The sequence below is a fragment of the Coffea arabica genome, chromosome 5e (genome assembly GCF_036785885.1).
Source record: "Coffea arabica cultivar ET-39 chromosome 5e, Coffea Arabica ET-39 HiFi, whole genome shotgun sequence".
Classification (NCBI taxonomy): Eukaryota; Viridiplantae; Streptophyta; class Magnoliopsida; order Gentianales; family Rubiaceae; genus Coffea; species Coffea arabica.
In genome coordinates this window covers 4,294,972-4,367,060 of record NC_092318.1, presented here as the reverse complement: position 1 = coordinate 4,367,060, position 72,089 = coordinate 4,294,972, and the positions used below count along the sequence as shown (strand labels likewise).

The window sequence follows — 72,089 nt, the reverse complement described above, 5'->3', positions numbered from 1 at the left end:
GCTCGATCACTTGCAAAGGCAAAACTAAAACTATCAATCAAGGGGATCCTCTATTCGATTCCCAGGTAATTTTTTTCTTTTTTTAGAGAATTCCACGGTAACTTCTACTCATAGTGTTAAAAAGAATAAATCTACTTATACTGCAACAGATTTAATGTACGTATCTGCATAAAAGGACTAATTTCAATTTGTACCCTTGAAATTTAAATCGATTCTTACATTGCACTGTAAATTTGATTTTAGAAAATTTAACTCTGACCTCTTTTATTTTCCCCACTTGTTCTGATAGTTTACTGCGTTTGAAAACTTGATGAAAACAGAAACTTAGCATCACACTGCACCCTTAAACTATACAAAAGTAATCATATTCCATGTCAAATTTCATTTTTGAGGCACTTTATTCCTCAAAGATGCCAAGTGTTTTATTTGTTTCACTTTAGTTGTTACAGTATTCAAACAAATTACTCAAATCATAGGCAGATGAGTGTCAAATACTAGGAATCGCACTAATGTTTCAAACTGCCAGTAGTCATAAATTTTCATTCCATTGTTCCTCTGGTGACATAAAGATTGTTTTAAGGTACTATTTTTAAATGGACTACCACCTATGAAGTTTGGGTGTGGCATACGGGAATTAATTGAAAGTTAAGGTGCATAGTAGAACTAATTGAAGAAACTGTCAAGTTCACATTTTGTCCTTTATTAACTTCTTTTACTATTGGACTAAAGTGGGCTGGATGGAAGATTTTATAGTGCAAAAATATCTAGAATTTAATTTTGAGGTGTAATCTGAGAATATCTATTAAGTTTAAGGTTGCAACTTGGTCCTACATAAAACTGATCTCTATCTAGCAACCCTACCCAAACTTACTTGAAATATAAAAGATGCTACGTGCACTTTGCCCCAATTGTTTTTGGGCATGCTACTGATTTTTCCTTGCTCTCAATTCTTGACAGCATACGAACAACATACGCCCTTTATGACATGTGACTAAAATTATGAAACTTTTGTTGTTGACTGCTAAAAGTGCCATAATATTCCTATCACAGTAAGGGAGCATTTATCCACATGTTAGCCTTTTGATATGAGCTCAATGCTTAAGCTTACGAGTAACTAGGGCATAACCAAGAAATCTGAAAACGCACACATATAGGGCAAGATTTAGAGCTTGAAGGGGTAAGGTATAAAAAACACGGGGTATAATTCGCATTTTAGGGAAAAGTGTATGAAGAATTATGCAAACTAACTTGGGTTTTAATTGAAAATTTGCAGGTCATACAAGGTAGTACAAATTGTAATACTTTGACAGAAAGTCAGACCGGAATTTTTGACTTTTTACAAGCCATTGTTGAATGTGGAAAAGAGCCAAGCTTGTGGTCCTCAAATGGTCGTCTAGTCTCGCAGTCTAGTGCCTCCAGCAATTCTTTTGACCTTCTTCCCTATTCTTCCAAGGACAGTCATGTTAACTTGGACTTGTCTATCTCACCATGTTACCACTACTAACTCCCAAAGAACAATATATGACCAGTTTGTTCAACTTTAATAGTATCAAAACATAGTAACAAAACTATGACTGATAAAACAATTTTGTATAAGAATGTAGAAATTTTGTACGGATTGTTTTACAGATATGAAAGCTTGTGCAGTGTTTATCTGGAGTGAAAAAGAGAGAAGTAAACCTACCGAATTAATTTGTCAATCTAAAAGAGAAACAAATTCACACTCTGAAAATATTTTCTATTTCAAGAAAAGATATTCCTTAATTCTTTTCTTTTTTGGAGAATTAATGGACTAAGTGTAAACTCATGTCTTACTATTGCACTTCCAGTAATCGAATGTTGATGAATTTAGTTCAAATCAGTGAGGTGATGTGGTATGCATTCATACCCACTTGTATATATACTATCAACATATTACACATAATTACTTTCAAAAGCTTTAGTATTGTATTCCAAAATTTTAAAGCAATTTTTATATGCTGTTGTAATTAGTAGAAATGTATCGCCTTTTTAATGCAAATATGCATATATCATTTTGTACTTTTACGAGTTATAGATATCTTCCTCATGTAACAACATTGAAATTTTGGTGAAGTTAAAATTTTGGATACATATGGCCAACTATGAAATTGGGAAAAGGTAATTCTAGTAAGTGTGAGACTGAAGGTAAAACAAATAGAAAAATATTAGGAATAATGTAAGTTGTGCCCTCTACTGGAGAAAGTATCAGGCTTAGCCACTGAATTGCATCATCTATCAGGTCATCTACTTCTTATTCATGACCAACTTTGTATATAGGAAGGTATCGCAGAATATTAGAGGAAGACAAGAACTTATCAAATAATAAGAATTAATTTTAATTTGCACCATCTAACTTGTATGCAGTTCTTACTTTGTACCTTAAATTTTAATTTTGAACATATTGCACTCTAAGCTTTCAAAATCCATTCCATTTGAATCCAATCAGTTAACATTGTGAGCAAAACTAACACAATTAAGGACATCAATAAAAAAGACTAATGCCACTTTGCACTCTTAACTCATATTTGATTCTTAATTAGTACTCTAAACTTTAATTTTTGTTTACGTTGCACTCTAAATTTTGGGATTTGTCCTATTTGAATCCAATCATTAACACCATAAGAAAAATTATGGAAATTAATAAGGAAAAATGTATAATTTTCATCAGTTTCCTTTGTCTGAAAAAACCAACTAGAAATTAATATCTAGCAGATTAGTAGCAGCAGCAGTACATTATAGTTTTTTAATCGGAGATTCTTGTTCTTTAATTGTAATTTAGAGTTAATCATTTATCTAGTGGAGTTTAGCAACGTGTTCACTAGTTCCCTATATTTAGGCCATAGTTTGAGGTCAATGGATTGAAAAAATTTGGAATCTCTAAGTTGCTATAAAAAGAATAAAAATATGCTCCTACCATGAGTATCATGTCTAGAGGAATTAGTGATGCTAATCCTCCAAATACGAAGAACTAGTTTTGATCACTAATTTGGTGTTTGGCACATCCTAAGAATCTTATCCTAAGTCTTAGATTTGTTCATTCTTGAAAAATTCTAGTTGAATTTCTAATTTTTTATTGTTAGCCTTGTTTTACTTTGTCAGGCAATCATGTTTCTTTTTAACCCAAAGACTCGATATATGGGACCAAATTTGACGGTGAAGGAGGGACTATCATTTTATCTTTCACTGATTGCAATTGTTACACTTTGCGTGTTGTGTAGACAATCTTTATTTCCATTACTTTTGCTTAGTAGTGGAAAAAAAATTGGACTCAAATTTGATAATTTTGAGAGTTCAGGGTGCAATGTATCCAAAATTGAAGTTTATAGTGCAAAGTAATAACTAGATACAAGTTAGAGGTGCAAAGTGAAATTACTCTTTTAATGACGTACAATTGCTATACTCACGCATTTTGTGCACGTACCTTGATTCTTTCCGTTAAGTTCCAGAGTTGTTTGAAGACTAGTACTAGTTATTAGTTAGTGTCCTTTTCAAAGGCTTAGTCGGTGATAGTTTGAGTCCGAATCTAATTGAATAGTCAGTTTCCTATGTGTCATTGGTTTTCTTGTCCGAATCTTAATCCGAGTTGTTTCTTGATTCGTTAGCCGGTTTGGATTTGTACTTTATAATTAAGAAACTAATTGGTCTATAAATACTACTAGTAGTGCTAGGTTAAGTTTTGAAGAGTTAAATTGAGTTTCAAGAGTAGATTTGAGCGAAAATCTCATAGTTGAAATTTGTGAATTGTCGTCAGTGAAACGACTTGATATTTGCTATTGTTGAGTTTTGAGTTAAATAAATTATTGAGGTTTGATTGTGAGTTTATTTCTCCTCCTCTCCCATATATTTTTACATGTGTTAAAATTGTTTCCGTCATGTGCGTATTTTTAGTGCCAACAAGTGGTATCAGAGATTTAAACTTTGATCCTAGGACTTGTTTGCAAAATTGGAGCATAGGGTCAGAAGATTTGTTTTTGACAATTTGGACGCAGAATTGTTCCTAATTGAGTGGAGATTAAATAATTAAAATATGGATCACATTATTTACAACAATGTCCTGTTTTTATCTTGATGGTAAAAACAATTTTGAGACTTGGAGGTCAATGATGAAGAATTTTTTCAAAGATATTGGAGTTTGGAATATTATCCAAAAGGGGTTCACGGAACTTATAGCAAGTATAGAATTATCAAGCGATGCAGTTAAACAATTACAGAGGAATAGACAGTTCAATTACAAGACATTTTACTATCTCAGTATCCAAATCTAGTTACATGTAGTGAAAAAATTCATACATATAAAGATAGCAAAGGAGGCTTGAAAATTTTTGATAAATTCCTATGGTCATGGTGGAGAAGAAGAAATTTGTGGTAAAGAAGAACAAAAAGAATATTTTGATGAGTCAAAGAAAGAAAAAATTATAGAAGTTGTGAGTGCACATGAAGATGAAGAATTTGTAATTCAAGAAGAAATCTCATGTGTGGTTGAGGAAAAAGGTGAACCATTGATAAAGTTAAAGATGTGTCTGAAAATCGTGGCACCATAGCAATTGTTAATTTTGTCGAGATTGATGAATTTTTTGAAGATCATGTGATGGAATTGGTTGATATCAATTATGATATAGACGATTTAGTTGAAAATTGTGACATTGCTAAGGTTGATGCAGTTGTCAATGTGAATCAATCAACACAAAAATATGGTGATGTTAAAAATCTTGGTGGCGGAAATTATGATTTTTTATTTTGGGAGATTTTATTAGTGATATGCATGAATTGAATTATGGAGCATTGAATGGAGTATGGGTGAACATGTTCGACTTTTTTGATAGAAGTGATCAGGCAAAAAAATTATTCGAGAAGAACAAGTTTCGTCCACTACCGCATGTAAAGATGAAATTAAAAACCAATTATAATTTGGGGTTGAATGTTGTTTATATAGCGACCGAGTTGTTCATGGAAATTCAAACTCGAGATGGCATTGAAGGTGACCATAATGAAGAGTTCAGTTTAAGAGAGGCAATAATGGAAGTTAAATTAAGCTATTTTATTTCCTAATTGTTTTAGTTTCCTTTAAGTTCCAGAGTTGTTTGAAGACTAGTACTAGTTATTAGTTAGTTTCCTTTTCAAAGGCTTAGGCAGTGATAGTTTGAGTCCGAATCTAATTGAATAGTCAGTTTCCTATGTGTCATTGGTTTCCTTGTCCGAATCTTAGTACGAGTTGTTTCTTGATTCATTAGTCGGTTTGGATTTGTACTTTATAATTAAGAAACAAATTGGTCCATAAATACTACTAGTAGTGTTAGGTTAAGTCTTGAAGCGTTGAGTTGAGTTGAGTTGAGTTTTGAAAGTAGGTTTGAGCAAAAATTTCATAGTTGAGATTTGTGAGTTGTCGTGAGTGAAACGACTTAATATTTGTTATTGTTGGCTTTTGAGTTAAATAAATTATTGAAGTTTGATTGTGAGCTTATTTCTCCTCTTCTTCCCACATGTTTTTATATGTGTTAAAATTGCTTCCGCCATGCGCGTATTTTTCGTGCCAACAAATCTTAACACGTTAGCATCCCGGATTGGTCCTTGGACATACATGTAACTCTGCATTCCATTATTATCCCTTGTCCATATGTCTTGGTGGATAGAATTATATTTTATGTTTATATGTTATTACAAAAGAAGGATTTACTGTTAAATTTATTATCAACATGTTGTCTTAAACTACTTAAGAGAAAATATCCACGTCTCCTCATTTAAAGGAAAATGGATGCTGTGAGAACCAACTTATCGGAATAATGAGGTTAATATTTAAATTGGTGATCATTCCTCAATGTTAGGTCTGGTCCCAAAAATTGACAAATGAGAATAATAGCATTTTTGGCAATTTAATAATGACAATAACAAAACAAATAAATCAAATAGAGAGAAATAGAATTTTTACGTAGTTTGGTCCAATTAACCTACGTCCACGGGTGAAAGGGTAGCACATTTACTATAACAGAAAGAGAATACAAAAAAGAGAGTATAAAATCTTGTGAAATAATTCCTAAATCCAAAAGGAATGTAATACTGAAAACACAAAAGAGTTTAAATAGTACAAAATGCTTAATAGTCCAAAGGCCCATAACTTACTCTTTTGGTTTGATACCTAACCAAAACTCTTCTCAAACTGGAGTGTAGGCTTCCCAAAACTCTCTTGAATTAATGCATATGGCACTTGGGCTGTTGCCCTTAACACATTTTAATTCAATTAAACCCATTCTATTTATAATAACAACAAGGAGAGATTTCTTTATAAACTTTCGATGTGGGATACAAAGACACACTTACAAATGTCACTTTGCGTGTATCCAACATTGGTAAATAGCAGATAAATAACAAACAAGTTCCACTTTTTCCATAAAAGTTCCAACGAATTTCAATGAATCACCAAAGTCCCAACAGACCCCAATGAGCCACCAACGAACTAAGATCCAAAAGACTCAATAGGTCATATACGGACCAAAATTCACAAAAGATTCAACAGATCCCAACGGGATAAAATCCTCAAATGTAGTAATCTTTCTCCACCTTCTTTTCAAAACTCTCAACGAGTTTCAACAGGTCAAATTACTCTTCTTCAAAAGTCAACTGAGCTCCAACGAAAATTTTTTGTTCTTCACTCTCTGTATCACCCAAAACCTATTATTGTCATCAAGAACCCAAAACCAAAAACCTGAAATTTTGATACTAATTTGTTAGGTCTGGTCTCAAAAAATTAACAAATGAGAATAATAAGATTCTTGGCAACTCAATAATGACAATAACAGAACAAATAAATCAAACAAAGAGAAACAGATTTTTTACGTAATTCGGTCCAATTGACCTATGTCTACGGGCAAAAGGGTAGCACATTTACTAGAAAGAGAGTACAAAAGCGAGAGTATAAAATCCTAGAAAATAATTCCTAAGTCCAAAAGACATGTAAAACTGAAAATACAAAAGAGTCTAAATAGTACAAAATGTTTAATGATTCAAGGACCCATAACTTGCTCTTTTGATTTGATACCTAACCAAAACTCCTCTCAGACTGAGGCATGGACCCCTCCAACTCTATTAGGTTGGTGCATATGGTACTTGGGTTGTTGCTCTTAACACACTTAAACTCACTATATTTATTACAACCATAAAGAGAGATTTTTTTTTTATAAATTTCTGATGTGGGATACAAAGACACACTTAATACTCAATGCTTGAATCAATATGATCGGGTGCATGATCCTTTGAACCATCAAATGCAGAATCGGATTTGGTCGGGGATATGGTTTTTGTATAATCGCTAGAAAATTTTGTTGGCACCTTTTCACTTTAATTGGTGATTATTTTTTGTGCCAGAAATTGTGTTTTGCAAACATATTGCTTCTGAGTGTTAGAGACAAGTGGAAAACATCTTTTCCTATACTTTAACAAGTCTCTTAATAATTGATACCAATAAGATTCATTTGATAAATACTTAGAAAAACTTAATATTTGCTGTCAAACTTCTCTTCTCTTGTTATATGTTAGGGATAAATTGCCAAATATCTACTACAAATATTGAGTGTAGTGAGGGCAATTAAAATCTTAAAAATAGTGTTCAAACACACCTCAAAAGATCTTCTTTCTTTTTCCACTGTTAGTGGATTTTCAGTAATAGAAATTTCTGCAATTTGTACTACTTTCATTAACAGCCAAACAGTCTCCTTAAACCACAAGGCATATGTTATCTAAATTAAAATAACCTCTCAAAAAGCTCCATTGACAGTTTAAAATAATTAAATGAAGCTGGAGCTCTAACATTTATTAGCAGCAGCAGCAGAAAAAATTGCTATCCTTTGATTGGATTTGAACTAACTACTCTTTAGTTAGCTTTCCTGTTTTCCATCCACATTGAATTTTGGTACAGTTTACTGTTGAGCACGACAGCCCATGACACAAGAAAGATGGGTCCAAAGGTAGGCACCGTCTTTTGTTTACATGAAACTATGAAAGTGATGGTATAAATATCGTGACAAACTTGTCCTTTGGGTTGCGTTTTTGTTTTTGCATCTCTACTATCATCACAACTTGACTAATTTGCTTTGCTTTCTATCATCTGATGGAACTTTAACTGCGGATTAGGTTTGTTAGCTGATCGCTAGAGAACTAATTGAGTAAAAAAGGAAATGTACACGTGCTAGGTTGTAGGACATGCATTAGTACTTAAACACATGCAAACATATCCAAATCATAATGTTATTAGTGTGTTAATGATGACAATTAATACATCAAATTTTTTTCAATCGTTTTTCTAGGTGCGTATGCCACAAGATCCTTGGCTTTACTGCGTGTTCAATTACGACATCATTGAAAAGTATGTGTGGTTTGAGTAGCGTGTAAGTGTCTCATAATTGCATCAACTTTGACTTCGTTCTTCTCTTTCGTTTCTATTTTACTTTTCTTTTGGATAAAATACGCTTTACTCCTGTGATTTAGCGTTTTTTCACATAACATTCCTATGATTTCAAAAGTTATACATAACTCTCTTATGATTTAGATTAAAGCGTCAAAATGACGAAATCTACATTACATAACGGAGTAAACTAAAATATCGAAAGTACATCTATATAAAGTTGAAAATTATTTGGATTATTTATGTGATAAAATATTAAATCATAAAGAGGTTACGTAGTAAAACATAAAATTATACGGGGTTAAAGTGTCGTACATATTATATTTATATATTTTGGTTAATTCAATCATATTAATTTTTAAATAAGGAAAATTTTGATATTTTCATAGGTTCTATAGCAAAAGATTATTTTCGTCACTTTGATACTTTAGTGCAAACTATAAAGGGTTATATATAGCTTTCAAAACTATAAATGAGATATGTGAAAACTGCTAAACCACGAGGGAGTAAAATGTATTTTATCCTTTTCTTTTTTGGGAAGATTAAGTTCATCAATTTTGTTTTAATCTTATGAAAATATTAATGCATCTAAATCAAACTCAACCTCACGTACTGATAAGCATAAGGGGTCAATTAAAAATTTTAGTTTTAACTTGTTTTTCAATTCTTTAGTGGCTTTGGTGATCGTAAACGAATAAATTCCTTGGAAAGGTACTAATAGTTCCTAAAAAATGCGTAATTTAATGGTTGTCACATCATAGGGCATCAACATTGCACAAAAAAAATTCGTAAAAGTCAAATATGGTAGAGGAAACTTTCTCTGCTGAAATTATTTGCTGTTCAACAGATTCAAAGACGCTAACAATGTGGTCCATAGGCTATCTCTCTAGCCCTTCTTCAATCCGCGACCGAGACATTTCTTTGGCGGATCATCAAATTTTCTGAACTTCTGCAATGAAAACTTTCGTCAATTGAATTGACTAATGGGCATGTTTATTTTATTAGCATTTAACACGCAAGCGCGGGAACCAGAAAAATTGAAAATATTGGAGTCAAGTTGCCCAACCTGGGCAAATCAGATTGAATGAATTAGGTTCTGCACAGCTCCGACACAGAAATTCTTAAATTTGACTGCTACAATAATTAAGTATTAGAGTATGATTTGCAAATTAATAAAAAGATTTAACTATTTTAGTTGGCATTTCATATATATATATATATATATATATATATATATATATGTATATGTATATGTATAATATTGTCTAAACTCATTAGGTACTTATTAACTTATCTTAATTTATTTTTAAGTGTAAGTGAGAGAGGTGACTCGAAACCTCTCAATTACACTTCCTCCCCGAACCACTCAACCCATCCCTCCTTCCAACTTACATAAATTACACCTTATCACAATTATTGTACCTCTGTATTTAGATTTTGTTTTCTAAATGGTCACCTATTAGCCAAACCCTTCTGGCCTACTAATTACAAAAGTAGCCAAAAGGTTAATTGCGGTAATCAATTGTGCTTAATGAGCATATGGCATATATCTAGCTAGCTGACCAATTTTTTATGTAAATTTGAGAAATTTTATTAATAGAGCAAGGAAGTTTACACACACGCACATTACTTGTGTGCACAGTTCTCGAATTTGATATAATATATGTCTATTATCATTTCTAATTATTAATAATTAATTGATAATTAGTATAAATATTAAGTTTTTAATTATTATTAGAAATAAAAATAATAAAACTCATTATCATTTTTTAATTATTATTATAAATAAAAATAATAAAAATATTAAGTTTTTAATTATTATTACAAATAAAAATAATAAAATTCATTATCAATTTTTTTAATTATTATTAGAAATAAAAATAATAAAACTCATTATCAATTAATTATTAATAGTGATAATATACATATATTATATCAAATTTAAGGCTAACTATGCTAAAGAAAATGAACATATGATATATTATTAGTATGAATAAAAAAAATAAAAAAGAAGTTTAGTTAGAATTCTTATTGCCCATTTAATACTATTTCACTCTAATTTGCATCTCAATTCATGCTAAAACTCTTAATATCATTATTTAAAATTTAGAGAATATATACTAATTCAAAATCAAAATATTGGGAACCAAAAGTGCAAAGTCAAAGTTTTATTTGATGTTGACCACTAGTCATTATTCCATTTCCATTAGTTGTTTTAAATCTGTCTAAAATTACAAACTTTGGGGGACTAGATTTGTATTGACCGAAATATTAGAGACCAATTTGGCACATAGATCAAATATTGGATACCAAAATTGCAATTCTCCGTTTCGAGTTTTATTTGAGAGGAGGACATCTTTTGTTGAGTTTTTTTTTTTTTAATCGCACATGATTACAAATAGTACCCCATAAATAGTGGGATAAATGCGTAGCTATATTCAACGAAGTCCAACTCATTATCCTGAAAACACATGAAAATCTTGTTTCTTTTGCAGCAAAGTTGGCGAAGATCACGAAACCACCCAAAAAGAAGAAGGAATATGGGAGCTGGAGCACTAGCAGAAGCAAAACTATAGCTGTCAATCAAAGAGATCCTCTATTCAATTCCCAGGTAAATTTCATTTTCTTTTATAGACAATTCCCAGGTAACTTCTACTTAGAGTGTTAAAAAATAAAAATCTACTCGTACTGCAACAAATTCATTGTACATATATACATAAAAAAAACTAATTACATTTTGTACCCATCAAATTTATTTGTTTTGCTTTAATCGTTACATTGTCCAAACACATTACTTGAATCATAGGGTACGTAAGTGCCAATTACTAGAAATCGCACTAATGTTTCACAATGCCACTGGTCATTAATTTTCATCACATTGTCCCTTTGATGATATTAGGATTGTATAATACTATTTTTTGAAGAAAATAAAAAAGAGTTAAAAGATCCTAGAATATTAGGAGTTGAGAAAAGCAAATTACTATCGAAAATTTTTTAAAAAAAATTTGCTTAATTTCTGGCAACCGAGTAGTTGAAATCATTTTGGGGTAAAGCATGTAGCAAGTAGAGATAGGAAGCTAATACTCCATCTTCACAGGAAAAACTAGGTGCATGATTTACAGCCCACACAATTAGCATCCCTTCTAATACAAAGAAAATGACAATGCGGAATAACCATTACAAAAATCTTATGGCATTTGTTTCATTAATGATCATTAGTTAAAAGGGGAAAATTTTGAACCACAAAAGGACAGCTGAATGGCATTTCCCTCAAATTGGCAATGACATGTAACTACTAATTTTGTATTTTGTATAATACCATTGCTAGAGTTAAATATAACACTTACATGCATATGCATAATTCAACCAATTCTATAACAGCATTACTGACAATTAGAGCATTTTAGAGTGCAATATCCACGCTGAAGTTTGGGGTGTAGTGTAAGGGAATTAATTGGAAGTTAAGGGTGCAAATGGAACTAATTGAAGAAAATTTGAAGCTCACATGTTGTGCTTTATCAACGTTTCTAAGCTCTGTTAATTATTGACAGGATAGATCTATAAAAGAATTTATAGTACAAAACGTCTACAATGCAAACTTTTGTGTGTATATATGCGTGTGTGTATGTATATATATGTATGTATGTGTATATCTACATATGTGTGTGTATGTATATAAAGTTCAAGGGTGCACTGTGGTCCTACGTGGCTACATGAAACTAATCTATATTTAATAAGGTAAATGATACTTATACCCCAAAATAATCTTCTGACACTCCACCTTTCTTTACATAATAAAATATTAGTACGGACTGTAGGGAGCTATTCTCCGAGTTATCACTTGCCTATAGTGCAAGTTAGCAACCTTCCCAAGCCAAGCTTACTTGAGGGAAGTCACGTTTGGTTTGTAAACTTTCCAAAGGAGATTATGTACATTGCAAATGCAGATTTACTTTAGTGACGTTCAGTTTCATTATCAAAAAAAAAAAAAAAACTTACTTGAAATATAAAAGATACTACAGGCACTTTGCCCCCAATGTTTTTAAGTGTGCTATTAATTTTCTATGTTTTTAAACTATAATGGACCGGCCGATCCGACCGGTCGAACTGGAAACCGGCCAAGTATCCGATCCAAGTTATTCTAAAAACTCGGACCATTATTATGATAGTAGAAATTTTTTTCACTGAATTAGGTCTCGTAATTTTTTTCAATTTAGATTTTTCACGTAAAAATCTTGGTATCCTATGTTTTATATTTTTCCTATATTTTATTATTATTGTAAGCATTGTTATTGGTGATTTGATTTATTTCTATTTTAACTGATATATGGGAAAAGAGTAACTTATCTTGGGTTAATTTTGATATTATATGCTTGCACCGGTACCCCTTTCCCAACAAAATGGTATCAGAGTAGTCAGGTTGGGCTACTCATTTGTACTAATTAAAATGAATAATTCGGATAGTGGTTGTATGATAAAATTAAAGGCAACTAATTATTTAATTTAGAAGTCTAGAATGGAAGATTACTTGTATTACAGAGATTTGTTTGAATCTAGGGGATAAGAGTAGGACAAGTGATATGAGTAATGAAAAATGAGCTGCTATGCACAGAAAAACTGTTGATAATATTAGAAAGTGGATTGGTCAGAGTATTTTTCAGTATTTTGCTAATGAAAGTAGAGTTGATGTACTATGAAAAAAGTTAGAAAGTATGTACGAAAGAAAGACCGATTTAAATAACACCTCTTATCTGAAACCAATTACTCGGATGAAATACAAAGATGGTGCAGATATGACTGAGCATCTGAGTAATTTTCAGGGCTTCATAAGCCAAGCAGCTATGTTGAACTTGAACATAGATGATGAGGTGCAGGTTTTGCTATTGTTCAGTTCACTACTAAATGGTTAAGAGACTGGTGGTTTCTATTAGTAATTCAGCTTCAAATGGTGTGTTGATTATGAATATAGCAAAAGAGGCTGTAATGAATGAAGAACTTCGGAGGAAGGAACAAGGAATTGTAAACTAATCCCAGGCCCTGGTGATAGAAAAGAAAGAAAGAAGGGGGAGAAGTAAAAATGGAGGATCCCACAATAAGAATGACAAATCCAGAGGCAGGTCTGAGTCGCAAAAAAATATTACATACTTTTATTGTAAAAAAGAATAGGCATTATATAAAAGAGTGCAGAATTTTAAAACGAAAACAAATTGAGAAAAAGGTAAGGTGAAGGAAAAAGATGATGAGGAGACTATAGTAGTTGTGGCAGCTCATGATGATATGTTTGTATTCTGTGATAATAGTCATGTGAATATTATCTGTTATGACAATTATTGGGTAGTTGATTCGAATGCATCCTACCATATTATTTCTCACAGGCATTTCTTCTTAATCTACACTGAAGGAGACTTTGGCTATGTTAGAATGGGAAATGAAGTCTCGTGCAAAATTGTTGGCATGGAAGACATATATTTGGACACAGATACCGGGTGCCAACTGATCTTGAGAAATGTTCGACATGTTCCTGATATTTGTCTTAATCTTGTTTTTACAGGAAAACTTGATGACGAGGGTTACCATAACTCGCAAGGTGGAAGCAAATGAAAACTTAGCAAAGGAAATCTTATTGTTGCCAGAGAAAAGAAGCAAAGTACCGTTTACTTGATGCAATTCAAGTTAGGAAAGGGAGAAGTGAATGCAGTTCATGATTTTTTAATTGACCTTTGGCATAGACGACTTGAGTATTTGGGTGAAAAGAGAATTCAGATACTTGTTCGCAAGCAATCCTACTTGAAATTAGAGGTAATGCACTTAAATTTTGTGTTAACTACATTTATGGGAAACAACACAGAGTTGCAATTCAAATTTTTCTCTGTCTAGAAAATTGAATCCGTTAGAGTTGGTGCACATTGATGTTTGCTATACAAAAGATAGGTCTCGATAATAAATGAGAAGGACAAAGAAGACATGAGAAAAGTTCCTTATGCGTTGCTATTGATAGTTTGATGTATGCTATAGTTTGTACCGGGTCAAATATTGCACATGCAATTGGAGTAGTCAGTCGATATCTCTCTAATCCTAATAAGGAGCATTGGAATACTATCAAATGGATCCTCGGGTATCTCGAAAGAACTTTCAAATTGTGTTTGTGCTTCGGTAATGGCAAGACCATGCTAGATGGGTACATCGATGTAGATATGATAGGTGATCTCGATAATAAGAAGTCCATATCTGGGTACTTGATGATTTTTACAGGAGGAGCAGTGTCATGGCAAAATAAGTTACAGAAGTGTATCGCCCTTTCCAGTACGGAGACAGAGTATATCGCAATCACTGGAACATAAAAAGAGACTCTTTGGTTGCAAAAATTCCTTTAGGAATTGGGTATGAAACAAGAGAAGTACAGTCTTCATTGTGACAGTCAGAGTGTCATTCATTTGTGTAAGGATTTTACATTTCACTTTCAGTCCAAGCACATTAATGTGAGGTATGATTGGATTCGAGATGTATTGAATTCCAAGTTATTGACACTTGAGAAAATTCACACTAATAACAATGGTATTGATATATTGACTAAGACATTCTCTAAGGAGAAACTCTTGTTTTACGGACAAGAAATAGGTTTGGTGAAACCCCAAATGAGTTGGAGGGGGAGATTGTTGGACTAGTGGGTCTAGCCCATTTGATGGACCAATCATAATAAGTCCACATGTTAATGAGTTTGATCAATTTTGACCAAATCAAGTAGGGAAACCAAGTCACAAGACTTGAGGAGTTAATCAATTGAGGAAAAGAAAAAGGTGCAGCCGTCACTTTCCTTGGTTTTGAGAGAAACGAAGAGAGAGAAATTAGGAGAGAAACTAGAGAGAGAGTGAAACGACTTCAAGATCTTGATTGGAGGTGATTCGAAATCCAATTGAGACAAATTTTATCCACGTGATCCTTTCATCAAATTCTACTCATCTACTGGTTTAGATTTTAGATTTTCTTTTCATTTGATAACACTTTTCTAAACCCACTTCTTTGATAGTTATAGTTTTTAGGGGTGATTTTGTAGCGATTTAATTTGGTTAATAATGGTGATATTGTTATCATCCGATTATTTCGGGTAGACTTATGTATTCTCATTATTGTGATAGTGAAAATTTTTTTGACTAGATTAGATCCCATGATTTTTTCCAATTTGAATTTTTCACATAAAAATCTTGGTGTCCTGTGTCTTTTATTTTTCCTACATTTTATTATTACTGTTGGCATTGTTATTTGGTTATTTAGTTTATTTCTATTTTAACTGGTATTTGAGAAAAGGGTAATTTGTGCTGAGTTAATTCTGATATTGTGTGCCCATATCGGTACCCCCTTCCCAACGAAAAAAGCATGTTAAAATAATTTATTCCAATAATAACGCATTGATGCCCACCAACAAAGTTGTTATCATACTTTTAAATGGCAAGATCAGCATATGATGATGATCTTTACTCCCAATTTGCGTTTTTTTTTTCTTGAAACATCCAATCCCTCGTAAGCTTTTTTTTTTATATAGCTTTTAAATCTAAGGCAGTTTTTGGTTTCAAATCATTTTCATTAGGTCTGGGTTTAATGGCCTTTCACTTCATCCATGACGTTAGCAAGTTTTTAAGGTTTCGCCTTTGCCTTTGCCTTAACTATTTTTTTAGCTTTGATTCTTGACACACCTTTCATTGACTATTTGAGGGTGAAAGGTTTTTCATGCTCACTTGAAATTCGATAGACACATCTCTCCTTATTTGTTGGGACCCCATGAATCTTCTGGCATCAGTTGCTCTCTTAGAGAAATTCTGTTGATTTTTCTCAAGTGGTAGGCCCAAACCAAAGTTTACAAATAATACTTACCATTATACATAAAACACAATGCACCAGAATAAAATTCAAGAGACACTAAAGCGTAAAACACTACACACAACTCTAAAATTAGACACTAGCCTATTTGTTGGGGTAATATCAGCTGACCATAATTGGCAGATCAATCAGCAATTTATCAGCTGCAGCCACTTGCTCAAAGATGATGCCTAAAGGAAATGTGTAAATAGCAAAGAAAATCGTCAGCAATAGGTGTCGATTTACCATAGTGGTCAATATCCATACACTTAGCTACACAAAAGGGTAGGCATCAGAAGGAAGAAGAGCCAATTATGCTCACTGGTTTGACACTAAGGCTAGAGAAGCGTACACAAGAGCATGTCCATAAAAGCTAGGAAAGTGAGAGACCATGTGCTTCTTATAATGAAGAAGTGGGTAGTTACCACTATCTCCTTATTAGTTGGTAGGGATGACATGACAGGTTGTTACTCCTAATGGTGACCATGATTCATGAAGTGCGGGAGTGGACTAATCAGCAACTATCACTTTTAGAGGGAAACTTCATCCATAAATAGTTAAAGGTAACATTCAACAACAAAAACAATTCTAGAGAAAGTTCTTTTAAGAAATAGTAGTCTTCATAGAAGTGCTCTTATTTTAGAAGCATTTCTAGAGTCGTTAAGCCAAGTTTAGGATTTCATGCTTTCTGCAAATATTTCCATTTCCGTGGAAGCTTTCAATTACACGTCTTCAAATAGTTTCATGTTAGGTTTTGCAAATGCTTTCCTAGTTTGACACGAATTCCTTTTCATTCCAAGCAGTCCTTTAGTTTTGAGCAATCTTCACCTTTCCGGCAAGCTTTACGTTGTAATCAAGCATTCAATCTATATTGAGTAGTTTTCTTAGAATTTCTTTTATAAATCAACTTTCCCTTCAATTGCTTTCTTTATCCGAAGCTTTGTCACAAATTTCAAGTCCTTGAGAATGGTTAAGGCGGACGAACAGCGATTGACTATGAGTCAGGTTTATCGGTGCATTGCAATTTCTACATTTCTCAACACATTTTCACCTTTTTCTTGATACACATCAAGTGGTAGGTTCAGAAATCTCAATCTACCAAGTCAAATCGATTTTGGTTTGTTAGCTATCAAAAATCAGTACGAACGCTAACAATAGAGCTTTATGTCGGTTGAAGAAAGGAAAATGTGGCTTTCAAGTTTACCACGTCACACAAGTAGCTATCACCTTTGCACCAAATTCATTTCTTGAGAATTCCAGAGTGAAGCTTCCCTAACATTCTTGATCATTTGAGAATAAAGAGAGGCTGCGCATATTTAACATCTGCATGCATCAACATTGTAGGCCGTAGCAATTCCAACCTTGTTGAATTATGATTCATCATAGTTTTTACTCTTATTCGTGCTTGGGTAATTCTCTTTGGGATGGAGAATTCCTAGTGATTTAAGAAATGGGAGATAGCTCCTTTTACATGTTTTATTTTCCAAAATCCCACTTTCTAATCCGTGAGTTCAGTGTGTAAAGAAGTCTCAGAATGATTCATTGCAAGAGTTAGATCAACTCTCGTGAATAGCATGTTTTGGTGCAAATCAACTTGGTAGGTTTTATCCGACTTATATGTGGTAAGATCATATCAAATCTGATAAGAGTAAAATATGAAATACAAGACTGAAATAGAAAGCTTTTTTTTTATTAAAAAAAATGTGATCTATGCTCTTTAGCTCTAGATTCTTTTTACACATATATTGATGATTTCTGCCGGCTGAATGTTGGTTTTTTCAAAGTCTTGGGAGTTTAGATCTGACAAACTGTGTTTAATATATTATCAATTTACTCCACATTGCTTGTTACCTATGAAACAAATCGATTATTTATAATTCTATATCAGCTGTTATCTACTACCTAACCACAGCAAGTAAATCTAAATGATTGACATGTAAGCACAAATATATTATTCCTTCTCTCCTCCTTCTCTCTTTCTTCTCTCTAAAAAAAATTTTCTAACTAAAACTCCTTTCAACTCTCCCATAGGAGAGAGATCAGATTTTTCTGATCTTTGCCATAGGAGGAGCCTTTTTTGTAGTTTCTTTTCATTTGTATAAATAAAATCTCTTCTAGAATTTTCTAGTGAGAGTTTCTCCTCTCCTTAGGATTGTCTAGTGAGAATTTTTTTCTTTTCTAAATTTTTTAGTGAGAGTTTTATTCTCTCCTAAGGATTAGTAGTGAGAATTTTTTTATAATTTTTTCATTTTTCTTTTATTAGATTTGAGTTTTCTCAAATTTTGATTATCAAATCTGGAATTTCTTGGATCTATTCGGCAGATCTCACCATAATATCTAGACTTGAAACAGTTAATCAGCAGATCTAACGATTGGAATCATGCACAGATGTTCATAGAATTACAATTATTTTATCTTATTTTTTAAATTTGAAGCTTTACAATACAACTTTTATTGTTCTTCAAATTGTTTTTTGATATTTGTGTATGGTTGATGATATAAGTTTTGCCATTAGTGCAGATTAATGAAATTATGATATTTCATAAAAAAAAAAAAAAACCTCAGCATGTAAATCTCGATAGAGATATATTTACCATCTATAAAGAAACATGTTCTTTTCTTTACATATACAGCATCTATCATTGTAATAAAAGCAATTCTTTGTCCAGAATTAAGTTGATCGATGCACATTAGATATGCCAGTGTCTCTTGCATCTTTGTCTGCCTTGCACGTGGAACCTAAAAAATTGCTTATCTAATGTAGAAATTGATAGCAAACGTGATCATCCTTTGATGCTTGGCGGAAGTATTCGAATTTCACATTTTTGCCACCCCTCGTTAGCATTATTAGCCGCAGCTAAGTACACCAATATAGTAGCCAACAGTCTCCTCAAATCATAAGGCATATGTTATGGAGATGCTTCATCTAAACATTACTCTTGAGAGTTGTTTGATTCGATATGATCTCTTGAAACTACTGCTTGATAAAAAATTTGCACACAAACTTCATTGGCGGCTCTAGAATCACCCAATGAAGTTGGAGCTCTAACAATTTTTAGCAACAGCCGCAAAAAGTATCGCTCAGTTAGCTTTCTTGTTTTCCATCCACATTGAATTTTGGTGCAATTTGGTATTGAACAAGGCAGCCCATAACACGAAAAGATGGGTACAAAAGTAGGCACCGTCTTTTGTTGTTTACATGGAAGTGATAGTATAAAAATCGAGACAAACTTGCCTTTTAGGTTCCCTTTTTATGTTTGGCATCTCTTCTACAATTCACACCTTGACTAATTTACTTTGCTTTTGCCCGTTGATGGAACTTTAACTATGCATTAGGCTTTTTAGCTGCTATCTAGAAAATTAATTGAATAAAAAAATGTACATGTCCTAGGTTGTGGGACATGCATCGGTACTTAATAAATGCAATCATATCCTGATAGGGAGAAACATCTCGAGAGAGTCCCCCAAAGAGCCCAATATATAAGTAAGGAATCCAACTCTGATCCAAACGTTTAAACTATTAGATCTTGAGCCCTTACTTACATATTAACCGATCTTTCTCCATCTCTCGGACTAATGTGAGACATGAGCCTTTACTCATGAACCTAACAAATCTCTCCCTTTATGAGTAACCCCCACATTAAATCCAAATTTACAATCTCTTTTTTAAGTCCATTCTAATACTCAACGCAAGCCCACCTCTGCTAGCCCTTGTCTCCATCTCACACCAGCTGGACCCTTTGCCAAACTCACGGCGCACCTGATCCAACATTAGCCAAACTCCTTAGCACCTTGGTCCACCACCAAGAAGAGAATTTTTACTGATCCAACACCGAGAAGAATCCACTTGCCCATGAGTAGTCCAGTCTTGCAACCTAAAGCTCCGATACCAATTTGATAAGGAGAAACACCTCGAAAGAGTCCACCAAAGAGCCCAATATGCAAGTCAGGAACCAACTCTGACCCAAAAGTTTAACCTATTAGATCTTGAACCCTTACTTACATATTAACCGCTCTTTCTCCATCTCTCGAACCAATGTGGAACATAACCCTTTACTCATGAACCTAACATATCCTAATCATAATGTTATTAGTGAGTTAATCATGACAATTAATTCATCAAATTTTCGCATTCATTTTTCTTGGTGTGTTTGCTACGAGATCTGCGGCTTTATTATGTATTCAATTACGGCAGCATTGAAAAGTATGCGTGGTTTGAGTGGAGTGTAAGTATCTTATTCTATTTTACTTTTCTTCTTTGGGGAGATTAAGTTCATCAATTTTGTTTTATCTTATGAAAAAATTAATGCATCTAAATCAAACTCAACCTCAATTGCTGACCAGTACTAGAGGTCCATTAAAGCCGTTTTTGTTTAGCTTATTTTTGAATTCCTTAGTGACTTTGGTGATCGTAAACGAATACATTGCCTGGAAATTTAATAATAATATTTCGTGCAAAAAAATGCGTAATTTTTGTCATCACGTCACAGGGCATCAACATAACACGAATAATTCGTGAATGTCAATTCAAATTAAATATTTTTTTTTGTGAAATTAAATATTTTTTTTTGTGAAACGATAAGTGATTTTATAGATGAACAAAAATTTTACAATTCAAACTAAATACGGTGGAGGAAAATTTATTTGGTGAAATTATTACCTGTTCAACAAATTCAATGACCCTAATAATACGTTCCGTGGGTTATCTCTCTAACCCTTCTTCAATCATAGATCGAGACACTTCTTTCGTGGAATTGACAAACAGGCATGTTTATTTTGACCGCATTTAACGTGCAAAAAGTGGAACCAAGAAAAAATGAAAAAAAAACTTTGAGTCAAATAGTCCAATCCGGGCAAATCAAATTGCATGAATTAGGTACCAGACTGCTCCGACACAGGAATTCTTAAATTTGACTATTCTACTACACAAAGTTAAGTCTTAGAGTCATGATTTACCTTTTGATAGAAAGATATAACCATTTTTCTTGGCATTTAATATATATACCTTTTTAGGGAAAAAAATTAAAATATACATATACATATATATATATATATAAACATTTTCTAAACCTATTGGCACTCTTTAACATACCTAAATTATACCTAACTTATCATGTGATTATACACATAATTACAATTATTGCACCCTCCCACTTACACTAAAAAAAATAATTATTGCATCCTCTGTATTTAGATATTTTTCAAAATTAATTCACTTTTTCAAAAAAAAAAAATAACACTTGAAATCTCTCTTAACTACACTTTTTTCAAATGGGCACCTGTTAACCAAATCTTTTGCTTTTGCTCTACTAATATTTGTTTGGATTGTGATTTTTTTCAAAAAAAAATTTTACATTTTCTGTGAACATATTTTTTAGTCACCTCTTTATTTCACATGCATCAAATCGCTACAGTATATTTTTCTGTAAAAACTCCTAAAAATAGCAATTGAAACAAATAACTGAATTGTGCTCAATTATGAGCATATGGGGCTGCGGGCCATTAAGCACATATCTAGCTGAACAAAATTTTAGTCAAAGAATCAGCCGACAAGTCAAAAATGTTTGGTAGGCTGTAACAATATTGTCAATTTGACGTACTAAGGTTTCAGTCACATTGAATTGTTCTTGTAGGAAGAAATTACTCTCAAGCAAAGAATTTTGAGCACACCATAACTATAGTTAGTCTGAGATATTTAAGTTAGCGTTCCTATACTATATATGGGAACACCAAGTCAAAAAACTATTAAGGTTGAATATCTCATGAGATCCAATCAAGAGGTAGTTAGATCAAATGGTCCAGTCACTTGTAACCAGGTTTCAAACCAATAAACAATAATTGCTTCAATTATTTCTTTCATTCTTTTTCCCCTAATGTTGAGGCAGTAGAGAATTTTTCTCAAATTCTGCTCAGGCTCACAAAAGTCAAAGCCCCCCAAAACATCTTATCCTTTTCACATGTGGTAGTGGTCTAACCCTCATTTGTATTTATGTTGAACATTCCTCGATGTCCAAGAAACCTGCAGAATATGGAGATGTGTAATAGAACTGGCGTCAGGAAGTATAAGAAATCGGCTTTTCCGCGTCTCCGGTGGACGCCGGAGCTTCATGAGCACTTCATTGAAGCTGTAGAACACCTTGGTGGAAAGCACAGTAAGTTCCAGATACTGGAAATTAGTTAGCTATATTGAGTAAAACCATTTTCATTATATATTTTTTACTTAAATGTTATGTTTCATAAAGAAGGACAAGTAGTATGGCAAGAATATTAATCTACCATCTGAGTATTTTCTTGTTGAGTGGATCAAAATTTGAAAACAAGACTAACCATTCTGCTTTGCATCAAATCATCTAGCTAATGCTATGTAAGAGTTAGTTGCAGGTTTGACTTCATATATTTTTCTCAAACGTAGTAACATATTAAGGTTAGGTGAATAAATACATTGCTTGGTGTAGTAGTATATGTTCAATATGTGATTGAACCAGCAAAATTTTCAGAAGCAACGCCAAAGGGAATCGTGCAAATGATGGGTGTAAGCGGACTTCAGGTGTCTCATGTCAAAAGTCATCTGCAGGTATAACAATCAAACAAGCTAATCTTTTTCTTTTTCTTCAAATTTCCCTTCATTTTGATACTGTGGCTTTGGTTAACATGTGCTCCTTTGGTACTAAAACTTGAACAACAAGAAGAAATAGATCAATTTGGAGAGAATTTAGTAAACTTCCTTTTTCTTTCCTTTTCGGGGACTTAGTTTACTGACATAATTAAGAAATTTATTGACATAATAAGACCAAACTTCCTAATAAGTAGTTGATATTTTCCATTTCTAATTTAGAAGTTTTGATGTATATTCAAGTTTTAGTAATTTACTTGTTTAGGTTATGGTGTAATCATTTAGTAGTATCTCCTCTTAGTAGTTTCATATTCACTAAGTTTTGTGTTTTGTATATAAGGTGTTTAAAATATTGTATTCATTTGAGAAGAGTGAGAGAAAAAATTAGGATAGACAAGCAAATGCCTTGGGCATTGGAAAGACAATATTGTTTAAAATTTGGGCCGGTCTCAAAATCAATGTGCTTCGCATTTTTATATATGTCAAATACTCTCTACTGCATTCTGCTAATAAAATCAGAAAAAATGAAGATCAGTATTATGGGGTCGAAGAATGCATCAGGATAATACTATGTATACACAGACTTCTGGACTCTTATGTATTTCCAGAAGTCCCGAAAGAAAGAGATTATGGACAGAATGAAGAGAAACAGAATAAGGAAGTAGACGTTTAGCAGCTCTTGGCATTAAATTGAAAGTCCAAGTTAATGTTGGAGAAATTCGGCTGGCGAAAATGGGTTTCAATTAATAATGGAAGGCATAAGCAGCAGAAACAGAAGTTTTTCAAGTTCTCCGAAAAAAAAAATGCAGGAGCAATAGTTTCATTATTCTTCACAAAAATTTTGAAGTTTAAAAAGCATGCAATGGATGAGTATCTTCGTCATACAAAACAATGGCACCAATGCGCAATAATTGTGACCCCACAACTTTTGGAAGCTATATTGCAGAAGCAAAAGTCTGCAATAATTATAGAATACTGGAGGAAGAAGAGTTGCCTGGTGGACTCCGGGAGAATCCACTTGCTTTCAGCTGAAAAAGATCAAAACGGGGCTAAATCCCCCGGAATGGTTTGCGCGGATCAAGTTAGAGTCCGGTGTATAAAAATGAGGAGCAGAGGGTGAGAGAGTCTGATATCCATAAATGTAAAAAACTATCAGAAGCCGGCCAAAAGATCTGTTCAAGTTGGCTGAAGCTAATATTTACACCTGCCTCGTGGCCGGTGGATTAGGCATGAAATACTGTTTGCTATAAGAATTGCATCCTGGCCTTCGACCTCGAGGTCGAGGTTGTATGGAGAGGTGTTGGAACCTGTCCAGCATCTGCATTTTTGCCTTGGTGACTCACTGACCACTTTTTACCTCCGACACCTGTTGTACATGCGCCAGTTGAGATGTTGAGGAAACGACAACTATCATTTCATCATTTTTAGACGGAATCAGGCCCTGCTCCTTAGTAACTAGGCTAACTGTTTGATTGTTTTGTTGCTTTATTCCATACGTCCTTTTTCACTTTCTTTCTATCCCTTATTTTCTTTTCTGGTAGCCTGCACATAAGCATACATGTCCTAGACATGCACTTTTAGATTGAAAATTGGTTCACTTGATCTATATCTGGAGTTAGATCAATCACAATCGATCACAACTCAGTTGACAAATTTTACCTTGAATTAACTACTTCCGGTAGTTTAATCTATATGCTAGCTAGCATGGTTTCAAATCCTGTAAACACCAAATCTGAGTAAGCACTAATGTTTCCACTTTGTCAATATTTATAATTATTTGCTGTTGATATTTGACATCGTTTTGGTCTTCTTTGGCCTCAAATAGAAACATAAATGAAAGCAGAGAAGAATTGGGTACCCAAATCTGTAACTAGTATTTCGGAGTAGACAATCTGATACTAGCCTATTAACTCGTCCACTTTTAGACATTACCATGTGAACCAAGGTGCCTCCTCTCATATGTATTTCATTTCATTAATTTTACTTTTTGGTAATCTCATGAAAAACTGATGAATTATTATCTACAAGATTAAAGCAGCAAATTAGTATTCAGGTTAATGCTATAGACATTTCGCAAAGAAAATGTTAATGCTAAAAAGACTGAATTCTCTTCCTATAGTAAAATATATTATGGCATGCATAATTGGCATGAGCCTGTTTGAGCAAAAAAAAAAAAAATTGCAAAACAGTATTGCTGCCAGAGATCATCATTTAAAGAAAAAACGAAGAAAAGGGAAAAAGGTTATATGCATGATTAATCCAATCTGAATTAAAATTCAATCATGGCTTTTCAGATGTATAGAAATATGAAGAAGAGGGCCACTATTAACCTGGTGGTACCTATGAAGCTGCATGAGGAGGAGACCCCAGATGCTGTAGTTTGGTCCCTTACCAGGTAGGCACCGCCAAGTTAGTTCATCTTCAAGGTGATAATCAGTGATAGCCTTTTTTATTTGCATGTACGTGATATGGAAGGCAAACAACTTTTCCATAGTTTTCCCTTTTAATTAAAGCTTCACATTTGTTATATATAGTTAGATACATTCTGGATTGATAGATTTTTTTCTTTATGCATCATCACAACGTTACATGATCTCTTCATAATATTAGATATTTTCCTTTTTTTAGTGCTTGAACTTAAACTATATGGAAAGGGAACATTTTGATTATAGCAAGGAAACTGATTTCTGTACCAAAGATTTCAGAACTTTTAGATACTATACCATACGGTAGGGTTTTATATATGTTGATCAAAACCCTACTATTTCCAATTTTCATATATGTATGTTGATCAAAATCAGACATGGCATTTTCAATGGACATGCTATGCTGACAATTATTTTAAATTTTATAAGAATACATCAAATGAGAGTTGTGCAAAGGAAAAATGTACAAAAATAGTTAATTCTAGGCAAAGGTCGTGCTAAAAGGAAAAAACACTCGATTGAAGGAGTGCATAAATGATAAAGTACATGTGTTCTTCTTTAGTTTTTTGTTTTTCCTTTCTAATTATGAGGTCCAGAGGAAGTAGGGTTTTCTCTTCTTTTTTTTTCGTTGTGGTTGCATAACACATAGTAGTAGGGTCTGCTCAAATTCTTCTTGCTTTTGTAGGAAAGTTGGCAAAGACCAAGAAGGACCACCAAAAGAAAGGAAGGAACCCGAAAGCTCGATCACTTGCAAAAGCAGAGGGAAAAACGAAACTATTAATCAAGGGGATCCTTTACTCAATTTCCAGGTAACTTCTACTCGTAGTGTTAAATTCTACTCCTACAGTAACAAAATCCATGTGCATATAAGAAAAAGGACTAATTCCATTATATACCCTACAAATTTATATCAATTCTCACATTGCACCATATATATGATTTGGACTTTAGAAACTTTAAAATTCTTTTATTTGTCCCACTTTGTTCCAATAGTTACTAGTGTTGAGAAAATTTGATGAAAAGCAGTAGCTTAGAGTCACATTTATTCTCCGCACCCTCAGACTTTACATAAATACTCATATTGAACCCGAAATTCCGATTTTGAGACACTTTTTCCCAAAGCTGCAAAGTGTTTTATCTATTTCACCTTAGTTGTTACACTTCCAAAAATGTTACTTGAATCATAGGCACTCAACAGCAAAAAAAAAAAAAAAATCGTAGGCAGTTGAGTGTCAAATATTTGGAATTCAATGACACCAATCATAAATTTTCATCACGTTGTTCCTTTGATGATATTAAGATTGTATAAGGCAGCTTTTGGATTGAGAGATTTGACGAAAGATTTAAAATTCTCGCAAATTCCTGTAGTTTTTAAAATTATTTCAGAGGTGTTTGAATTTGTAAATCATCAACTATTGTAGTATTTAAAAGGTGTGCTGATAATTGGTGAATTACAAATTTAAATATCTCTTACATAATTCCAACAACTGGAGCGATTTAGATAGATTTCAAATCTTTCATCAAATTCATCAATCTAAAAGAAACTTTAGAGTATTTTGGATGAACTACGGCCTACAAAATAAAATAAAATAAGTACTTATAATATATTAGAAATTAAGGAAAGGAAATTAATATGGAAAAAATAATAAGAAGAAAGTGCTTATTTTCTGCCCACGAATGTTGTTGATGTGATATTGGGCAAAACTATGTGCTAAGTAGCAACAATAAGAAGCTAGCAATCCATAGTCATTGGATAAAATAGATGCATGCTTTTCAGCCCACAGAATTAACTCCCCTTCTGATATAAGGAAGATGACAATTTAATGTGTGAATAACTTTTTCAAAAATCAAATCACATTTGTTAAACAATCATAGTTATAAGGGAATATGTTGGCAATTGTTTGGTTAGATACACATTTTGATGTGTAATTGCAAATTTTGCTTTTAGCAGAACACCATTGCAAATGTTTAGTAGTATCATACTCAGACACGCATGACTTAATCAGTTTGGAAATAGCATCACCGATAGGACTAAAATAGGTTAATTAATCAAGCATTCTAGTGTAACATTAGGGCCAGGCTGAAGCTCTGGGTGTAGTTTGGGAATCAATTGAAAATTAAGGGAACCAATTGAGCAAAATGTGATTTGCAGTACTTGTTCTTCTTCAACTTTTCTAAGCTCTGTTAATTAACTATGGGACCAAAGTAAGATAGATAAAAGAATTTTGTGGTGCAAAATTTTTAAGATTAAACTTGGGCAATCTGGTTCTACATAAAACAAATATGTATATAAATACTCGTTCCCTAAGATTACTTGAAATATAAAATAAGTTACATTCCCTTTTACCTCCGTACGTTTGTTTCTAATATCAATTTTTAACAACATAAGAACTACACACGTCTTTTATGTGCCAGGTGCTATAGGACCTTCTCATCCTAAAAATGCAACGGATCTTTTATCCCACCCTCTATCCCACTTTTTATTATATTACTATTTCTCCTTTATAAATATCATATTTTAATTCTTTTTTTTCTTACTATCAAATAACTACTAACACAATAAAAAATAAATACAGCAGTTTCAAAAAAGTAATATATAATAGAAAATCAAAAAATATGATAGAAAATTCATTAAAAAAATCTCATTCTTTTGTGTATTTTGATTATTTGAATTTGTTAAATTTTGTGTATTACTTAGCTAATAATTATTGGATCTAAAGAAACAAAAAAGAATTAAAATATGGTATTTATGAAGGAGAAATGGTAATATAATAAAAAAATGAAACAGAAGATGTTGCGCCATAAAAGCTAACTCAAAGAGTGAGACTTTCCTTCACACTTACAACCAAGCACTCAACTCAACAATCTCCTCCTCACACATCAAACCCTAAGTTGAATTACGTTATAACTAGACTCTGATACCAATGTTGGGTGATATTGAGCCTTCTCACTCTAAAGCTAGTTCAAGGAGTGAGAGTGTTCCTCACACTTATAATCAAGCACCCTGCTCCTTCCATAATTGATGTAAGATAAACTCAACATTATGCAACTAGAATTGTGAAACTTCATTGGTAAGTGGTAACTGCTAAATTGTCCTACTATTCTTAATACAATAATGATGTGAGGTATATATATATATATATATATATATATATATATATACACACACACACGCGTATGTTTGCCATTTTGACATGATCTCAATAAATAAGCTTACGAGTACTTGGAGGGCATAGCAGAAACTTAAAGAGCGAGAGTTTGTATCAAAAAGGGGGTCAAGTTTTTGTTTTGAATAAAAAAAGGGGTAAAGTTTCAACAATCACGGGATATAATTTGCATTATGTGTTTTAAAATGTTTTTTAGATAGCAAATTATTTGCACAGATTTATCTATTTGTATCATAAATATATTTTTTAACCACCTTTTTTTATTTCACATGTATCACATCAAAAAAAATGCTATAATATTTTTTTCAAAATATTATCCCAACTGATCTCCTATCCAAACACATACAAATTAACTTGAGTTTTAATGACATTTTGCAGGTCATACAAGGTGATACAAGTTGTTTCTATGCGTCAAAAGAAAGTGAGAATGGAATTTTTGACTTTTTACAATCCATTGCTGAATGCGGAAAAAAGGGGAACTTGTGGTCCTCTAATAATCGTCTAATCTCGCAGTCCAGTGCCTCCAGCGACTCTTTGGACCTTCTTCACCAGTCTAGCAAGGACAGTCATGTTAACTTGGACTTGACTATCTCGTCATGATTCACAGAGTAATATGTCAAAGGAGTAGTTTGCTCACTGTCAATGTTATGGATTTATTTTATTTACACTAATCGTGCATACATTAACAGGTCTGAATATGCATTACAAATATGTAAAATTTGAATTTGAATTTAAATTTTACATATATGCGATGCATATAGACCTGATAGGATATATAGTAAACGTAGAAAAGTTTTGTCCTAGCAGCACGTGGTAACAAAATTTATATCGATAACACAATTTTGATCAAAAATTTAGAAAATTTCTACTCATAGTTTGAAGGGTATGAAATCCTGTAATATAATGTATGCATGTAGTTTTTTTCGAAAATAAAAAAAGAAAAAAGTTAGAAAAAATGCCTTTCAAATTCCAAAGTATCCAACACATAAATCCCATCATCAATGTTCTTCTTGGTAGTGTGCCGGTTCACCATAAACCTTTTCCTATCTTGTTCTTTACTTTTCATTCACTTCTTCTGCTTGCTATACTGTTTGGTGATGACTCTCAATGTCAATGATTCTTGTTTTCTTTTGTGCCTAATTTCACCTATCTGTTGGTCCATTTCAGATGCTGTTGTTTAGCTTATGACAATTTTATGACTAATAGTCTTAGATATTTGTGGATCCAAAGTTGATGGAATGGGATTTAAGGCTTCGGCTCTTTGTCTCTTGGTTCATGAATCCTTCATAATTTATTTATCTTGGTGTAGATTTTGTGGATTTTGATCTTGATTTAAGTGTAGAGATAAAAGAGGAGTCACTGCTCATTTAAGATCATTTCGAGATTCTACATCCATTATCGGCAAAATTTTAGGTTAGAGCCATTGGTCCATGTGAAAAACCAAGTTCTAGAATTTTGCCCCGTTTGGATTGCGATTTTGTTCAGAAAAATTGTTACGTTTTACGTGAACACATTTCCCTATCACCTTTTTTCCTCACATATATCAAATCGCTACAATAATTTTTCTGCAAAAAATCCAGAAAAATGTAATTCAAATGGGGATTTTCCTGAATTTCGCCATTGACCATTGATGGCACTTTTGCTAAACCTTGGGGTTCGACTAAAAGTTTGGCCAAACTTTAGGGAAGGTGATCCTAGTTCCAAATCCAACCCAAGTCCCCAACCAATCAGCTGATTGGTCTTATTGGTTTGATCTCTCAGTTTTTTAAGGAAAAAAAAAAGTAAAGAACAAAATGAAATTCCTTTCAAATATTTGACTATACAGAAAAAATGCAAAAAACATGTGAAAATGATGTAAAATGCAAACGCATGAAAAGCACATAAATCCAAACTTGAAAATTTAAAGCAAAGTTTTGTTGTGATAGTTTGTGCCGCATATGATGGGTGGAGTAGGACTGCAGTCCAACGGTCATTTAACATATGATTTAATTATTAGTAGCTTAGCTTTGCTGTCCATGTGATCATTCAGGACTAGTCTGTCAGTTTATTTGGGCTCTTCATAGTACACATGTTTGGTCCAAGCAGGATACGGGGCACAAACGGTTGCAGGTGCAACCGTTTGTGAAGGTTGTCCTCATTTTGCATTGCGCGTAACATTGGTTAAACACGATGTAACTTTTTTTCCACAGGATGTATTTTCAGAACAGATAGTGGTGGGCCCCACACTTGGTGCGAAAATCGAGTTACATGGTGTAATCTCAGCCGCACAAAATTTTGAGGGCAAATCTTGGCCCTTAACCGTGCAGGGCCCCAAATCCGTCCAAATGGGTTGGATTTGCTTTTCTATGGCACAAGTTTACGCGTATAATTAAAAAAAAAAAAAAAGCTTCTGAATATTGTGCACTATTAAAATACTTTTACTTTTCACAAAATCTTATAAAATACATAATAAATTTTTAGCATATTATACTTCCCAAATTATACTTCAATTTTAAAAAAAAACTATAAAAATATATGTAACTATAATAAAATATCTTTCCAGTTATATATAAAATTGCACCTATGTAATAGTAGTTTCTATATAGTTACGCATATAAATATGATAAGGTGATAAAGTTTTAATAACTTTTATATTTGATACACAAGAATAAAAGTTAAACGTGATACTAATGTAGTATTGACGGGTTCTTTTTGTATCAATGCAAGTTTAATTCCGATTTTACACCCGTTGGACTGCAAGTATACAGGTCGAAATTTTAGTACAAGATGTGTATCGGGTCGATCCCACGAGGAGCAATTTAAACAATTACTAAGCCCCTGTTCTCTCTATTATTTAGACTTACCATTAATTTTGAGCAGAGAAAATCTAATGATGTAATCTACAAATCTGATATACAAATCTAGTTTAACAAATGCTGAATGCAAATAGAGAAATTTCACTTAATGAAGATTCTAGGGATGTAGATTCCACTTATGGCATAAACTACACAAATAAATGGATTTACTTCTTGCTATTATTGTTGCTTAAGCAGAGATTTATTTCCAAGATTACCAAGTCTCATTTCCATGATGAAATGGCTTAGAGCAATATAGATTTCCCTATTTCCATGGTGAAATACTACTACAACTCTGTTTTAATTCATGAAATACTAAGTAATCCACTTAAGTGTATTTCTATTTTCATGAACATACAACTCAAGCTCTACTCATGTGTTTCCATTGTTATTACCAATTCTCATTGAACAATAACAACTGTAAACAAGTTATTGGTGATCAAACAATAACAAGAAATCACAGCTACACAAGTAGACAAGTTAACTCAAGATATAACAAGTGTAAATCACATTCAATTAGTATTATTTAGCCATAAGTTTCATCTACTCCCTAGATGAAGGAGTTTAGCTACTCATGAATGATTTAACAATCAAATTCACAAGTTTATTAATGCAAAACATCATAAAGTACAAGTATAAGAAAGATAAAAGAAAGCTTAGCCAATTGAAGGTGAAGCTCTCCAATTCCTGCTATGTTCTTGCACAATATGATTACAAGTGAAAACTCTCCAAAAAAAATGCTTCTCCAAGTACTCCTATCTAGAGAGAAAACTTGTTGCAAGAAGGAAAACTAGCTACGTATATTCCCCTTGCTTCTCCCTTGTGTTTCTGCATAAAAGGTGGTAGAAATTCCATTCCTCTCACTTCATAATTTCCTCCACTTAGATTTTGTAAAAAGAAGTCAAAGATATGATGTTCCTTTTGTCCACACTCATTTGGTCTTCTCTTTTATTGCAGAAGCATGTGCCACCGATTTCTGTCCCTCAAAATAGCTGTAAAAGTTGTGAGAAAGGTAAAGAAAAAACGGCTGTGCCACTTGCTGAGGAGAGAGACAGATCCGAGCCTCAGATCCGAGGAGTGATAATGGATCCGAGCTCGGATTATAGGATCCGAGGCCTTCCCATGATGGATCCGAGGTCGGATCGTCCTGACCTCGGATATACTCCGCCAGAAGTACAGACGAGGGGTCGGATCCCTCTTGTACACACGGATCCGTGTTTGAACATTTTTCCAGTTTTTCACTTCTTCCCTTTTTCTACATTTTTGCTCCCACTTTCTTGTGTACTTTGTCCTCTGGATGACCCTGACATTTCTTTCAACTTGTGCATGAATTTCATACATCAATTACCTTCACAATTTCACAAAATTACGCATTAATCACTCATTTATCAATTTCTTAACTCTTAAACAATATTTAAGCAATTATCACCAAAAGAGTTTAAATATGGCTTTAATCTTCTCAAAACATACCAAAAATTCATGCCAAATTCATACAAAATGTACGTTAAATATTCACTTATCAAGTATAACCTTTGAAACCTTTAGAAATTTTTCCTGCATTTTTAGTGCTATAACTTTCAAGTATATTCGTATTATTCACCTACATATTTATATGCATAATTTTGCCAAACTCGCATTTTTACACCGAACTTTTAATCACAGTTTTGAAGTCGGAATGCATAATCATATGTACTACTGCATTGTATGTATTAAGAAAGATTATATATGAAGGTTTGAGAAATCAAAAAATTGAGAGTTGCATTTTGCGAAGTCCGATGGTCATTTCTTTCTTTTTCTAGTTTGTATGGCCTGATTTATTTCTTTGTTTTCCAGAGCCCAAATTTCTTCCTCTTGTAGATTTTATGTGTTTCTTGATACCTTTTTTTTTTTTTTTTGTCACTTGTCGTCATCTATATCTACACCTACTCCTAGTTTTAATCTAGCCCATACTAAAGGGGGTAATCCAACAGGATCACGGAAAACTGACGGGGATTAAATCACTATCGGACCATACGGGTGCAGAGCACCCACATGAATCTTAAGCAAAAGCCATATTAAGTGACAACTTTTTGATGGGAGGCAAGAGTTGAACCCTTGACCTCCCACCCTACACTACTGGTAGTGGCCAACTCCTGGTTGTGTTTCTTGATACCTATATGGATCAATTCCTGCACCAAATAACAACGTGGAAGTGCATATTTCCATGGAAAAATTCAGTTCAGCACTTAATTAACACATTTATGTGAGAAAAGGATGGATCTCAGATTAGTCAATTTCACACTGACTTCTTTCCAGATGTCTTTTTCCATTTCCTCCACTTACGTTAATTTCAACATTTTCTTTGTACTTGGTAACTGTTGATGGAGACGTGCATGGGGTATGGGGGAGTTCTCCAGCCCTGGAAGAAAAAATTAGCACCAAATTGCATTTCATTATACTAATCCATTACAACATTAACCATGAATGTGTAAAAAATTTATGAGCTTTTGTTTAACGTAGGTAAACTAAACTGTATTATTGTCTTTCTTTTGCAAAATAGTCCTCCACATTTGCAATTTAAACTGTTTTAGCCATCACTTTCCAAAAGTGTTGCATTAAGTCCTAAACCATACTTCTAGTTTAATTTCATTGTCCTAAATTTGGCCTAATTCTGAATTGGATTCGTAGTATACCTCTGTCCCATTTTAGAGTAAAAGTTGAGTTAATTGGTGTTTATTTAGGAAAAAAACAAAGGTTTTAGTTTTTTCTGATAATGTTTGTTGAATTTTTGGACCAAAATTGCATGTTATGCCAAAATTTGGGTTTGGCAGTCTATTGGTTGGTTGAAACCAGTAGGTAGAGGTAGTGTATTGGTTAGGTATTGTGAGAAAACTGTTGAACTCCAATTAATTTTATTTTTCTACTGTATTGGTTACCTATCAGGAATTGTTTACAATTTTGATGAGGTCATTTCATTTATAAACTAAGTTCATCGATCCTTGATTATATAACACAAATACTTTCAATAGATTAATTGATAAATTCTACACAAGGATATTTCGTACGGTTAATTAGGTTTTTTTTTTTTCAAATAGGCATTATTTGTTTTTTTAAAATTGTTTTCATCGGACAATTCTGAACCGTTCAGTTATCTTATCCCTTGTTTTCTACAAAAAATATTTGCCAAAAATCCAAGTCCAAAATGGACTTTCATGCTAAAGAATCTACTGAACGCAAGTTGAGACAGCCTTTTAGCGCTTTGTTTTCTATGGATATGATCTCTCATCTTAGCTTAAAGATGTAGCCCGTTTGGATTGTATTTTTGGGGAGTTTTTATGGAAACATTACCATAACACTTGTTTAGCATCTCATGTATATGAGGTAAAAATGGCGATTGAAAATTGTGTAGAAGGAATATTCATGAAAAACATAAAAAAAATTTTCCAAAAAATCACAATCCAAAATTTTTTCCAAAAAATCACAAATCCAAATAAAGCAGTATTTGGCCTTATTTAGTCTACTATTTCTCTCTGTATCTTTATATATATATGTATATGTATATATATATATATATATATATATATGTATATGTATACACACCAGTTGTATGCATGCGAATTCTTTAGACTCTTTTGGGACAAATTAGTGTTATGACTCAATTATAATGGTAAGAAGAATATATGATCTGTTTGATAACATAAAAAAGTGCTGAATCTGAATTTTTTCAGACATTCAGATGTTTTGAGTGTTTGATAAATGAAAATCTATTTGCTGAACTTATTAAGCAGTGCTGAATCTGTTTGTATTTTTTTCAGCACAAGAATCCTAACTGAATGCTTAATTCTGATAAGAATCAATAGAATTACTTCAACTACCTTATCTTATCTACCAAATCTACCCTTGTTTGTTAATTATGTTCAAAATTCTTATCTAATTAAACAACATAATATTCTCTATCTAACGATTTTTAGTTTCTCTTTTCTCCCTTTTTAATGACTTTCACGTCTTCTGCATACTCCACACATAATATATTTCATCTTTTATATTAATTTGATTTAAAAATAAATATTGTCATTTCATACCTAATAATTTTAAACTAATTAAATCATAGATTCTATTTCTTTTTTGAATGAAAGGATACAAGGGCAAAATTGTCAAATTAAATTTATTAAGCATTCAGTTACAAATATTTATCAAACAATATAAATAAGTTTAGCATTAAAATTCAGACATTCATATATTTTTTTCAGTGCTTAAAATTCAGCAGTATTCAGATTTCAGAATTCAGACTTCAGAATTCAGATTCAGTTTTATCAAACGGAACCATTGTCCTAGAATACATTCAACTGCTATAAGAAGCAGAATCCCATATTTATTTCAGTTCTTCTCCCCTTTCGACTACTACTGATCACAAGCAACAGTCAATCTTTAGCCTTGCAGACCAATGACACCACAGGCAACCCTACCGCCAGCATTGCCAGTGGTTTTGCTGAGTTCATGAGTCTCATATTGGTCAAGATCAAAAGAACTTATTTTGGTGAGTCTCACATTTAGAGTCAAAAGAACCGTTGGGAGCATCAACCAAACTTATTTTGGGATAGTTTAATCATTTTTCATAGTAAACACTCGCATCAGACGACGGACATGGGGCACCCAATATAGTGTGACACTTTTTAAATAAGTTGTAATTGTTTCTTAACTATTTATACACATTTATAATAGGAGTGTAACATTTTATTACTATTCATACGAGTTCTACACATAATAAGTATGTGTCGATTATAAAATTGTATAAGTAGTTCACGTTGAATTATAAGGTATTTAGAAAGTACTCCCTCCTTTTTTTTTATAACTGACGTTTAAGAAATTTGCTCTTAAGTACTTTTATCTGTCGTTTTACTATCCCCATGCAGCATTAATTATTTTTTCACAATTTTACCCTTTTATCTCTCTTTTCTAATACAGAGTTCTTAATTACTACTCCTAGTAATTATTGCTTCTCTTTTGTAACAACCCTAGTAATTATCTGCCCCTCCATTTAGTACTCTAGTGAGAGAAAATATGGGTGAATTGGACAATTAATGAGGGTACAAAAGGAAAGTAGTGTATAGATTTAAACAATGAAAAACTTTTCTTAATTGATGTGTAAAATTTTAAACGGCGGTTATAAAAAAAAAAGGGCGTGAGTATTATATTATTTTGAACGATTATTAATAACGGCTGTCCGTGCCTCGTGTTCAGCATCTCATATGAGCAGTTTAGCGTGAAAACGGACCTACTATACGGAAAATCAAAATCGCAACCGGCAGAGCATTGAAGACAGTTCCAAAAAAGGATGCTTCGTATGGGAAATTGGGGCCCAAAATTAACATGGACGGGACACAACCAAAAGAATCATATGAGAAGGAACGTTCTCGTTTTTTTTCTCTTTCGAGAGTGGAACGTTCTCGTACTGTCGTACACGTGAATCCTGAAACAATCCATCATTGTAGGTGATGGATTCATTTATGGCGGGATGATGAGTTATCTGCGCAGGTGTAGCAAGGACCCACAACAAAAGCAATGTAAATTTCAACAAGGGACCACAAATTGCAATGTATTGTTGAAAACAACCATATGCCCATCTAGGAATTGTGGGCATTTTTGAGGTATGCACTAAAAGTAACAAGTAACTGGAAAGTGGACCAAGTAATTTAAATAGGGTGGGAAGACTAGGAAAATTTGCCAATATGATATACTGTTTAAAGTTTAGTCGATTCATGTGGATTTGTGCAAATGAACAATCAAATCGAGTCGAAATTGGAAATGATTTATGTAAAATTGAAACATGTTTAGAATGCTAGACATAAACTACGATAATTGAACATTTTAAAGCTAGAAAATTTTGCATAGTTTTGGAGATCGACCAATGACTCGCTTGTAGTCATGCCTAAGATTATAGGTGTCAATGCTAACTCAATTGAGTGGATTCACTTGAGTCCACAAATAAATGGGATATGTGTGCAATAAATTTTTTTAATTAGATCTAAATGAGTGACTCAATTAAATACATTTAATTAGTGAGTGGAGCTTAATCACCTATTTAGACTCATTCAAAACTAGAGTGTAGATTCAAACTCCTTTAGTAGGACTTAAGTAAGTAAATTTGAATTTCCCAACCATCCAATAAATATTCGTTAAAGTTCTCAGGATATATTTACTTGTTATTTTCCTTTTTGTTTATTGTTTGCCTTTTCGTTCTTCCTCCCTCCTTTCGAAATTCAAGCAAACCCTTCAAGTCTTCTGTTAATTGATTTCTTACATTAATGCTTAAATATTTTCAAATTTAGTAATATGATATTATTTGAACCTCGTCATGATCGCCATTTTTTTTGTTATATAAAGTTTTAATTGGTTTTTCCTTTTCATTTTTATTTGGATAAAAAAATTCCTTTACTAACTTGATATGTATTTAGTTTTTTTTATTACAATCCTTGTTTGGACAGCAATTTTCTAAAGAAAAATTGCTACGTTTTTCGTGAACACATTTCCCAATCATCTTTTTACCTCACATATATCAAATGCTACAGTATTTTTTCAACAAAAAATCTAAAAAAATGCAATCCAAACACAACCATTTATTTGTTATTTGTTATTAAACAACATGTGTAAAAGAATTTTAATAACTTTTTTAAATGATCATAAATGCGTAATTAGATGATCTACACCCATATAAGACCATGCCCATTTATTACCTATATATTTTGATCAATTTATTAAACAGGTATATTGGGTTGGCATAATTATGTCAATTACTCAATTATGACCCACTGAAATCACTCATTTTGACAACTCTACGTGATAAAGATGGTGGATTGCAAGTATGAACTACCTAAAAATTATAAGTGAGCATTTAAACTATGAAAGTTCAGTGTTTGCTATGCTTGCATATACATGCATCTAAACTTGTATACATTTACATTTACATCAATTATGTAATAGAATACCACAATACAAAAAGAAATGGTAAATTAGCCAAACAAAATTATAGAAACATGAAGAAAGAAGATATGTATGCCCTTGTTATGAAATTTGGATGCGTTTGGGCTATCAAAAGAGAAATAGCTTAAGATTAAAAACCTCTAGCAAAATTGAAAATTGAAATCATGATATACTTGTCCCCAAAATTGAACTTGTAAGTGCCATAACCTCAAGTGCTTAATCAAATTGAAATAGGGTGTTAATTACACACATGTGGTTACGTGAGTAATTAAACTTTAGTATCATGATTTTTTTTTGTTTTCCATTTTAACCAAGCTATGTGAATCCATTCCGATGAGATCGATCAATCATCCTATATATATATGTGTGTGTGTGTGTGTGCGCGCGCGTGCGCGCTTCAAATTTGAGATATTAGGGATTATATTTGCTTTGACCTAAATTTCGGAGAATAAAATCGCTCTTCTACCAAATTTTGGGGATCAAAATTGTATTTTTTTTTTCCAAAAATAAAGTAAAGGTGTGTTTATCCAAAAAAAGTCAAAAAGGGGGTTAAGTGCCAATTAGAAAAGTTTATAAGGTAAAATGCAAAATAAAGTAAAGCTGCGTTTATCCAAAAAATCAGAAAGGGGGTTAAGTGCCTGTTAGAAAAGTTTAGAAGGTAAAATGCAATTGGGGACTAAGTTCAAGGAGTTGATATTATGTATACATTAGGTTCATCTACCTCCCAAAATAGCCGAATGGGTCCCATGCTGAGTTGTTAAACTTCTACTCGTTCTCTGCACCTCCGAAAAAACCCCTCTTTACACAATAGAAACGTGCATGAGCAATTTAGGAGATAATTCTAGAAAAACAAAAATCTCGAGTTGGAAGAGCAGTTGGACCAATGCCAATTCTTGGTTCTCAAGACTCTTTTCCGTATGAACAAGTACTTATAAAACAACACTTATTCTTGTATACTAAGACTAACTTGACTTGAATTCAATTATTTTTCGTGCGAGTTTTGCTTTCCCTCTTCCACAATCCTTCTGTTCAAAAGGACAATCAATCCTTCTGTTCAAGGTAATACAGGACAACCCCATTTTGTATTTAATGATTATCTGTATTTTCTTCCAATTTTTCAGTTGGGATTGTCTTGCCTGAGCAGAGATTTTCTTTATGGGTATTTTTTTTGTTGAATTTTACTTGGGCTTTCTGATAAAAATACATGTATGGCTTTTTTTTGTTGTTATTGTGTGGTGGGGGGGGGGACTAGATTTTTTAGTTGGTGTTGAAGATTGGTTGTTGATTGCAAAGTTAATATTTGATTTTAAGTATATTGATTATAATTGAAGATGAATACGGAACACTGCAGGGTTGAAGAGAAAGGGAAAAAAAAGTCTTTTTATGTTTTTCTTTTTTGGTTTTTGTTTTAAATTGCGAATTTGTTTAAGTTTAGCATTCTGAAGTTATTGTTGTTATTCTTTTATGTTGGCCGGAATATTTTATGTCAAAAGAATGTGCTGATGATTGAATTTAATTGGAGCTGATTGTTCGTAATATGCTGTTGAGGTTATGACTGCTGGATTAGAATCATATTTAGTTATGGATGTTGAAATTTGGTTTCGCGGAACAATATTTGATGTTGTCGAGGAGAAAATTCTGAAAAAAGTTTTTTTTTTTAAAAAAATTTATTTGGGTTTAATCTATTGGAAAGTCAGCTGATGATGTTTTTATTAGCTTGACCATGTTCATTGTTGGCCTTCAATTTCAAAAAATAAGTAGTTGTAATTGTCCAGAATATCCTGCTCAAGTTGATTGTGAATTTTGTAGCCTCCTGCTAGCAATATGCAGCTCTGTGATTTCTGTAGTCTACTGATAAAAAAAATGCAACCTTTAAGTGCTCTTTCACATTTATTATGTTGCAAGAATTTTTAGATGAAAAAACATGGAGTCCCTTTTATGTCAGATGATGTAGTTGTCTTTTGTTAGATTTGGGATTGAATGCTTAGAAGTTAGGAAGTTTGAAACTCAGCAGAGATTGTTTTCCCTGTTTCTGTCATTGTTGTTTTATCTCTGAAGGAATTACTATCACATTTCTGTTAGCCATAAGATGGAAAAGGAAATGCACTTAATTTTCTGAAATTCTGAACCCAGATACTGAGCAATTGTCTGAGGAAATAATTGTGACTGTGCAATTGCAGAGATGGCGATCAAGTCCTACGCAACCCAAGCTGAGCTACTTCTGCGGAACTATATGCATGCAGATTCTTATGCCCTGTGCACATCTATTATTGGCAGCATTTGTGCTTGCAAGATGGTACGAACACTTCTTGCCTTTCTCAACTTCACTTTCAGCATATTGTTTGCTTTCTTGTGTACATTTGTGGTGGATTGTCATATTGAGCTGTCTAAAACCAGAATATAGTACTGGTTTTGGGGAGCATGTTCATCCTGGCAGTTTTTTCCTTTTTGTTGTTCCATTTTAGCTTGTTTACATTTGTTTTTCTTGATTTTGGATTTGTTCTATGTTGTTCAGGTTTATGATCTCAGCCAGGTCATTAGTGCAGCTTACTTGAAGAGCTATTCTAGACTTTCGAAACTTAAAAAGATTGAGTGGAACAACCGGTAAGTAGATATATTCCTTGACATTATTCCATTTCCTATCAAAGTTTTCCGTCTTGTTCAATTACAGTGATCTTCCTTTCTGTTGTATCCTTATATGTGCCTATCTATGATGCAGTGCCATATCAACCTTCCATGCTATATTCATCACAACCATGTCACTTTACTTTGTATTCTGGTCAGACCTGTACTCCGATGATCATTTTGCTCCTGCTATTACTCTTCGACATTCAAAATTGTCTACATTTGCTCTGGGTGTAAGTTTTTTCCTTTTCATTTGTATGTTTCTGACTTCCATGCTAGACCACTACTGCCACAACTTCCCACGTTCACCCATTCCCTCTGCCTTCCCACCTGCTGCCCTGAAAAATGAATAAATAATAAATTAAAAATAAATACAACAATCGGTTATTGGAGTTTATGTGCATTTTGACTTGGTTGGGAATACATGGAATGATAATTTTTGAGTTACAAAATTTTTGGCCTCTATAACTTATGCACAAATAAGTACCATATTGCTGTGGGAGTTCAAGAAAGTATTCTGTGATTACTGCATTAATGTAAACTAGTCTCAGCTCACACAAGGAAATGTAGACTTTTTTATTTCACATATGAATTCCAAATGTAGTTGATTGTTCTTATGCTGGTACTCGTTGAACTGAATTTGATTCTTGATGCCAGTACGGCATCCATGGAAAAGTGCAAGTGCATGTTGATTTTAGCATATTGTTTGTGAACCATGCAAGTGCATGCCTAACAATAGGCAGAATTATAAAGCATTTTAGTACAGAACAATGTGGGAAAGGTTCAAACAACTAGTAGAATTTCAATAACTATGTTGAAAATAATATTTTAAAATGAAAGTGAAAGAGTACTACTAATCTCTGTTTTTCTACTTCTTTCACATAGTTGAAAAAAAAAAAAGAAAGAAAATTGAATAGGTTTGGAAATAAACAATGTTCCCAAACGGTTTATCAATGGGATTCATTTGTAGAGGTCAAGCAATGGGAGAAGGATTTTGTGAGCCCATTTTTTGAAGAAATGTTTGTTGTTCCACTTCTCAGAGAGTTACCTGTGCTGTGAAATCTCTTAAAGTAGATTGCATTTGAAGCTGTACATTTTGAACTAATAATTTACCTCAATTGAGCTACTTGAGAGAGAGTTATTTAGGATGACATCGAGTATTTCCATAGTATAGGTTATTATGGTTGTCTCAAATGATACTCTTTGTCTCATATAAGATTCTTACAGATCGACTGATCTTAGAAATGACAGAAGTGGATAAATTCTGGATAAAAGATTTACTAGATCCCCACAATCCTGACTTTGTACTTAGCTCTATTCTGAAAACACTCTAAATTAGTAATATTTCCCGTGTTTTTATTGAAGGCCAACAGGAAAGCAAAGTCATATTGATAAGGGCTGTCTATTAAGGGTAGGCCAAGGTGGTGGATGGGGAAATGCTCACATGGCAAAAAAATGCTGTTAAATGTAAGACAACCCAAGGGTCAATGTTACCTGAAGTACATCTATGGATGTTGGTGTATAAACACATTGATGTCAGTTAAACATGCACACAAAGTTAAAATATTTCTGTTTCGTTAGAGTTCATGTCTGTGAACTACCACCTATCTTTTAGGCATGTTACATGGTTTTTTTCCTTTGCTTTCCTGGAAGAGAGGGAAGGGGGTTTCTTTAATTCTCACACTCAGAATATGGTTGCACTTGCATTCTATTTTGTGAAGTGCACGACATTGAAACTATATCAAGCTTAGAATGCTGATATCTATTGGTAATTTAAGGAGAAGAAAAAGGAGAGAAACCCAGCTTGGATTTAAGCATGAGACTCCCTGCGCCCTAGGATAACAAATTACCCTGTTATCATGAACCGGCCCATTTGTATTGACTATGCATATTTTGAGCAAAGCAAACAATCGTAGTCCTTTCCAATTGTGGCCAAAAAAAGGGATATTTGTTTTCAATTTAAACCATTTTGTGCTATCTAATGTGGTCTAGCTTTAGCTGCCAAGGCCTCTTATGGTGAGGTGTATGAGAGGAATTTTTTTTTCTAAATAAATATAATCCTGGCAGTGTTTGTTATAGCATTCAGTCAACTGCAAGAAACTCTCTTCAAGCGCATCTCTCGTTGTCTAGCAGTAAAACATATGTTGCATGTAAAACCTGACAAACCAACTTTAGGTTCAACAAATATTGGATGACAATTTTCCTTGTTAATCTATACATTGTCTGAGTTTGTGGCAGTGCACCAGAATGACAAATTTTAGGAGATAGTATCTGACAGCTAGAGAGTTGAGATACATGTTCAGCATATTCACATGCCTATGTCAGAGTTTTGTGGCAGTGTCACAAATCTCAGATTTTAGGAGATCAAATGTACAACTTGCAAGTGACTAAACTTTAGCTCTGTGGAGGTGACAAGATAGCAAACGGGTAGAATGTTTGTATCCACGAGCTGAATAGTGGCAGTTGGGCACTTTTCATTGCTGGGGAAACTATGGATTTCAAATTGGATAATTTGTATATTGACCAGTAGATTTTTGACATGGCTGAAAGTACATTCAAGACCTTTGATATTTAGCTGTTTTGGGCATCTTATGGAAATTTCTTTTTCCATATGGAATTTGGATTTCCAATTGAACTAATTTTTGGGCATCTTTAAAGGAATTTAACAGTTCTAGGTGAGATGCCCACATAAGATTGCTTCTGCAGTCTTGATTGATTGCTTGTTCTACCATATCTTGTTGCTTATGACTCATATATTGCTTAACATAGTGAAATATGGTAAAGGTAGCTAGATATTCCATAAGGATACTTGACTTGGGCCAATTATAAGCCTAAAGTGGTGCATCATCTGCCTTGATGGGGTAAGTATCCACAATACATAAGCTGCAGGAGCAGAGCATTCTCCCTTGACTCAATCTTGAATTGAATTTTGCTATTTAATCTTATAGACTCTCAAAACCAAACATGGGGTTTTTGTGCGCTTTCTGGCCTTTTAAGACAATATAGTCCTTGGGCTTAAGTTCACTGGCCCAATTACGGACCTTGTCATGGCTTAGTAGTGCACTTTAACCTCTCTGGAAAGTGATCGGATGAAAATTTGATCTGATGAAATACTCAATCGGGAGATTAGCTATGTTGCAGAGATTGAGATGCGAGTATGTTGCAGAGATTGTGGTGAGAGTATATGTCTAGGTTTTAGATTTGTTGATATTGTAATATCTAGGGATGAGGACAGTGCCTGGAATTCAGACCTTGGTATGTGATACTCTGGACATGTGAGCATTACCGTAAGAATTTATTAGCAAATTTTTGACAATCACGTGCTGGTATGTGGCATTTTTTTTCCCTCTGAATTTTAAGTTTTACTGTTGAAACAGTGGGATGTGAGGCGTTTGTAGAGTCACTTGTAATGTAAATTGATGACAATTCTTGAGGAGCCTGAAAAACATCTTATTGGAATCTAATGAGCTAATGACAATAAAATTTTGCTTTGTTTTTGTTTTTTTAAATGTAAATGAAGATGCTCGTGTACTTCCCGATGGATGCCTGTATCATCAAGGGAAAGAGAAGCAAAACTTTGCCAAGAGTTGGAACCATTTTACAGTGTTTTCAATCACAAATTTTGCTGCATTTCTATATAGTTTTTCTGTTCTCCCTTAAGTTCTAATGGTTTGCGCATATGTTGTCAAATATTGTCTTCACACATGTCATTGTCTTTTTTACAGGTTTCTATTGGTTATTTCCTTAGCGATCTGGGAATGATCATTTGGTTATATCCTTCTCTTGGTGGTTTGGAGTATGTAAGTGTATTTCCTTTTGATGCAAATGCAATTGTTTGCTGATACTACAGTTTGTTTCTTGCGATCTTGTAAAAGCATAAGTTCGGTAGTTGAACTTCCGATAATAAAATTTTGTCACCTGAAAGTTGCATTAAGAGAAGTTCTTAGGTGGTGATTTAGCCAGTCATTGACATATTCCTGATGCTGTTTCAGGTGGCTCATCATCTTCTTTCCATGTTATCTGTGATCTATGCAATGGTGACTGGTGAAGGACAGATTTATACATATATGGTCTTAATTTCCGAGGCAACAACCCCTTCCATCAATTTAAGATGGTACTGCTACGTTTGATTCTTGATACTCTGGAAACAGCATGAAGCACTGTCTTACTAGTTTTTAATGAAGAACTCTGATCTGTTTCATTTTTTTATTTATTTTTTGTGTTTTACCTTGAGAAGGTATCTCGATGCAGCTGGAATGAAGACATCTAGGGCATATCTCATCAATGGGGTTGTGATGTTTTTGGCTTGGGTGGTGAGTAAAACAATAGATGTTATTGGACAGTTGAATATTATTCCTTTTTTACTCCTTAACATGATTTAAGACAAGATTCGCACTCTGTATTTCCTGTATTTTGTTTTATACTTTCCTACTTGACGGTCCTCGGTAACTCTCTGCAGGTTGCTAGAATCTTGCTGTTTTTGTACTTGTTTCATCACATATGGGTGCATTATGACAAGGTAATAGCAACAAACCATGGAGTTTGACCTTTGTAATTAGATCATCATGGGACGCGATCTCAGAAAATGCAAGTTTCTGTTTTGTTAATGTAGTCTTTACTCTCACTGTTGACAAATCGCTGTTATCTGCCAACTGTTGGGTTGCATTTGTTGGCCATTTGTTCAAAATAACATTTAAACGAAGTTCTACGTCTACAAATGTGGATGACATGGTGTCTTTTGTCTTGCAACAGGTGATGCAGATGCAGACATTTGGACATTGCTTGGTTCTTGGGGTTCCATCAGTCCTTACTGTCTTGAATTCGGTATGGTTTTGGAAGATTTTAATGGGATTGAAGAAGACATTGGCAAAGAGGCATTAGAAGTCCCTGTTCAATAATTATGTCAAGGCACTAATCTATTTTTTTGTTTGTTTTTTCTTTTGTACATTGACCTGTATATTCTCTCTTTTCAACTTTCTATCCGATCAAGGAGAGGAGGACATTGAAAAATGGACTGCGGATTCCCTGGTTTACTACCAAGGGAAATTCTGTTTTTTTTTTTTTTTTCAGTTGGAAGGTGTCCGGGTCTCACCCCGACTAATCCTACCAACCCCAAGGAGAGCGGGCCCCACCGATCCCCAGGAAATTACCCCAAGCAGCCCAAGCGCGGAATCGAAACCAGGACCGGCGCCTTAACTAAGAACGCGAAGTCCGCCCGAGCTGCCTGTGGGGGGCCTGGGAATGTACTGAGTCCGCCCTACCAACCCCAAGGGAAATTCTGTTTTGAGAAATCGAACAAGTTCATGTACTGTATATATTCCTGTTAAATTAAGAGCTGCAATAATATTGCTATCATTACCTTTCTAGATATTATGGAGTGTATTTCAGGATTTGCATCTGAATGGGATTAACTTTGCAACTGGAAAACTAGATGCAATATTTGGTAGGCACGTTGGATGTTTCGAAAACTTTGAGTTGACTGTTCATTTTGGAGCAACAAGCTTTTGTTTTCTTGATGTTGTCTTGTTCCTCTTTGTTCAAGGAGAGAGAGAGAGAGTGAGAGAGGTGAACATCTATTGAATTTCCTCAAGTCAAAAGGGTTGGGATTATTGCAGGATGATTTGTCTGAATGTACTAGATAAACCACCTCCCTCTGGAGATGGTAAGGACCAAAATCTGTGAGGAGCGATTTGGCGAGCTTCGAAGCTGCAACTTTGGTCTCCATTAAAAACGCAAAATTTCGGTTCCCTCTCCCCTGAGGAATATGTTGAGAAGTTGAGAAGTTTTTATTTATTTATTTATTAGTTTTTATCAAAGTCAAGTTTTTAGAAGTTGTGTTATCTAGGAGTCTGTGTTTTATTTGGTAATTTTATTTAATAATTTCTTATAAAAGTGATTTCTTATTTTACAAATCTCAGTAAATTATAAATAGGCTGTGAGTGGAAGTATTTTTCTTAAGAGAGTCCAGTAGTGTTTGAAAGGTTTTATTATAGTGTGACTTTCTTTCATGGCTTGAAATTTCAATAATAGTGCAAATTATTTATGTTTTTCTCTCCCATAGTGATTATTTTATTCATTCAATTTTGTAACCTCACACACATTAATTATTATTAGAACACTGAATTTGGGTTGTAGAATTGGTATCACGAGACCATGAGAATAGGTCTGGACATTTTCGCTGTCAGAAAATTAGAGCGCAAGGTTTGCAAGAAAATACTCAGTTGATCGAATTAAATCACAACATTAGTCCTGAACTATCTAGTTGATGAAGATTAGACCATAAAATTGGTTCAAAAATTATCAGATTGTTGTGGGTGCTATGACAGAGATCAAAGAAGAATTCTATTGAATTTGTTGATTGCTGTGGATTGTCAGATTGAGGAATTTGATTGGTTAATAAGACAGAGTGATTAGGAAAACTTGATAGAAGAGGGAGAAAAAATTTGTTCAGGAATATGAATTGTTAACTATGTTAAAAAGAAAAGAAACTAGAAGAAAAAGATTGGGAAATTTTTTTGTATTGCTCTCTCTCTCTTAAAGTTATAATGGTACAATGCCCATATGCTCATATATATATATATATATATATATATATATAGGCTTACAACAGGATAGTAATTATTCTACCAGCTAACAACCACCTAATTGATAATAATTATCCTAATCAAATACTCCCTCCGTCCCACTTTGATAGTCCTAATTTATTTTTCACACAGTTTAAGAAAAAGTAGTTAACTTTGTTGGAACAATCAATTTAGGTAACTATTTTCCTAAAATACCCTCACATTAATTAGAGTACAACTTTATGAGAACTTGAATTGATGGTAAAAAAAAAATAAACTCTCATTAAATGGGGTAGGTTTATAGTAACAACAACTTACATTGAATAAGGGTATTTTAGGAAAATTAAAATACAACTACATTCTTCAATTGAAAAGTGGACTATAATTTGGGACAGACGAAAAAGGAAAATAGGACTATCAAAATGGGACGGAGGGAGTATATAATTGATGCACATTTAAATTTAAACAATATAATTACAATTATCACCTACCACCTACCATCTACAACTTATTCCAACACTTCCCCTCAAATTGGTGCATCGATATCGTACATGTCCAACTTGTCAAGCGAGTTGTAGAAGTTCCTAGTCGACGCAGTTTTTGTGAGCATGTCAGCCAACTGATCTTCAGACTTCATAAATGAGAATCGTATCACCTTATCTTCGAAATTCTATTTGATAAAGTGTCGAACCACTTCAATGTACTTTGTACGGTCATGCTGGACTAGATTATGGCTGATGTCGATGGCAGCTTTATTATCATAGAACATGTTCATTTTTTATTTTGGAGCAAAGCCGATCTCGGCCATTAGTCTCTTAACCCATAACAGTTCGCACACATCCTTTGCCATCCCTATGAATTCTGCTTCTACACTAGACAAAGACAACACCTTTTTATCTCTTTACTCTGCATGATCACATTACCACTGACAAAGGTGAAGTAGTTTGAAATTGATTTTTGATTGACAATGTCTCCTACCCAATCAGCGTTAGGATAACCATCAATATTGAGATGGTTGTTCTTGAAAAATTGGAGACCTTTTCCAGAAGAATCCTTTTAAATATTGAACGATCCGCATCACAACTTTCACATGCCATTTATTGGCTGGATGTATGAATCGGCTGACCATACTAATGGCATAGGCAATATCGGGGTAAGTATGGGGCATGTTGATCAACTTACCGACTAACCTCTAATATCTTTCTCTGTCGGTTGGCTTATAATCCAAATACTCTCCAAGTTTATGATTCTGTATAATCGGCTTGCCAGTAGATTTACAAATACATGGTGATTGTTTAACTCGATACAAATATTTTTTGCAATTGGCGGGCAGCATTTGTCTCTAATGTTGTAGAATATCAAGATGGAATATTCTTGTATACCTTTTCCTCAAGGTCACCATACAAAAAAGCATTTTTTTTTTACATCAAATTGATACAGCGACCAATCTAAATTGGCTGCTAGTGAGAGAGCAGAACTCTGACCGTATCCAATTTTGCCACTAGTGAGAATGTCTCTTGATAATTGATGCCATAGGTCTGGGTACACCCCTCAACTATAAGCCGGGCTTTATATCAGCCTTGTACTTAATTGTGCAAACCCATTTGCATCCTACAGTTTTCTTTCCTTTTGATAGTAAGACTAATGTCCATGTGTCATTTTTCTACAATGCTAACATCTCATCTTTTATAGCTTGACTCCAATTTGGATCTATGACAGCTGCATGCATGTCATTTGGAATATCGACTGATGACACATTATATACAAAGGCCTCCAGCGACTCTGATAATCAGTGGATTGAAACATAATTTGTAATAGGGCATTTGGATTGTTTTGCATAGGCTTCTGAAGAATATCGATCTGATGGCTTGCTACGCTACGATTGAACCTGTTAGGTAACACATATCAACCTTACAGGTGCCGAGCCTGTGCGATAATAATAAAAAAAAACCTAACTACCACAAAAAACAGTCAATAATCAATTCCAAGTACTGGAGCAAGAACTCTAGATATGCAATGGGTTACTTGATTCACCCTGGTTCCGAAGAGTTTGCTTAATCCGATATACCAGAATTAATTAACTGACAAAATTTACTAACTAGTAGACAGTGGCAAGCAGGGTCGTCTCCTCAGGGACTGGGGAAAAGTTTATTTCCTTTCGAATCAAGACAAACGGGGGGTTTTAGGATTAAATGCTGATGAATTGCTAACTAGATAAATCAAATGCGAAAAATAATTAATTGAGAGAAATAATCAGGGAAACTCTAGCCAAGGATACACTTCAAAAATGGTTCATGCAACTGATCATCGATTCAAATATAATTCTAACATTTATCCATATATTGGTTATAGCTGTTATACACGCGATAAATAATCAGCCTCTCCTTACTTTTTCGATAGTTAAGGTACGACCGTTAACTATTTCTCTAACCAGAAAATAACCCTAGGTACGACCGTGAGATTTAATTTCTAGATTGCATTAAGAATTAGAAAAACCCAACTCTAACTAACAAACACGCTACGAGAGTTTGTTTAAGTTTGATCGTCTGTTTTCCTGACATAAACTCAATTACGCTAGTTGCTACCGGGACAGAAGTAATCGAACAATTACGAATTCAACTACTCCCAATTAGCAAATAAACTACGTGAATATACAAATACCAATAAATGAAAGAAACAGTTAAAATAATTTAGATCTCACAGTTATTGTTGAACCAAATCTTCAGTTGTCTCCTTGACTAAAAGTATGAAATTAGTTCTCCATCAATGGAGAACCAGCCATGCAAATAATTGGGAAAAGCTTTCAATTCGTTTCTCCCCAAAAGTCGGCCAAAAAGGAAAAGTGAAAGACAAGAATGCATTGCTATTTCGTTTCCTAGCCAAACATGAAGAAAAACTGATGTCCCTCCCAAGTCGGCCACAAAAGGAAAAAGTCAAAAGACAAGTACAATGCTCTGTTTTTTCGTTTCCAGCCACCACAATTGATGAATCAATGTCCAACGATTTCTTCCTACTTTGACTCCTAATTGATTGGTATCCTAATACCAGTCAACTTCTAAAAAGAAAGCCCTATTACAAGTCAACTTCCTCAACTTTTCTTTTTCTTGGGAGTGGCCCACTAGCTTCCTAATTTGTAGCCAGCTACTTGATGCATTTTTGGAAGCCACTCACGTGCAATAAATCCCGAGAATCTGGACATGAATGTGCCGCCACCAAATTAGCTGGAAATTGCCCCTTTTAATCATGTTTTGGTTATTTTCCTACAATTAGCACCATTAACCAAATATAAGTAGAATCCATCAATTAATACAATATTTGGCTAAAATAAAAGGAAAAATAAACATAAATTGAATGACAATTTCATATCCTATCACAACCAGCAGTATCAAAATAAATACTAGGATATCATAGTACTTACCTCAAAAATATTCTCAGGAGATGAATAGTCAGGTACTAAAACAGAGGGGGTTATATCAACAGTATCAAGAGATGTATCACATTCGAATTTATCGGCTTCTACATCAGCATCATTGGTAGCGACATGTCTATAGTCTCATCAACATCAATATCAACTCCATCTAACTGTCATGCTAATCCTGACCAACTCTACTCTTTCTTATTCCTTGTCTCCCCCTAAAGTGCAAAATTGGATACTAGTGATGAGAAGAATATTTTAAATTCTAAAAGGTAACATTCACAGTTTCATACATCTTATTATGGTTGGATCAATGCATTGATAACCCTTTTTGTGTATAGCATATTCTAAGAAAATACAGCAAACTGTACAAGGATCTAATTTATTTTGCTGTTTCTTATGCAGCTTGACAAAAGTCACACACCCAAACACTCATGCTGGAAGTATTAGCATTGATGGCAGAGTGAAATGTTGTAATAGAGCCTGCAATGGAGTCTAAAAATCTATGACCCTTGAAGACAATATTTTCAGCAAGTGAACTGTTGTGATAGCTGCATTAGACCAATATCAACGTGAGACATTCGCCCTAATCAGCAGGGCACACGCTATTTTTAAAATGTGCTAATTCTTCCTGTCAACTACTTCATTTTGCTATGAAATCTGAGTACATGAGGTTTCATGTATGAGGCCATTAGTGTTGAAGAAATCCTGTAGTTGTCGATGGCCATATTCACCACCATTATTAGATTAGAGAACCTTGATTGTAATTGAAAATTGAGTACAAATCATTATATAAAATTATTTGAAAATGTCTAGCACTTCATTTTTTTTGTTTCAATAGATACAACCAAATCATATGAGTATAATCATTTATAAAGATTACAAACCAATTAATACCCATAGATGAAATAATCGGTTCGGGTCCCCCAACAACAGAGTGCAATAGAGCAAAAGGTATATTACATTTATTAGAACTAATTGGGTGGTGGACCTGATGACTCTTTGTCAAAATACTTGTTTCACACTTCATAGTGCCAACATTGATACTGATGAATATGTCTGAAAATAGATATTTCATGTATCCAAAGGATGAATGCACTCTTCACCAATGTCATAATCGAATCTCTTGCTCTTTAGTGTTGTCAGTACTTCTCATCTAATTTGCTCTACCAAAATTGAAATCATTCATATAGTATAAATCCCTCCTCCTAGTACCACGATCAATTATCTCCTCGGTGAGAATATTCTAAAAAAAAATAAAAAAGTTGGATACATCAGTGTCACAGAGTTAAGATCGACAACTATTTAACTCATCGACAGTAGTTTATTTGATAGAGAGGGAATCAGTAAAGGATTGGGTAGAAGAAGAGATGAAAACAACATAACAATTCTAGCCCATGTAATTGGATACTGAACACCGTTGGCATTAGAGATCATTGACCTTCTTGGTTGAGTGACACATGAGAAATCATTCAGATCAAAAGTTATATGATTGGTAGCTTTTGAGTTGACAATTCAATCCCTATCACATCGATTTGAGAAATGATTACCTTGGTACTGATAGGCCTTTGAAACATTGGCAGAAAACACTTGTGTAATATTGAGAATTGTAGAAGATGTCACTGATTCAACAATTACAGTGGCAACTTTTCCAAAAACTTTCATATTGATCATCAGCTTTCAATCTGCCTGCTCATCGATTTTTTCCTTTTTGTCCCTTTTACTAGGTTGAATACCCATATAATTTGAAACACATATACGTGTGTCCTATTTTATTGCAACGAGTGCAGCTATCCCTATCGACTTATATCTTGGTGTTTGGAATAACATAATTAGCCCATTTTTTACGTGCTTAGATGCCATGACAGAGTCGATTGTGTTCTTTTCCCCTGTCAACATTACCAATTATCTTGTGTCTGTACGCTAAACATAAACATATGCTTCTTCTACTATTGGAAATGGTTTCATTCACAATATATCACTGTGAATCCGATCTAATCGGTCATCTAACCTATCAAGAAAACTGTACACCCTCTCTTTCTGTATTAGAGAGTTATACTTGTTGATATCTACAGCACACTTCAATGAGTTTGGCCGACGAAAGTCAATCTCTCTCCACGAGCCTTGCAGATTGTTGTAGTGCTTCTCAATCGGTCATCCAACTTGGCTCATCCCTGTCACTCTTTGCCTCAAATCATACAACTGGATGTGCCTGCCCCATCGAAGTATGTGGTAGCAATAGCATCCCATGCCGCTTTAGACCTAAGAAAACAAATGAAGTTACTGATTTAGAATGGATCCATATTGTTTATCAACCATTCTTTCACAATAGAGTTCTCAATCCACCACAATCGAGATACCGGATCTATTGGTGAAAGTTGAGAGAGTTCACCATTGATATATCCCAACTCATCCTTGTCTGAAATATACATTTCGATAACTTAGGACCAAAGAGCCATAGTTGGTGTCATCCAAGTTAATGCCAATTTGAACCATAGATGAATCACTGCTTGGTATAGGTTTCTGACATCTATTCAGGACTTTCATCATCTGTGTGGCCAAGTCTTCAAGAACTATGTCAGTTTGTCCTTTCCCACATTACATAATTTCAAATGATTCCACCATGACTTCTTGTTGAAGGTAATTATCAAAGTAGCACCTTGAGTAGAGACCCTAGAATCCTTGCAATGATACCATGTTAGAAAGAACAGAAACTAGAAAAAAGAGATTGGAAAAATTTTCTATATTGCTTTCTCTCTCTTTTAAAGTTATAATGGTAAAATGCCCATATATATAGGCTTACAACAGAATAGTAATTATCCTACTATCTAACAACCACCTAATTGATAATAATTATCCTAATCAAATCTATAGTGGATACACATTTAAATTTAAACAAGATATTTACAACTATCACCTACCACCTACCATCTACAACTCATTCTAACAAAATAATGGCAAAACTTTTTAGAAATTCGGTTAATGGTGAAATTTTTTGTATATTGACTTAGTTTGATTTTTAAAATGAAAAAAATATATTGAACAATGTAATTTGGATTATTTTCTTTGTTGGATTGTTGCAAGTGAGTTACCAAAACATGATTTCAAGAAGAATGGACAATTATTTTTTATGTGATGATCAAAATAATGGCAGAAAATATTTACAAAACTTTTGTTCATCGTACCAAAATACCTAAAGATTTTGGAAGGATGTTTATTATGTTTTGTAGACTATTGAGAAGGATTATACTTTCAAGCCAAAATTTGGTTGTTGGAATTAGATTGTAGATTTTGAAAATGATAGACTTGTTGATGATGTGGGTGTTTTTGAAAATTTTGAATCAGTTAACAATTTTGATTTGTATACCTTGTTTGGAGAAATTGTGAGTGATAAATTTGTTCAAGAAAGAGAATGTATTGATTTAGTAAAGAAGGAAGAAAATTTTGGCTTGGGAAGTAAAGAAAAAGAAGTAGTTGTTGAAAAATAGGTTAATTACACTTTGTCCTCCTAAACTGGGACCCTTGTAACACTTTAATTTGCCCCTCTAAATTCCAAATATATACTCCCTCCGTCCCATTGATACTGTCGTACTTTTCTTTTTTATCTGTCCCAAAATGATTGTCACTTACTAAAATTGACAATGATAACTTTCACACATTTCTGTTCCATACCCTTCAATGTGACAACCCTTTCTTATCTTTTAGTTGGCCTAATTATGCACTTACCAAGTACCAATACTGCACTTAATAGTTCGTGACTCCCACGTGAAATGCAAATAACAATCGTGCATGACACTTTTCTCTAAAGTAGTGTGGAGACATTTCATTCTTTTAGGTCCCACATATCTTATCACACCTTGTGGCTTTTTTTATCATTCAACCACGTATGAATACATTGAAAGTCAAGCGAGGTATTACCAAAACTTAAACACAAATCATTTAAAATTCTTGCACTGTTGATAATAATTGCAAGTCCCGAAGTGCGACACACTTTCTAGGACGGAGGGAGTATATTTTACCCCGTATGGTCAACTTTTTGACAAGGTTAAGATAAAGTCATATTTTTCATGACCAAAATATCCCTAACTAATTCTTAAACACACATAATAATTGTAACATAACAAATACCCATTTCTTTAATAGTAGCTAAATGCATCTAAACACAATTACATTATGCATTTCTATCTTTTAGCCTTTAAATGAATTAGATAATTCACAAAAAAGAAGTCTAAGCAAACCAATATATTTATTTCAATGCCAATAGCAATACTTATTTTAAATGAAATAAAATTAATTAGTGCATTTGGAATGAAAATTATTTGCTTATATTTTTTATTGTAGCAATTTTTAATGTGTTTTATATGAAATAAAAAATGATTAAAAATAAAAAATATATTAAAAAATGCATTAGAGAGTTTTCAATTTTTTAAAATGTAGAATGCAAACAAACAAAAAGCAAGGTAAGAATGTGATACAAAATTACTAAATAGCATCTTGTTGACTTGTGAAAATCTTGTGACAGCTGCAAAGTCAATGAAAATTATCAAAACTAATCCATTTATAATTTAAAGGAAGACAGATAAGCGACGGAAAACTTGTGCAGGTGTTTTATAAATTTATAAATTCTTTTTTTCTCCACAATACTAGTTTTTAATTCTTTGGTATTGTACCATCTTTTATTTTTTTAAATCATATGGCAGTGTTTTTCCTAATAAAATGTTTCATATTCCAATTAAAAGTATAGCACTATTCTAGGACTATTATGTAAGGGCATTGATGTCAGTTTGTTAAAATTTTGGATGGAGAATTCATCAATAACATTTGACTAGTCAATGAAGGGGGCATAGTGTATATATTTAAAGTTCAGGGGCAAAGTGTTATAAATGGCCAAGTTCAAGGGGCAAATTGTAATTAACACTTGAAAAATTTATTGGTTCGAACTCTCTTCAAGGTGATAGGAAGATGTTTGATTTTATTAATATGGATTTCATTGGAATTGAAAAATATTTTGCTCGTTTATTGATGGTGTGAAATCTTTTACTAATTATGGTAGTGGCCATTCTGAATTGTTTGATGGTGATAATTTTTGCCAAAAATAATCTATGATTTTGTATACTTGGCCTATGACACCCCATAATTTTATTTTAAAATTTAGACATATTAGTTTAAAATCTATCATGTTATAGAGATTAATTTTATTTGGGAAGAAAATTTTTAATTGCAAATCTATGAACCATTTTTGTAAAATTGAATCATTAGAAACATTAAAGAATATGATTAGTTAAACTTATTAGGAAGAAATAAAAACAAGAAATGAAATTATTGAATTAGAAATAATCAATTATGCAATGATAAGGATAAATTGAATACTAGGAGTAGAAATTGAATACTAGGAAATTAGAAAGAAAAGAAAATGTGAGGAGTTTCACAGATCTAGACATTTCTTGTGTAATTTAAAAGAATTAAAGTTAGAAATAATTAGGGAAGTAACAAGTATTGATTTAATACACAACATTAGCATGAACTAATGAAGAGATAAGTTTACAATTATTGTTCTAGAAGTTAATCTAAAACAAATGCTAATTCGTAGAGGGAAAATGTGAAAAATTTGAGAAATTTGTAACTACAATAGAATTATGGTTTGGAGGCATCAAAGGAATTATTGTAGGAAATGAAAAAAAAAAAAAAAGCAATGAAAAGTTTGGAAGACATTAAGGATTCTTTTGTAACTAACATAGTAATTGTTTGGGGAGTTAATGAAGGGAGATTATAAAAATTTTTAATAATTCTAATTCATGATGAAGGAAGTAGAGGCTACTATAAAAGATTAAAAGGGGACAAGAATCCTAAGAAAATTGAAAAGTGTGAGAGTTCAGTAAAGAAAAATGAGTGAAAGCTCAACTGATTTCATTACAAAATGAACTTTGAAATTTGAAGGTGAGTACTCCTTTTGAAAAGTTATTTGAAGTTCATGTGTTTTGCAAATGAATTTTGTTATTATATTTGCCAAATTATGTTTCAAATGTGGAAACATTTGTGTGGTGAAATTTCAAATCTTGTAATACATGATAGAGATTTTATAATTTTAAACTATTAATTTTCATACCTCATGGATTATTGTGCAAATAGTTTGAGTTTGAATTTTTGAATATTTATGAAAATATGAATTTTTTGAAATTTTGTATTTGTGGTGGGATTGGTAAACCTGGCTTATGAATTCAAAAATTATTCAAGTAATTTATGTATACTACACCTAGTACGTATGTTCCGTGCACTCGAAAATAAATTTCCAGGGTATCTATGAACCGGGCTTTGCTAGGGAATTTTTAGGTCCTTCATATATTGACTTATGAAAGTCAAGAATGCATCGAGCTGAAGATAAGTAATAAGTGGCCATGACCTCCATCCGGCAAGATCAAGAGGTTTGATCTTATGGTATGATTGAATTTTCTAGGGATATTTCGAGTATCTCCTTTTGTTGCAAGCTATTGCGTAGGCAAAATCTAGTGTCTTATGAAAGTGTCAAGTCACGTACGCAATCTTTGAAATTGTATGAATATTTGTTTGAGTCAAATAGACCGACTGAGAATTGGTAAAGCCCATTCTACTGATAATTATGTATAATTTATAGATATATTATTGCGTAACCTTTAATCATATCAAAGATGTTTGGAAAAATTTGATAATTATTGAAAAATATGTGATAGACAAATTTTGAATCTCTATCATAATTTTATATAATAATTTGTCAATGATTTCTTAAATTTCATTTGCATACACAATGAGTCTCATTGGGTTTTAACTCATCAAGTTTTGTTAAAAAAATGTTTCTAGGAGAGGAGACTTAATTAGTGAAACTATCAAGGGGATCATATGAAGGATTAATCGGTATCAAAAGCTTGGGACTAGATGCACGTGAACTTGATTGGAGATTTAATTGTATATTATGGATAAGTTTAGGCTATTCTATGGTGATTTTGTATTACTAAAAATTGATTTCAATGAAGATTTTAGGATTTTTAAAACTTATAAATCTTACAATTTTTTTTAATCCTAATGAGAACCAGGCAAGCAGCCAATCCATCTATATTTAGTAAGGACAAGTTGGGTCGTTATATGGGCACTTATGTTGGTGACTTTGGTGATGAATGAGTTTTCATAAATGAGTATTTTGTTTGAGAAGAAATTGTTCATGAAATACAAAGTTCATTCTTTACCATGTGTCAAGATGAAAGTTAGTTGTGAAGTGTTACATGTTGTTCTTACATTTATAGTGTTTTCAATGAAGATTGTTACTTGAAATGGAGTTGGATCTGACTCAATAGAGAGTGTGGTTTAAGGGAGGCAATGTTGGCAAAGTCAACCAAACTTAAAAGTTTCTATTTATTTATTTATTAGTTTTATTGGAGTCATGTTTTTAGTAGTTGTATTATTTAGGAGTTTGTGTTTTATTTTATAAATTTTTATGTAAGTGATTTCTTATTTTACAACTCTTAGTAAATTATAAATAGAGCATTAGTGGATGTATTTTTCTTAAGAGAGTCCAAGAGTATTTGTAAGATTTTATTGTGGTGTGACTTTTTCCCATGATTTGAGATATCAATAGTTGTGATTCTTTATCCATTCAATTCTATAACCTTGCATGCATTAATTATTATTAGAATTTTAAATTTGGGTTATACAAAATTAGATAATATAGATGTTGCCAATTGACCAAAAAAATACAAAATTTGGATTATGAAATTGGATCAAATGGTTCATTAGTTGGATTGCAGAGGGTTGATCTATTCCCCTACAATCCTAACTAAAAAGCCTCATGATGATTGTTTTGGTTGTTTAGGGATAACCACAAAGATTTGAAGGTGAATTTCCTAGAATTTAGCCAAGAACATCTGCAAATTGACACAAATACGTTTGGATTGCTATTTTTAAAATTTTTGTAGAAGAATATACATGAGCAATTTGATGTATATGAGGTAAAAAGATGATTGAAAAATGTGTTTAAGGAAAATGTAAAAATTTTTCCTTCAAAAACTGCAATCCAAAGTTTTCTGCTGAACATGCTCCTAGGAAAATGTGAGCCTTGCTTTATCATATGAATGCCCCATCAATGCTTTTTGAATTTGAATACCACCTTCTATAATTCATCAATTTCAAACATGGTTCAAAAAGTAAATTTCAAACATGGTCCAAAGAGTTGTGACGACTCAAATGAGTGGTCACTAGAACTGAGGCCTCTGGTTCTAGACCATTCCACTTTGTACTGAGATGCAAGACTTGCCAGCGACTCAGACAAATTCGGGCAACTTGGCCTAATTCAACACGAAGATGAAGAGGAATAGATGATTTAGGAACGATTCTCCTGAATCATCCCTGGTCAACTCCAATCAACTTAATAGCCAAAAAAAACTAGCGAAAAACAAAAGGCAAAAAGAATGAATCTGAAAATCAGCCAAAAACAACTCAAAAAATGAAAATAATAACAAGAACTAGGTTGAAAAGTGAAAACCCATTAAACAAAATTCAATGAAGGTGAATAATTTCAAACATAGGAATCAAATTAGAAAACCTTATTAATTTAGGTTTTGTTTGGATTGCATTTTTCTAGATTTTTGGTAGAAAAATTACTGTAACGATTTGATACATGTGAGGTAAAAAGGTGATAGGGAAATGTGTTCACGGAAAATGTAACAATTTTTCTTTGAAAACCTGCTGTCCAAACAGGGCCTTACCTTTCGTCTTTCCTTTCATCCCAAAACTTCAGTCGTCCATGAGTAAGAAGAGAGGCAGAAGGAGGCGAGGTTAATTGATAACTCATAGAGAGTTAAAAAACTTCATCATCATTTAAAGGCTGAAGAATGAGCAAAAGAGAAGACACAAAACTCAGTAGAACCTCTAAGGAGCGGTTTTTTTTTTAAATGGACACTTATTTTAGCTAAAATAGAAACCCATTTTGGATTGGTTATGGACCTTGTGTATTATGCCAAATTACTTGTGGTTTTGGCTGGATTAAAGTTTAGAAATTTAAGTTAGTTGTGCTTATTTCCTTTTTTGAATCAATTTGGGCTAGAATTAATTATAAGATAGTTTAAGATATATTACTAGTTTAAGATAAATTACTCACATCATACAATGGAATAGCCCAAATCTATTGGATATTTAGTGAAAAAATATATATAATTCTTGTTTTACCTTACATATAATTTTTTTAATTTAGTAATTAATATTACTAAATATCTAGTGGTAGAGATTTTATTTTATTGACTTTTATTGTTATTTTAATTCCCTTATAATTCTTGTTATAACTTTCATGTGTTGCAAATGGACTTTAATAAGGACTACTTTTAAATGGTTGGTGGTAACCACGATGCACAAGCTACTGAGACAAATTTGTAGCATACACCAACTATTCCACTAAACATTTAAATCGTACTTAAAATTTCTTCAAAAAATGAACAAATGATCATGCAAACAAGTTAATATTGAGGATAAGAATTTTAACTTACTAATATAATCCAAACTATTCTTCTATTAATAACAATCTTTTTTACCATAGAGTACCAATTAAGATGCAATCATATACTTAGAAAAAAGAATGAGATGTCCTGACAAGTCATTAATTTCTTTGTGCTTTTGGATAATACTATATGACCCTCAAAATATCCACATAATCCCCGTGTAGTTTTATATAAAGTGAAAATTTGACGCTACATAATCTCTGTAATGTCATTAGTTAAAATGCCAGTATTGTCCTATAACTCAAGCACTAAATTGACTTTATATAAAACTATAGAGGGATTATATAGATAGCTGCAAAAATACAGGAGGTTAAGTAAACATTTATATAAAATAATAGGTGGATTAAGTGGATATTACAATATCATCACATGCATTGTTGAAGTGTGTGTCAGTCAATCACTATAATGGGAGATGCTTTCCATCCATATTTGACTTTACATAAGATCATAAGAGAATTATGTGGATACTTTGAAACTTTAGGAGGATTATACAGTATTGCACAAAAGTACAAGGGGATTGTGAGTAATTTTAATTTTACCGTATTTATTTTTGAAGAAATAGTAAGATGAAACTATTATGTGTATTTAAGAAGAAAAATTCTAAGGTTGGAAAATGGTGGAGAAGAAAAATAATACAAACTATAGTGGCAATTATTAGGATAACAACCTACTCTTTACTTGCAATTTATAGATCTTCTTATAAAGAAAAGATTCATCCTTTCCGGTTTTCATCTGTAAGTTTGTTTTTCTTTTGCTTTTTAAGGGTTATTATCACTTTACTCCTTTAATGTTTGGTGCTATTATCAATTTCTCCTTTAACATTGCTTTTTATTCATTTTACACCCAAAACTAATGGTCAAAGTTAACGAAATTTGTTAATTCAAGTAAAAAGATATGTTTAGCCCTTAAAATTATTATCGCTTTTTCTTTATAAACTATAGTCTTATTATTAATTTACCCCCTAGAGTTATTTTTTAGGAAATTTATCCCACTATTAAACCAACTTAGCAAGTTAAAAAACTTTAGTTGGTTTTTCTCCTTTTTAGTATCAAGGAAAAAAGTCAAAATATTAATCTCTTTCTTCTTGGCAATCTTATTAATATTGAGAAAAAATAGAACGATGAGGGAGAGGAGAGAGAGAGAGAGAGAGTGAGCTCAATTTTTTTTTATAAAAAATCGAACTAAGAAAGAGTTCAATAGTTTTATTATTTTAAAATTATTTTACTCTTTTGTTTACCACTCAATTCCAATCCTAATCTCGACGACGTTAAAGTAATATGGTAATATTAGATTCTTCCTTGTTTTCTTTCTTTGCAAAATCTAATTTTCTATCTCGTTCTCTCCTATCTCTTTTCTTTTCTAGAACTAATTGTATGGAAAAATAAATTTGGAAAAATCCTTTTATTTTTATATTTTTGGAGCTCTTAAAGTGAAAAAAATGAAGAATAAGCATTCCAACCTTTTGTACTTTTAATTATATATAAGAAAAAAGGGGCAAATCCATTAAAAACATTTTGAAAATACTAGTTAGGTAATCAATATGGTAAAATATCTAGAAAATAATATTAGAGAATAAACCAATTGTATCACTATTTTTTTTTAATTGGCAAACCCTAATGGCAGGGTTGGGTCCCCATTCCGAATATTATTAAAAAATGAGAACATCAATAAGGTAAGAAAAACTACATGTCGAACACTCGGTGAATATAAGGAAATTGCCTAGCATTTAAACGAATAACACATGTGATTACTGCCGGCAACGTAGTAGCCTCATAGACTGATGAAATCATATTCTGTACAGCAAGTTTTGCAAGACCATCTGCTGTGAAGTTAACCTCTCTGTAGCAGTGTGTTAAAATGAACTCCGCCTTAGCCAACATAGTAGAGATCCTCACTACTTCCCCGTGTATACACCAGGGACACTTTTGCAGCCCTTAATCGTGTTGAGCAGAGTAAGTGAGTCCGTCTCAACAATAACATTGCACAAGTCCAAGGATAAGCATAATTGCAGGCCTTCTAACATAGCTAGGCGATTGTATCACTATAATTTAAAGGGATAAAGTGATTATAACAATATAGTAATGCCATAAAATAAAAAGATATTTTGTCCAAAATTTGTTAACATGTTGAGTTGAATTACCTGTGGAGATAAAATGACTAAAGATAACGTTAAGGGGTAAATTGATAGTAGTGATATAGTTTAAAGGGATAAAGTGATAATCACCCTACTTTTTTTACAAGCAATTCATCCCTCTCCATTGCCAAGTTTCCAAAGTACAGGCCTTTAGGTGCAGCGACTTTGATGTTTTTGCTCGGCACATAACTTCCGGCGAGGCCTGGAGGGCCAATGATGGCTTCGAGCAACTCCTTTACGAGACCAAGAAGACCGCCGAGCGCCTAGACCGCTAATACTCTGCCTCCCGCCACCTCTCCGCTGTCACTCGTTCTGCTGTTGACTGCGCCCAGGAAATCGATCGTGAATTCGAGCTCACCCAGCGCTAGCAGACTTTTTCTCTCGATTTCAGTAAGAATTGGCTGAGAAACAGAAAGCAGCTCATTGATTTTCTTGACACTCCACTGGCAAAAAGTTTTACAACAATTTTCTTCCTGTGGTTTGCTCTTTTTGGATGGCTGTTTCGTTTCCTGATATTTGCAACGTGGGTGCTGCCATTTGCTGGTCCTCTTTTAATATGGGCTGTCGCCAACAATCTTGTCATCAAGGGAGCATGCCCTACATGTAGGAGACAGTTTGTTGGATATAAAAACTAGACGGTTTGTTGTGCAAGTTGTGGAAATATAGTATGGCAGCCTCAAGGTGACTTCTTTTCAAGAGGGAGCCAAGGTTCGAGTTCGTCTTCAAAGTCTGAACATGATGTAATTGATGTTGAGTTCGAGAAGAAATGAACTTCGAATACCAAGTGGCTCCTTTAAGGGTATCTTTACTGATGATGCCTTCCAAAACTAAGATTGATTTTCAGATCTTTCAACTATGAATTAAAAACACCAAGTGGCCAGACTCGGTCTGCATCCACTGAGGATGTCATGCAAAAATATTTAAGGAATTAAAAAAACCCTACTTTTTAATTTTAGTTTCCTCTTAGTTTCTGTTAATGTATGTCGTAATTGTTTTTATTTTTTTAGTATCAAAAAATTTAAAGGAAAAAGATGAACCTTTCAAATGAGAGTTTGAAAGGCTCTTAATGCCACTCAATAAGGATATATTGCTCAAGTATACATATAGCTTTTTGTCATGGTTCTTATAGCTTCTAATAGCTTTGTTAAGGGAGTGTTGTGTGTAGGAAAAATAACAAAAAACAATGTTAACTAAAGCTAATAAAATGAAGCTTGAGTCATGCTTAACAGCACTGTCCTAATAAACTATTTCAGGAAGGATCAGAACTAGCAAATGTTGCGTAAATCCAGCAGAGAGTGAAAGAAGAAGAAATAGAAGAAGAAATCTGGTAGGAAGGTCTCTACTGTCAGCTTTTAGTGTGCTTTCTAAAGTGGGAGTAACTGCTATTTATAGGTAAAAAAAAAAAGTAAATTTTACTTTTTGCTCGCAGTAAAACTATCTTGGGCCGTGTTTAACCCACACGCAAGGGAGGGTGCAAATTAGGGATGGCAACGGGGCAGGGTTGGGGCGGGGGACGGGGGACCCGCTGCCCACAAATCCCCCCCACCCCGCTTCCCCCACGGGTGTCCCCGCGGGGCTAATAAAAATTTGTTATATAATTTTATTATAGTTAAATTTTAGCAAATAATAAAGTACTAAAATATCAACACATCACCAAATTATTATTCATTGTAATTTCACAATTGAAACTTATAAAAACAATCAAACAAAAGTTATTTGAATACAATCCAACATGATGAAATAAATACAACTAAAGTAGTCAAGTTTTCACTTTTGGCACAAATACAATCACTAATTCATTATTGTGCTTGTGCTTTTTTGAAGAAAAAAATGTTATTGTATTAAGTGTAATTAGGGATTTAGTATAAATGTATTAGTAAATTTAGTATAACAATTAATAATTTGTATTAGTACACACATATAATTATTAGTATAATTGATAATATCAATTATATTACATATACTAATATACATTATATAATACATATAACTAATAATATCATTATCATAAGTTTGTAACTAATTAAATTATATATTATATATATAATTATATACATATATATTTTATATATTTATTTTTTTAAAGCGGGTGGTGAGGCGGGGGATGGGGCGGGGGTACACTCCCCCGTCCCCTGTCCCGTTTCTAAGCCCCGCCCCATTAGTCCCCTGCGGGGCAGGTGCCCGCGGCCACCCGCCCCCATTGCCATCCTTAGTGCAAATCCATCAGTTTGTACTGAAACGGCCCAACTCAACTTCTCTCTCATGCGTGAGCCCACATTAGTTACCAATCTAACACAAACCCAATAAAAGACTAAACATTATAAAGTGATGAGAAGTCCCTTTGGTATTCCAACGTGGGATAAGATCTTTTGAAATACTCTTTTATTTACAACATTGTGCGTTTGTCACCCTATTTTTTTGGACTTCCACCACTATATTTTTATGAGTATGACACATTTAATACTGCGAAACAAGTGAAAAAGAATGAATGTGTGACCAATATCATCTAACATGTGGCAGGTGAAACGCACCAATAGCCAAACATGGGTTTAGAAATTTTTACACAATTATAACAAATTAACAAAAGTGGTAGTATTATAGGTGGGTTTTGATTTTATTGACTGGCCTGTTTCCTTTGAGTCTATGACTATAGTTTGACTTCCATCTCGCTAATCTCATTGCCAACATGCCACCTAGCACATTAGTGCTATTTAATTGTCATCCTAAAAGCTATCGTCTATTTCATTGTCTTATCCACTATCACAACTTCCCCAACTCTCCATTGTAACCTTCTCAATCCACCACTTTCTTGCTCCATAGTTCCTCACAAAAAGAGAACTATCAATTGTCAATATATTTTTGCTAACCTTTCTTAGTGTGCCTCTTTAAGCACTTCTCCTACCGTCTACTGATCTCTATTTGTTAGATTTCTTGTTCAACATTAGTTACCAAAAAGTAAAAGAGCACCACTTGAACCTTTAAGATGGTTATGAGATTTGTAAGGATGTTTCATGTGATTGTGGTTATTCTTCTCCTACCATCTACTGATCTCTATTTGTTGGATTTCTTCTTCAACATTAGTTACCGAGAAGTTAAAAAGCACCACTTGAACCTTTAGGATGATTATGAGATTTATAGGGATGTTTCATGTATTTTTGGTTATTATAATGATTTTTTTTATTTAGAGAGAATGAAAAGTAGAAATGATTTGATTTGATACCTATTCCCTAGAATTTGCACCATCTCATTTGATAATATTTCTCTCCCTCATGTATTTTGTTTCTTAATCACCTCTACCCAAGTAATACTTTGAATGGTATCCTTGTTCTAAATCCAAACTAATTTCCATTTGGAATTCCAATTCTAGAGTTTAAACCAAATGCCACACGAGACTCCAATGAAATAACATGATAATTTATTTGAAACATACAATCTTTATCCCTAATCCAAAAGTACAACTCTATGATACCAAATATAACAATAATACTTATAATAATCATTTCAAAACATATAAATGCTTATATTTCTATCTTTGGATTATGATCTCCTAAACATGTTTGTTTGGGAGGCTTGTTTGAAAAAATTATCTATTTTTTGAAAACGTTTAACACATTATGTAATCACCTCTTTATTTCACATTTATTCTTTCAAATAAATTGCTATAATATTGTAAAAATAGCCATCATTTTTATGCATTTGTATTAGGTTCAAATATCTATTAGAACTTAATACTACTTGTACAATTTACATAGATATTTAGGGTTTTATTAAAGTAATTTAAATAACATTTTTAAATTGTATGTGGAGTCTAATTATCTCTAAAAAACAATGTCAACTTTGAAATACCTCCTCAAAAATTGATCGAGTTCAAGTTAGAAATATTTTTTGTAAAACTTTTGATAAGAATGAATTAGATAAAGTGTGTGTGTGTGTGTGTGTATTACCCTCCTACCCTCCCTTATCTCTCGTTATTCTGTAATTGTAAGGTCTAGAGATAGCAAGACAGGAGAGCTCTAAGCTCTCCTCTTTGGCCGCCTGAACTAAGTCAAGGTGGTCAAATTATAAAAGTGCTCAAGAAGTTTGGAAAAGATTAAAAGAAATTTATGAGTGTAAAGATATTTGATTGTAGAAATTAAAAGAAGCAATACACTACTTCGAATCCTCACCAAGAAGAGAATATAGATAATTTGATAGTCGAGAAAATTATTAGCAATTTGTATGAAACACTTAAAAGAGCTAATGATTAGAACAAAAATTTAAATTAAACTTAGATAAATGTATATTAGACAATAAAAAAATAAAAATGAAAATGAAAATGGGAAAAAATTATTCAAGACCTAAGAAATTTCAATCATAAAAATAAGGAGTCTAAAGAAAATCTTGAAGTAGAAAATCAAAAGTTGGAAGGAAAGTTTAAGGTGTATGAACAACATTAAGAAAAGATTGGATGTTGTAAAAAAAGGTAAAGAGTAGAACTGTAGTTACAAATGAAATAAAGACTCGTAGTAAAAGTGAACCTAAAAGGCCTAAAGATAGTAAAAAAAATCACATTAAGGATAAATCAATTGATGAATCTAACATTTCTTGAAATTATTAAGAAAGGTTTATTCATAAGTTTAATAGATGTTGGTTTAAGAATGAAATCAAAAGCGAAACTAAATTTATATGTGTTAAGAAAGAAAAATTTATAAAATTCAAGGAAGAAGAGAAAACATAAGAATGCAATGGTAAATGATATGATATATTCCAGTGAAAACAGAAGAAATAGTCCATCTCAATAATTTTAAGGGACATAATGATCATAAAAAGGTTCTACATGATGATATTAGAAAGGGATAATATCATAAACCTCTCTTGAGGTTTCTCTTAATATCACTTGGCACCTCTGAGGTTTTTGAAATATCACTTACCTCTCATAGTAATTGTAAAAAGACTATGTTAACCCTCACTTGACACATAATTCACATATCAAATAAATTGATCTCAAAAATTTAAAAAAAAAAAGAAACGAAAGTCACTTTCTTCTTTTTCCCTTTTCTCCGTCATTCTCTCTTACTCATTTTTTGGATGATTATGCAATATTTTATTTGTAAAATTATAATAAATTAAATTTTGTTTGTATTTCATTTTTTGTGATTGTGATAAAGTAGGGTATGATTTATTTACTTATTTTGAGTTAATTTTTATAATGATTGGTACAAGTTAATAGTTTGGGTAAGGGTTGAGAAGATGTTGGAAAAAAATGTAAAGTCCATAAGAACTCGGTTTTAAGCATATAGAGTCAAATTGGTGCAAGTGTATTTCTTTTCAAATAGTTTTTTTTATTTTTTCAAATTTATATTTGTATAGGGCATAGCATTATGATGTGGTAGCATTACAAGAGATTATTTTTTAGGTGATGGTTTTCTTGAAACGAGCAAAACGGTTTAGGAATATTATTATTTAGCAAGTGAAAGGGTAGTTTAGGGCTTTTAAAAATTTTGTTATACAAATAACAAAAGTAAGGAAGGTAACCGATATTTTTAAAACCTAAGAGGTGCTAGGTGATATTAAGAGAAACCTCAGGGAAGGTTTCTGATATTATCCCTACTAGAAATGAAAGATTTAAGAACTATATAATGGCTTCTGTCCATGGACATAAATGTATACCCTTGTTAGCCTTTTTAAATCACTGGAAATACATATGATTCTTGAATGCAATTGGAGTAGATTATTAATCTATGATTACAAATATGCAAAAAGTGTATATTGTGTATATTTTGTATAGAAGAATCAAAAGGACTTGACTTCATTATCCTTTGATAATCTTAGTATATACTTTAATATCTTTGAGTTGAGATTGATGAAGAATGAAGAATAGCAAACGAGTAGAAACTTGCAAAGGTGCAAAGAAGCAGAAGAAAGAGAAAATAAATGCTCAAAAACTTCACAAATCATTTGAGGTGAAGATCATAAAATGGAAATAAATACTAAGCATTTCAAGGAATTGCATGATAAAGTAATTGTATCTCTCACTTGTAATGATCTTGATTGTGAAATAAATGATGTTAAAGTTAAAGCCATCATTAGTTACTTCCATATTAAATTGAAGAAATCCTATACCAATAACAAAGGGTTTGAAAATTAAGTGAATGATATTAGACATGAACCTATTGATACAAAGGACTACTTAATGAATAACTACTGTTGATACTAAATAATGAATAACTACTGTTAATACATCGGACATGTATTTATGAATTATCTTATTTGGTCTTCATTGCATGTTGAGTATGAGATTATATCATTGTTGAAATATCAACATGGATATAATAAAGAGGAGAAGGATAATTCTATAAAAAAAATACTTACATGATTCATTATTCCTTATTCTACTTTTACAAGGTATTTGTTAAAAAAAGGTTTTGTGCTTAATTGCCTATTGTTATTGTAATTTTGAATAATTGCCTATTGATATTGTAATTTTGAATAGAACACAATGTGGAGGGTACTTTGAATTTTCAACAGTTTGTTATATAATCTTTTTTTTTAATTATAATATGATTGTCTTGACCTTATTTGTTTATGACATATTATAACTTAGGGACAATGTTTTAGTAACGATAGTTATGGTAACGAAATAGTTTTTACCTAATATAATAAGTTGTTGCATTCTTAGTGACCATTTGATTATTTGTTGGACTTATCCACCCAAATAAGATAACATCTAAAAATAAGGAAGTAACTTTCCCATCTAAAATAGTAAGTTAACCATAATAAATTAGTAACTTTTATACCTCAAAAGGTAAATTGGAATAACTATTAAATTTACTTTTTAAATAAATAAATTATTACTTTATATCCCAAACTTACTTTTTAGAGGATAAGTTTAGTTCAAGTAATAGTAAGTTTTTAAACATAAATAGTAATGTTTACTGATAACATGATAAATTTGATTAATGATCAAAACTTACTGATTTATGGGACACATGTACTATTTTACTTTAAAAACTTATCTCAAACTAGTATTAGGAAGTTTATTTGAAATAATGATAAGATGTTTTATTAATCATTAAAGTTTAGTACCTTAGTTAGTAAGTACTCGTAATATACCTATACAATATATGATTATAGGTATAATTTTAAAAAATTTTGTATTTATATATTTTAAAATACTATGAAAAATATTTTGACTTTTCACATAACCTTCTAAAATATGTAATAAAACTTTGTCGTATTATAAGTTTTTAATCATTTTCAATTTAAAAAGTTTGAAAGTTTGGATAACAATAACAACAAATCTTCCTAGTTATATACAAAATATCACTTGTTTATATATAACAATTTTTATAATTTAACACCTATGAATATAATAAGATGATAAAGTTTTAATAAATTTACATCTGGGACACAAGAATTAATAAGAGTTAAAGCCCAAGCAAAATGAGAAATAATATAACAATAAAAATGACAAAATTAGTATAACAATTAATATAAGAAAATCAGTATGATCTGGACTTTTTTCTTGGGAGATTGTTCAAAAAAATGAGATCCAACAATTAAATGAAAATCACATGCACATATAATCTATTGTATAATATAAATTAAATTAAATTCATGTATAAAACGGTTCTAAAATAATTAGCACACTATGATATAATGTTATTTTAACAACAAAATTTTTTTTTACTAAAAGCCTCAAATATCTATGACATGCATATGGGGGATATTTTACCATATTTGTATCTCACATCTAATCATTAAAGTTAACTTGAGGAAGAACATTTTTTATAATAGAATTATTTTGAATTTAGTTAACAAGTTGAGATTTTTTAAACAATAAAAGTGAAATATTTTGGGAACTTAGTTTTTTATTTTCTCATAATTAAAAATTGCTATATTTTAGCAATTGTTACCATTGACTTTTCATTTTCTAGACTAATTTTTATCAATGTAAAATTAGTTTTTTTAACAATAGTTGAAGTTCCATTTGTCCAAGGATTAACATTCTATTGCTATTAATTTATATGTAAATATTTAACCTAAGTAACAAAATAAATAATAGCTACTTAAAATAAGGAAACAGGTGCTCAATTGATTGTGTTCAAACTATGAATTCCATTAATGCATCACTGTTAAATTATATTTTCATTTGTACGAAATCAATATGCATCGTATATTGACTAGAACTAAATTACTGATTACTTAAATAAATCATTCCTAAACTCATGATGTAATCTGTATTGCATTTGGTCACCTTTATACTCATGCCATTGTCCTTTCTTTCTATTTAGGTTTTAAAGGTGCCAAATTCTCTTGATTATATTAGTGAAAAAGCATAAAATCTTTTACAAAATTATTTCAATTTATTTACATAAATTTTAGTACTTTTCGCAGAAACTATGTATCGTAAGAATGGATTACTAATTTTCCAATACACATAACTATTACTTCAAAAAGCAAAAAAAAAAAACTTGATTTTATTATGTTTTAGTTAGGAGTACGTTTACTAGTAACAATAGAAATAGTGAAGTTGGTGCAAATTTCTAAACAAGAAGCAACCTACACATGATTATAGGAATTTTTTAGATTAATCAAATTAATATAATAAATGTAAACCATAAACTAGTTTTAATAAATGTATGTGGTAAACTAGTTTGAAAAAATGTATGCAATAAACTAGTTTGTGGCATACATTTATTAGAACTAGTTTATTAAAACTAGTTTATGGCATACATTTATTATATTAGTCGGATTGATCTAAAAAATCCCCATAATCATGTCTACGTGCTTGCTGTTTTGAAATTTGCACCAATTTTACTAGTACTATTATTATTGGTAAAAGCACTCCTAATTAAAACATAACAAAATCAAGTTTTTTTTTAACTTTTTAATGTAGTAGTTATGTTTACTAGAAAATTAGTAAACCATTCCTACAATGCATTGTTTCTCCTAAAAGTACAAATGTTTTGTAAATGAATTGGAATAATTTTGTAAAAGATTTTATGCTTTTTCACTAATATAATCAAGAGAATTTTGCACCTTTAAAATATAAATAGAAAGAAAGGAAATGGTGTGAGTATAAAGGTGACCAAAAGCAATATATATCACATCATGAGTTTAGATATGATTTATTTAAGTAATCGGTAATTGATTCCTAGTCAATATACGATGCATATTGATTTCTTATAAATAAAAACATAATTTAGCAATTATGCAGTAACAGAATTCGTAGTTTGAACGGAATCAATTAAGCACCTATTTTCTTTTTTTAAAAAGTAGTTATTATTTATTTTATTACTTAGGTATATATTTACATGTAAAATAACAACAATAGCATGCCAATCCTCGAACCAATAGAACTTCAATTATTGTTAACTAAACTAATTTTACATTGATAAAAATTAGTCTAGAAAATGAAATGTTAATGGCAACAACTGGTAAAAAATAGCAATTTTTAATTTTGGGAAAAACAAAAATAAGTTCCCAAAATATTTCACTTTTATTTTTTTAAAAAAAATCTCAACTTGTTAATTAAATTCAAAATGATTTTATTATGAAAAATACTCTTCCTCAAATTAACAT

The 72,089-nt window shown here is 32.5% G+C and overlaps 3 protein-coding genes, 1 long non-coding RNA gene and 1 pseudogene across 5 annotated transcripts in view; 4 read left to right on the top strand and 1 right to left on the bottom strand.

The window, feature by feature from the left end:
* The window catches only part of LOC113722706 (myb family transcription factor MOF1-like), a 5,258-nt gene extending 3,630 nt beyond the window's left edge, over nt 1-1,628 (top strand). Inside the window, exons 4-5 of the mRNA XM_027245954.2 lie at nt 1-65; nt 1,274-1,628. The exon at nt 1-65 is cut by the window's left edge and continues 50 nt beyond it. Of these exons, the coding sequence (XP_027101755.1) occupies nt 1-65; nt 1,274-1,504 (296 nt within the window). The 3' untranslated portion in view covers nt 1,505-1,628. The remainder of the gene's footprint in view (nt 66-1,273) is intronic.
* Nucleotides 1,629-22,019: 20,391 nt separating this feature from the next.
* LOC113722590 (uncharacterized) lies at nt 22,020-29,147 on the top strand. The gene is made up of 5 exons (XM_027245871.2): nt 22,020-22,422; nt 22,768-22,844; nt 25,178-25,278; nt 25,995-26,118; nt 28,855-29,147. The coding sequence occupies exons 1-5, from the start codon at nt 22,260-22,262 to the stop codon at nt 29,074-29,076; spliced, it is 687 nt and encodes a 228-aa protein (XP_027101672.2). The 5' UTR covers nt 22,020-22,259; the 3' UTR covers nt 29,077-29,147.
* Nucleotides 29,148-39,143: 9,996 nt separating this feature from the next.
* On the top strand, nt 39,144-46,265 carry LOC113722647 (uncharacterized). Of its 2 annotated transcripts, none has more exons than XM_072048319.1 (9): nt 39,144-39,329; nt 40,451-40,566; nt 40,786-40,874; nt 40,990-41,128; nt 44,621-44,695; nt 44,888-45,009; nt 45,133-45,208; nt 45,355-45,414; nt 45,648-46,265. In XM_072048319.1, the coding sequence occupies exons 2-9, from the start codon at nt 40,453-40,455 to the stop codon at nt 45,774-45,776; spliced, it is 804 nt and encodes a 267-aa protein (XP_071904420.1). In that variant the 5' UTR covers nt 39,144-39,329; nt 40,451-40,452; the 3' UTR covers nt 45,777-46,265. The 2 variants fall into 2 exon arrangements, with proteins under 2 accessions (XP_071904420.1, XP_071904421.1); XM_072048320.1 differs by having other exon boundaries at nt 39,189-39,329; nt 40,404-40,566.
* Nucleotides 46,266-52,660: 6,395 nt separating this feature from the next.
* Nucleotides 52,661-53,622, bottom strand: LOC140006188 (uncharacterized). Its single transcript, XR_011813825.1, has 2 exons — nt 53,234-53,622; nt 52,661-53,135 (listed from the first exon to the last, which is right to left on the bottom strand). It is a non-coding gene; the product is annotated as an uncharacterized lncRNA (long non-coding RNA).
* Nucleotides 53,623-60,796: 7,174 nt separating this feature from the next.
* Nucleotides 60,797-63,454, top strand: LOC113722591 (uncharacterized; annotated as a pseudogene).
* The last annotated feature ends 8,635 nt before the right edge of the window (nt 63,455-72,089 follow it).

What these genes read in the sequence shown, in the direction of transcription:
- LOC113722590 (XM_027245871.2), top strand. Translation starts at nt 22,260, where the DNA reads ATGTTGAACATTCCTCGATGTCCAAGAAACCTGCAGAATATGGAGATG. An exon ending in GTAGTTTGGTCCCTTACCAG is followed by an intron (nt 25,279 to 25,994) that starts GTAGGCACCGCC and finishes TTGCTTTTGTAG; the next exon opens with GAAAGTTGGCAAAGACCAAG. An exon ending in ATCCTTTACTCAATTTCCAG is followed by an intron (nt 26,119 to 28,854) that starts GTAACTTCTACT and finishes GACATTTTGCAG; the next exon opens with GTCATACAAGGTGATACAAG.
- LOC113722647 (XM_072048319.1), top strand. Translation starts at nt 40,453, where the DNA reads ATGGCGATCAAGTCCTACGCAACCCAAGCTGAGCTACTTCTGCGGAAC. An exon ending in AAGATTGAGTGGAACAACCG is followed by an intron (nt 40,875 to 40,989) that starts GTAAGTAGATAT and finishes TCTATGATGCAG; the next exon opens with TGCCATATCAACCTTCCATG. An exon ending in CCTTCCATCAATTTAAGATG is followed by an intron (nt 45,010 to 45,132) that starts GTACTGCTACGT and finishes TACCTTGAGAAG; the next exon opens with GTATCTCGATGCAGCTGGAA.